This window comes from Helianthus annuus, chromosome 1 (genome assembly GCF_002127325.2).
Source record: "Helianthus annuus cultivar XRQ/B chromosome 1, HanXRQr2.0-SUNRISE, whole genome shotgun sequence".
NCBI classification, from domain to species: domain Eukaryota; kingdom Viridiplantae; phylum Streptophyta; class Magnoliopsida; order Asterales; family Asteraceae; genus Helianthus; species Helianthus annuus.
This window is the reverse complement of record NC_035433.2, coordinates 126,535,103-126,607,191: the sequence shown is the minus strand read 5'-3', so window position 1 is coordinate 126,607,191 and position 72,089 is coordinate 126,535,103. Positions and strand designations below refer to the sequence as shown.

Genomic DNA, 72,089 nt, shown 5'->3' with positions numbered 1-72,089 from the left:
ACCCCGATATTTTCGCGTATTACCGGTGGGTCCGGTGGGGAGTATCGTGACGTAGTTGATATCATCATAGTCAAACAACACAAATTATAAATGCACAGCAGAAGCAAAAGATAGATTTTATTTCAACTGAAGAAATTGTAATATTAAGTATCACAAAACAGTCGAAATAGATCCACAGGAGGATCAAATAAAAAGGAAAACTGTTCAACAGACTTTGACATCTAGAGCTTGCGAGACTTGATTATTGATGCCTGGAGTAGCCAGCCTATTACGTATAGTACCTGCACTTAGCCTTTTTTTGGAAAATACGTCAGTTTACACTGGTAAATACAACTTAACTGACTCATTTTGAAAAGAGTTTGAAAATTGATTTGAATGCACTTCGGCAAAAATATCTTTTATAACTTGGGACAATTATTTAAAAATATTCTTGTATACAGTTTTACTTATTTGTCATCCATCTGGGCCGGTTTGTAGGGCCGGTCTAGATTAACTGACACGCCACAGGTATAATACCCACAAGGCTGATTCCTTTAAGTGGGCTACCAGTTTTTACATATGCAGCTGTCAGGTGTATGCCTACACCCCGTGCTTAGGTCGTGGCCATTTCTTTGAATGATGCCAAGGATATCCGGGACATGGTCATTTAACCCCCAAAGGCCATACACCAAATAATACATATTAAACGGGTCATGTAAATACATCAATCACAATCCGATTTAAATGACTACACACCCGACCAAGCGGTACTTTTATAGTACCGTATCCCAAGCCCGTATAGGGAAAATAAGTTAAGAGTATTTACCTGAGCAAAGTATTAATCAAATACAGCAAGTGCACGTAGCTTTTACTAGGCTCCTAATCTGGAAAGAAGGTTTTTAATAACCTATTAGAATCCTAACGGGTCTTTAATTAAGCCTAGACTTAGACCGGTTAGTTTTCAAAAGGAAGATACGGTTCAAACGCATGATAAAGCGAAGACCGGTTTAGAATGTGGTTTTGACCCGACAAGCTTGTATGCTTGTTTAATATGGGTAACTTAAACACATTCTGAATTTTGAGACAAAAATGTTATGGTTTGACCCGTTTCGGCTAATATATGCAAACTAGTTACATAAGCCGATCCGAACGCGAAAAGTGCGTAACGAGTAACCATAAGAGTCATATACAAGTTTTCTAAGTTAATATGCCTGAAATATGTTGTGATATCAGTAAGATATCTTCTATTATGCCCAAAACGAATTTAAACTCAAACTATGCCTCGTATGGGCATTTTGGTCATTTTAAAGGTTATAAAAGAGTTTAAATAGTAATCTGAGTTACAGGTCTGATATAATCAGTAAAAATACTTAGTTTAATAAGTTATAACAGTAGAGTATTGCATACATGTGAAATTTATCAATTATAACCAAACTATGCACCGCGGGGGCATTTTGGTAATTTCACATAAGCTTAAAAGGTTAAAACCGGGAATCTGAGTTTAAAACTTTTGCTTACTGTATAAATATTTACTAAAAATATCAGTAGGCATCAAACCTTATATGTTTAAAATAGTTTTAATACGTACTATGCGTTAAAAACGCTTAAAAAGGCGATTTGGAGCCATTTCCGGGTTCTTAAAGGAAAGCTGATATTTTTATTACTCCAGAAGGCTCAAAATACTTTATTTATAATATTAGATCAGTAGAAAAAGGTTTGGTATCAAAAGGATTTGTAAAACTCATTTTATAGCCCAAAAGGGCAAAACCGGCAATTACCAAATCAAGCTTAGAATTCTAAGTTATGCTCAGCCTAAAAATAAATAAAAATCTTCAAAAATCCCAAAATATTATATTAAATCAGTGGGTAATAAGTTTGGTATCAAAAATTGGGTTTAGATAGGCTATATGCTAATTATGAGGTTTAATTACTAAAAAGCTTCTCATTTACGCTAATGAGCATAACTCCTAATCTAGACCTCAAACTGATGTCAAATTTTAGGGACAAGTTTATAAATTAGTAGTGAAGGTTTCTATTCTTTCACTTTTTCAAAAATCACATTTTAAGGTGAAAAGGGCATAATAGTCAACATTTAAGTATTTAACGGAATCATGCATAAGAATCGGATAACTAATGAACCAAGTTGTATAATCTCAGAGGGTTATACCTATAGGTAACTTGGTCGTAATAAAGCTCTAAGACATTTCTAAACTATGCTCTAATGGGTCAGAGCTGAAAGTCAAAACAAAAGTCTACTTTTGCGACTTTCGGTTCCGAACCGAGCTTAAACTGAAAATTGTCGAGTTGAACATGTTTAGACATGTTCTTACATCAATTACCAAGTTATATTAATGACAAAACAGGTTGCATAGCTTCTATATTGCTAATTATGCATTTATTTGAAACTAAGCTTTCTGTTGACTTTTTAATAATCAAATTTGACCCGACAATTGACCTACTAAAAGTGGGAATCAGAGAATACCCTTTTAAGGGTTTATTGCCCACATAATTACCAACTCATAGGTACTTTCAAATTGAAATTTGACTGGACAAATTAAGATTAATGACGAAGTCAAATCTTAATTACGACGGTTTGACTTTTTGATCTATAAGCTAATAAAATGGACTAAGCAGGGATTAAACTCTTACATAAGGTCCTTGCTATCTTTTCTACACTTCTTAGTCTTCTCCTAATGCTTTCCAACTCCAAAAATGATCAGGAACACAAGAACAAGTGAGATAAGAGTGAATGGTTTGAATGAGCACGTGAAATGGCTGCACTAAAGGGGCTATTTATAGTTGTGGGGGACTCATAGGATCATCCCAAGTGGTTGTGTAGCCCCCAAGCATCAAATCCTGGCCATACAAGTGTTTAAGGACAGCTATCATTTGCTTGGAGAGGTGATAACTTGATGCCCACACCAAGAATTTGCAAGAAAGGTCCTCCAAGAACAAGCTGCAGCTCAATGAGGCTGTCGCCACGCGCGACGGCAATAGGGGGAGTCCGTGGCGCTACGCTACCACCCAACATATCAGCAAAACAAGTTTCAATCTTGACACTTTTAGTCCCTGCACCTTTTAAACGTGGTTTTAACTTTGTTTCTTGCACTTTTGGCCCTCTAACTTGACTTTTAAGGGCTCCAAGGCATAACCAAACATCGTTAAGTCCTCGGTTAACTTTGTGATCACCCGTAAGGCCTTAAATTTCAACGTTGATGCTTTTAACCCCTCGTATACGAATGTTGTCATAACTTCCTCATATTTTATCGAAACCTTGTGAAATTTTTATCACTTATTCTCATGAGCATAATTTATCATTACAAAGCTTCGGGTTTGCTAAAAGGTCACTCAGAGGTATACTTTAAACATGTTGACACATTTAACCCCCTGCAGTTTGTAATTTCTCACTTTCTTCCATAATTAGCTTCGTATGATCCATGAATTATTCGTTTAAGGGTATAAACGTCGTGTAGGGCTATATAAGGGTACATTTATCCATTGTTGACACTTTGGATCCTTTTACACACGTAGATTCTTTGTTTGTCAACTTTAGTCCCTTTAAAGTAATCCTTTACACGTTTTAAGTCCATAACACGTGTCGATATATTATTGGACATGAATTTTCGAGGTGTTACAATCACAGTCGTAATCACTTAAAATTTCCATCCATCTTCTTTGTCTCATGTTTAATTCTTTTTACCCGAATATGTTCCTCAAACTCTTATGATCTGTATAGACAGTAAACTTACTTCCGTACAGACAATGTCTCCAAATCTTAAGGGCAAAAATTATGGCTCCTAATTCTAAGTCATGAGTCGTATAATTTTCCTCGTGCTTTTTCAACTGTCGTGATGCATACGCAATTACCTTTTTGCGTTGCATTAGCACACATCCAAACCCTAGCTTAGAAGCATCGCAGTAGACTTCAAAATCTTCTGACCCTTCAGGTAAAGCAAGAATTGGGGCATTTGTTAACCTTTGCTTTAAGATCCTAAAGGCTTCTTCTTGATTGGGTCCCCATTCAAACTTAACTGTTTTACAGGTTAGCTTAGTTCATGGAACAGCTATTTTAGAAAAGTCTCTAATGAAGCGCCTATAATATCCCGCTAATCCTAGAAAACTTCGAACTTCGGTTGCTGATTAAGGGACCTTCCAATTTGTGATTGCTTCTATCTTGGAGGGATCTACGTGAATACCTTCGTGATTCACCATGTGACCTAAAAATTGCACTTCCTATAGCCAAAATTCACACTTTGAGAATTTGGCGTAAAGCTTTTCCTTTCTTAACAGAGTTAAGAGTGCATGTAGGTGCTCACAATGCTCGTCCTGGTTTTTGGCGTAAATAAGTATATCGTCGATGAAGACAATTACAAATTTATCCAAATACGGCTTACAAATCCGATTCATCATGTCCATGAATGCTGCAGGGGCATTCGCTAATCCAAACGGCATGATTGTAAACTCGTAGTGTCCATACCTAGTCCTGAAAGCAGTTTTAGGTATGTCTTCTTCTGATGATATCCGGAGCGCAAGTCAAGCTTAGAGAAATATCTAGCTCCCTGTAGTTGATCGAAAAGATCATCAATCCTAGGTAATGGGTATCGATTCTTGATGGTAACTTTATTCAATTCTTTATAATATACACATTCGCATCGAAGCGTCCTTCTTTTTCACGAACAACACTGGTGCTCCCCAAGGGGATGAACTAGGTTGTATGAATCCTTTGTTTGGTAATTCATCTAACTGCATTTTCAGTTCTAACATTTCGGTGGGTGCTAGCCGATAAGGTGCCTTGGCTATTGGTGCAGTTCCAGGAATTAGATGAATTCTAAATTCTACTTCCCTATCTGGTGGTAATCCAGGTAGCTCTTCTGGAAATACATCAGAGTATTCTGATACTACCGGAATTTCCTTAAGTTCCTTGCTTTTAGTGTTAATGATTACCGAAATCATATACACTATTCCTTGTTTTCATTCATAACTAGCGACTTTCATTACTGAAATGAACTTCATTGGTTTACGTGGCTTATCTCCTGAAATCAAAATTACTTCTTCTGTGGGTGTATGAATTTCTATGGAATTCCTATCACAGAGGATTCGAGTATGGTTGGCTACTAACCAATCCATTCCTAACACAACATCAAATCCAGTTAAATTCATAGGCAGCAGGTTTGCAGAAAATTTATGGCCTGAGAGTTCTATCTTTCCTTCTTGCAAGACCTTATCTATTTCAACAGAATTACCATCTGCCGTTTCCACCGTAAAAACTTGCCTAAGTTTGGTTAAAGGTTGCTTAAGAGCGTGGCAGAATGAAGTATTTATAAAACTATTGTTTACACCAGAGTCAAATAATACTTTTGCGTAAACGTCATGTACAAGAAACGTACCAGCTATCACATCCGGAATCAGATCTGCTTCCTGTGTAGTCAGCTGGAAGGCTCTTGCATTCTTTTTATTTATACCTTCAGCAGGTTTGGCTTTGTTATCAGCTGGCTTGACCAATTTTGGGCAATCGGGCTTGAAGTGTCCTGTTTCGCCGCAGTTGTAGCAGATTACGGTTTTCTTCCTCCATTCCTCCTCTTGGTGGCCTGGTCTCTTGCAGAAATTGCAATTTTCTACACATTTTCCAAAATGTTTCTTTTTACAATTTCCGCAATATGGCGGCATGGAAGATTGCCCGGTTCCCTTTTTCTTGAAATTACTACTATTATTACCCCCACGAAATCCTTGGGTAATCTTTTGGGCCAATTCCTTTTTCCTGTTTTCTTATCTCGTGCGTACCAACCCGTTAGTCAAGGTGTTGGCCAGTTCGACCGCATCGTCAATAGTTTGGGGTCTCGCAGCCTTGACTATGTCGCGAATCTCGCTAATTAGTCCCCAAATATAGCGAGAAATAAGTACCGGTTTTGGCGAAGCCAGAGTTGGTACAATTCTAGCATACTCGAAGAATTTCGAAGTATACCCCCGACAGTCAACGCCCACCATCCGGTGGTTCAGGAACTTGTTTGTCATTTGTTACTTTTCATAGGCGGGAAAAAATTTTCTTTCCATCAATTCTTTAAATTCTTCCCAACTCATGGCATAAGCCACGTCACTTCCCTTTGCTTGCAGCACCGTGTTCCACCATTCTAACGCCTCTTCTTTGAAAAGGTGGGATGGATACATCACCTTGTCTTCTTCTGCACATTTACTTATTTTAATTACTACTTCGGTCTTTTCTAACCAACGCAGTGCGGCAGTCGCCCCTTCATTGCCTGCAAATTCAACTGGCTTACAGGCAAGAAATTCTTTATAAGTGCAACTAGGTGTTGCAACCTTCATTTTCTTAAGTATTGGGGCTTGAACCACATTATTGTTATTATTGCCGCCTCCATTTACACTGTTACTGAAATTATCGTCGCGAGTGCATTTACTATGGTTGGCTTGGGAAGGTTCAGTAGGGTTCTTAACAGCAGCGACGATTGCTGGGATAGCGTTGGCTATTCCCTGAGCAACAATATTTTCGATATCTTGTCTATTAAGAAAATGGACTTCATTATTTTGTTCAGATTGGTTAACTTCGTTTGTCGGTTTGTTTTCTGTGTTTTCCATCTGAATAATTAACAATATATGCAAATTATTGTCACACAATGGATAGCAACCAAACATAACAGGACAATTACACATAATCAAGTTAACACATATAGCCAAAATCGTCGACCTTGCGACATTTATATTTTATATAATATTATGCCTCCATACAAACCAGATATTTACAGCTATTTTATTTTGTTATTATTATACAATATTATATATTATTATTATTATATTATTTTTTTCGCATATTAATATTATACAAACATTCAACCACAGTTAGCTAGCTTTTTAGAAACGACGCTCCCTCTCGTCGTACTTCCACGTGATGTTTTCCCCTACTTCCCGAATCCGGTTTCCCGCATCCACCAGTTCCTCGCCGTAGCGGCGTAATTCGGCAACGTTCTCCGAGCTCAAAGGTGGGAATGGTGCAGGTTCATGATCAAACTGGGGAAAGTAAACATTTGGGTTATTCATGAAATTCTGAAATTGCCAGTCGCTCGTCCACCATTCTTCCAGCTGCCCTGTAAGAGGTCGGGGGTTGACAATGGGGTCTGGAATAGCAGGTTCCAAATTAATTGGAATTTCAGATTAGGTAGGGAAATTGAAAAGCGTTTCGTCAGCAGGTCCGATGAGGTCACAATTCGCCAGTTTCCTTTCAAGTTCTACCCAAGGTGGCATCTCCTAGGCTTGACCGGAACTCTCCGCTACTTCCTATCCCTTTCCCTTTGGATCCTCCGTTTTCTTTACCCGTTGGGCACCGGGTTTCTTCTTGCGTCTGTGTTTCCAATCCAGCAACCTTCTTCTCTTTTTGGGCTTTGGTTTCTCCTGTGGCTAGGCCTGAAACACTAGTGGCTCCTCGGTATCCGCCTGATACCCTGACTGGGTTCCTGTTGTATCCATATCAGTTGTATGGATAGTAAACTTTCGGAGTGCTTCCGACAGTTCATACATGCTGTTAGCACACATGAAGAAACACACAAAAATCCAAATTAAAATTTTATTTATTATAAATTAAATTTTCACAGAATCACAGAATGGCAAATTGGAAAATCAAGTATTTTTTCAAGTACTTAATTGGCTTAAATCAGTGGCTCTGATACCACATTTTTCTGTCACGGCCCCCGACCCAGTTTCCCAGTTCGAAAGCCGCGGGACAGAAACCCGTGGTATTGGTATTTAAATTGGCAGCGGAATTTGTTAACATGATCGTTTAAACTAAAAACACCCCTTTTATTTTATTTCAAGTTTTGGGACAAACCCCGTAATTTACAATAAAGGAATTTTACTGGGAAATCCCCTGATTACAAAAACATGTTTATTTATTTACTGAGCCACTTTATCCAAGCTGGTAGTGCTACACGATACTTTTCCTTGTTCACAGTAAATCACCTGAAACATGTTTAAAAAGATTCTATTAGGGGGGAAATACTGGCGAGTTATTCAATTTGCACAAAATGACACATTTTTACAATTTACAGCATTAAGAGTTTTCACATTTGCCCCTATCTTATAATTAGTTGGTTCAGTTGTCACTCGACCGGATCTATGACTGTGGATATATCACTAATTAGGCTCGTCCACCTAAAGTGATAAATCATTAGTAGTAATATGCACAAAACTCCCCACTTACTGCCACTAATTAAAGATTAGCAAAGACTTAATCACTACAAAGTATAACTGGAAAACATTTAGGGTTTTGTAAAGCAATTTGATAAAAAGAGAATGACTCACATTGCAAGTTTAACTGAACAGAGTTTGCCTACTGATTAAGCCTGGTAACCTAGTTTAAATATAATAATGCTAACGAAACTAGGTTAGTAACTTAATTCAACATTTACGATAATTTCACGAGATCGAAACCCTCACGACGAATGACAAAGTATAGCCCGTATTCAGGCAGCACTTTAACCTCGGATCGGTTTTAATCGATCGGACATTGTATCGTAGTAGTGATCGAGTTATTACCCTGTTGTCGCACCAGAGATTCGGGACTTTTGAGTGAAATTGGAAAGATCAGAGCACAACTTAACGCACGAAATGAATTTTTACGTCGAAACAGTCACCCCATGCAAGTGCCAAACCCCTAGGTTTTATACTGGATTTTGACCTCCCCCGCATGTCGCGCCAGGAACCCTTGCCTCTGGCGCGTGTCGCGACGGCGACCAGTTTAGGATAGGGTAGCCTCGTGTCCAGAATAGCCTGGGTGAGTCAAGTTTAACGAATTTTCATGATTTACATTCGTTTTATAAAGATAATGATCAATTAGGGGATATCCCCTTGAGTTTTAGGGGGCCCTGATCCTAGTTTTGGCCGTTTTAAAAATTATGGGCCGTGCCATATCATCTAGGGGTCTCAATTAGGGTTTCCTAATGTGCATTATTAGAATAAGAAATAACAATTTTGGCAAGAGTTGTTACACCCTAGGAAATGCATGTATATTTGAGACCAAAGAAATAGATAGGAGCAAATAAGATAGAATGCAAGTAGTTTTTAAACACAAGCAAGAAATGTTCCTAAACTATAGACTAGGTCAAAAGCATAGCAATTAATCCTAATTCCCTATAGTTATGGCTCTGATACCAATCTGTCACACCCCAACCGATGGCGGAAACATCGGAGTGAGACGAAAACAAGATTGCTCGTAGCATCATAACGCTAATTGTGAAAATATTTAACTAATCAAAATTTCATAAATACTAAAATGGCATACATTGTTCAAAAACCAAATACAATCAAATTGTAGCAAACATGAAACATGAATAATTTTTTATTATTAAGGTGTGTGTCTAAGTCCACCCTAAACTTGTTTCTTCATGTCGTCATCTATCAACCTGCAACATGTATTAAAATATGATCAACAAAAATGTTGGCGAGTATATAAGTTTGAATACGTAGCATAATAGTAAAAATGTTTAATGGTGCTCATAACCAACATGATAAATGTAAATCCTGTTACTAACATACTACACAAGTGTAAACTATATGTCAAACCAGAGTTTAAAGCAATCGTGATTACCCAACAACGACGAAATGAAGAGGGTGTAATGGTGTTTTACTTAACAATACCACAAGAATACAGGCGGGGCGTTAATCCTAGAGCGCTATAATTGTTAAGGTACGCTTGCAAATTTAATGAGCATATAGACGCGTGTAAACATAGCATGCGAGATTAACAAGTATCAACAAGTCTCATGTTTAATAGTGGATATAGTGTGATTTTGTAAACATGTTTAATAGCGTTGCATGTTTTTGTATAGTTGTACATATTGCACCCAAAGTGGATAAAATGGAAAAAAAGGGATCGAGTATACTCACAGTTTTGCGTAGATTTCAACTAAAACCGAGAGTGGATTAGACGGGAGCTGGTACACCAAAGATACCCTGAAATGGGTAAACGAAGGTGTGAGTATTATGATGTGAAGATCTTCGGATCAGACTTTAAAATACGAAAAAAATTACGAAACAAAACAAGTAACAGACCCTTCATGCGAATGGGGTCCTTTCGTGCGAAAGGCAGTAGCCTTCCGCGCGAATGTGAGTCCATTCGTGCGACTGGTCTGTTTAAACACGGATTCGGGTGTAAAATTTAATTGTAAACTGTTTAACATAATACATTATTAGTAATCATTATATGAAATGAAAACAATAGGTAAAATAGCCAAACAGCCAAGTAAGGACAACCTGGGTGTGCCAACTCAACATGGAAGGTGTGAACCAAGTGTTGGAGGCTAGACGGGATTAACTTACTTTGTGACTAGCAAACTGTTTAGTGTTCATCCATGAAACTGATGAACTGACATTGAATAGAAATGAAATAAAAAACGAAACATGTGAAACAGTCCCCTTTTGTGCGAAAGGGATGCCCTTTCACAGGAAGGGTATAGCCTTTCATGTGGAAGGTGCAAATGCTTGTAAAAAACGTGTGTTTAATCTATCCGAAATAGATCATTTCTTGGTGGAAATTAACCCTAATGCAAACCCTTAACTTCGAACTGAATTGAGAGTCTGATGGGTACCCGATTCCACCAAGCTTGTACATAAATTAAAATGAAATGTATGAACAAGTTGTAAAAACATCAAAGTTTGTAATGTTTGAATCTCATATGTGGTGAGGTTTCAACATCAATTTGCCCAAGCAAACTCGTGAAAACCATCCATGAGATATTTTCAAACAAGGGTTTTGCAAAAGTTAAAGAAATCGACTAGAATGCAAGAAAAATGTTAAAGAAATGAAAGAGATGAAAGAAAATCATTACTGAAAACCTCTGATCGCAAGAGAGAACTTCAGAGCATTTGAGAGTGAGTTGGGTGACTGGAAGGGGGAAATTAGTGAAGTAGCGTGCTTATTTATAGGTGAGGAGTGTATTGGGACGAAAGGGAGCTTTCGGGCGAAAGGGGAGTTTGGAGCGATAGGCCCTTTCACACGAAAGGGGGTCCTTTCGTGCGAAGGATCATTCCCCTTCCTCTCGAAGGTCCAATTTTGATTAATTTGCGTGTTTTAGACGGTTTTACATGTAACGAGCATAAATGTGTTTTGTACAAATATGAAACATGTATAATGGTGTTTGAAACATTGATTTCGAGTACAAACATGCCAACAAGTTTAATATGTATAACATAGATGTGAATAAAATGATTGAATTTCATTATGATCAATAGTCTCGGATTACAAAGTTGAAACGAAATAGAATACAACATAAGTACAAGTTTCCAAAATAGAATTACAACAATACTTCCTAAATAAGGCAAGTACAACTATGCGAAGCGTTACATAAACCTTTGGTAGAGGTTCTTATTTATTGTCAAAGGGTTTGGAGAAGACGATGGGTTCATGGCCTCATTAACCGGACGTTGCCATCAAGGAATATCCATTTGGTCCCCTTTGACACGAAAAGTAGTGTCTGCAGAGGTGGAGTTATATTAGTGCATTGTGATTGGTTACACGTTGCCTACCAAATGTACTTGTTGTCACGTCTGTCATCAGCAGTTAGTGGAGATCATGGAGCAGTGAACAACGCAGCCTGATTGGTTACACATCACTGTCCTTTTGTACTATTTGTATTTTATGAGTTGTTGCAGTTGCACGTCCACGAGAGGATCCTGCGTAGGAACCTCGGGACAAGCTAAGGTAGTGTTTTGTATGCAGGAATGAGAGGTGGAATGGAATGGACCATTATGAGGGAATGAAAAAGAATGTGTTTGGTTGATCAAGCTAATGAAATCACCCATTACATAAGGCATTCAATTCTTTCAAATTCATTTCATCCACCCTCTTTTTTTCCATTCAACTCCCCCTCTCACATTCATTACCAATAATGCTCACCACTGCCACCGCCACCCACTGCCGTCACCACCCGCCGCTACCACTAGGGTTGTTCAGAATTCGATTCGGATTGGAATAATTTGAAATTCGACTGGGTTCAAATTCGAATTATTCGAGTCCAGTAATCAAATTCAAATTGAATACAACTTTATGATTTTCAATTCGATTCGAAATTCGAATTCAATTTATATATGATTTTTTAATATATGTATATACACACAAACATATATACACACACATATAACTTCTAAACTTGGCCAAAGTATGAACTGAATCCATAGAGGGAATGAAATACCTTTTGGAATGGGTGATTCCATTCCATTAACCAACCAAGCACTCTTTTCTTCATTCCCTCGTAATCATCCATTCCATTCCACCTTTCATTCCTTCATACCAAACACTACCTAAGTGATAAGTTTATTATTCATAAGATTACCAAACCTACTGACAAATAGCTCATACTACCCTACTGACAAATAGCTCATACTACTTATTTCTAAATTTTTATCTAACTTAAATCGCTAAATTTTGATGTTTCGAAATATTGACAGTTAATTAATTTCGCAGATTATTATATTTTATGTTAAAAATAATTAATTTGTACTTTGTAGTACTTTTAAAAAATGAAATTAAAAGAATTTACTGTTTAGCGTAAATTTAAATTAAATCGAATTTATTCAAATTCGGTTTGGAATTCGGTTCGAATTCAATTCAAATTCGAGTTTCAAATACTAATGGAACTGAATAGAATACGAATTCAGGTAAAAAAAATAAAAATTCAAAAAAAATCATCGAAAATTCGTTATTCGATTCAGTGAACACTCCTAACTACCACCACCCTCCACCCTCACCGTCAACAACTGCCACTACCATCGTTGCCACCGCCGATCACTACCACCCTCTGCCACCGACCACCGCTGACCACCGCCACCACCCGCCACCACTACCCATTGCAGTTGCCGCCACCCACCACCGCCACCCTCCACCGCCGCCACCCACTGCTACCGCCGCCACACACTGCCACCGCCATCACACACTACCACCCGTCGCCGATTTTATTCCTTTGTCTTTTCCTGCCTACCAAACAACACAGTGTAATGATTCATTCAATTTCCACATGGTAACCAAACAAGACTATGGAATATGGTAATGATCCATTTAATTCCTTTCTTTACTCTATTACCTCGTCCATCCATACCCTATAAGTGTTTTGGGGATTAAAGTGTGGGTTTGGCCCTGCGCGCACAAGACTTACGCGACATTTGGGACCATACCCCCTTAATAACAAAGTAATAACAATAGGTAATTGAGTTGTGGTTGTTTTTTTTCAATGTGGGGCCGAAGCTTGAGATTTCCGACCCGGGGAGGAGTCACCGAACCTAAAAATTTATATAAAACCGGGGGTCGAAAACGTATATACCAAAAATTTTCTATACGAAAACTATATACTCTCCACTATTATGCGAAAAGTTCGAAGGGTCGGCTACCCCTCCCACCCCTTAAAAGCTTCGCCCCTGATTTTTACAACTCTTAATAATTTAATATTTTTCTTTTTTATTTTGGGTTATGGTCTTTGAGAAATCAGATTACATGGACCAAAATTTTACGAGGACATGCGCAGCGCTTGTTTGTACTTGCACAAAACTCGACAGCCCAATTTTTGTAAATTATTATTTTATGTTCTTTTATAAATATGAACCTTGTTTTAATAGCTTTTACATAACTCATAAGTCATGTTTAAGCTCCTCGCAAACATAAGTGTAGAGATGTAGATAAGACTGGTAATGGTTATCGTAATCTAATGCATGATCAGAAAATTGTCCCGTCATGTATGTGTAAGGAGATTCCCCGTCAGGCTCAGGCTCAGGTATACCCGTTGGTTTGTTAAAAATTACATACCGGAACTTTCAATTAAATATAAAAAAAATTGTATACAGTTTTATTACCCAATGAAGTTTTAAATATAGAAATTAAAAATCAACGAATATTATATATCATTATAATTAGGTTAGAAGGGCTTCATCATAAAGATAAAGACAATATAAATCTATATCTATACTATATAATAAAAGAAACCATTTATAGGACACTTGTCATTCATTAAAGCTATCTATTTTTTAGCCTATTAAAATTAAATTATTATTTATGAGATAATGATGAGATATCCATTTAATATATATAATTATTAAAAATATTAATTATTTATGAGATAACGATGAGATATCCATTTAATATATATAATTATTAAAAATATTGATAATAAAAAGAGTCATGTTACATTATATTATTATTTAAGATATATATATATATATATATATGTTTTAAATATATTTATTTTAAATAAAATATTATATATTTTTTACATATGTTTTATAAGAAAAGAATATGACTTAAGATGTAATTTTAAGGAGAGAAAAAATATTATTATTTAATAGGAGAGAAAATGCAGGAAATCAAAATCTAAAGTTAATCAGAACTCAACTCATGTACTACACGAGTTTTTTTAAGGATATAACTTTTTATTATTTACTATATAAAATTACATTTATTCAACCCATGTAATACACGAGATTTTTAAAAATATAACTTTTTTTATTATTTACTATACAAAATTACATTTATCCAACCCGTGTAAAATTATATTTATCTAACCCGTGTAATACATGAGGTATTTAAAAATATAACTTTTTTATTATTTGATATATAAATTCAACCCGTGTAATACAGCGGGTTTTTTAAAGATATAATTTTTTTATAAATTACTATACAAAATTACATTTATCCAACCCGTGTAATACATGAGGTTTTTAAAAATATAACTTTTTTTATTGTTTGATATATAAAATTAGATTTATTCAACCTGTACAATACACGGGGTTTTGTAAATATATAAATAATTTATTATTTGGATTTTTTTCATTATTTGATGTATAAAATTATATTTATTCAACCTGTACAACAATACACGAGGTTTTTAAAGATATAATTTTTTATTTTTTAGTATATAAAATTATATGTCGTGTAATAAACAAAGTTTTTAAAGATATATTATTTTTTTATTTAGTATATAAATTTACATTTATTTAGCCCGTGTAATACACGGGGTTCTAATCTAGTAATTCTTATAACTGAAATTACATATATTACATATATTAGTGAAAAACAAAAAGTTACAATTATAATTTATAAATATCTGTCTACTTCTTTGTATACAACATTTGATTCACGTCTATTACACGGGTTGAATAAAAGAAAAAACATGCTCGAAACTTTTGGAAGTAGTCCGTATGGCATTGTTCAGTAACAAGAAACGAAATGGTGAATATTCTGTAGATTGTGTAACATAAAAACTTAGATTTAAAGCGTTATATAATATTACCTGCATAAATATTTAGATTAGAATTCCTGTCTTTTTAAACACTATTTCACATACAAAGTGCATTTGCATACAAAAACAAACTGGGGAATTCTGTGATGTGAACAAATAGAGAATGAATAAACTAATTATCTGTTTATTGGAATAAAAAAACTTCATGTACAAAACAACTTAGTAAACTAAAAAATAATGATCAAATAAGCACTTTGGATAGCAATCTCAGACACTCTTAAACAACTTAATATATGGTGTAATACAATACAATAAGCAGAGAAATAACTTTTAATAATCAACCGGCTACACATCCCAATTGTTTGAGTGGCTTATTAAAGCTACATATTTGCATTTTTATGACAGTTATTATAAGGTGTTTTTATATTATTTTGGAATGCTTATCTAAACTGTTTATCTCATTACTTGTAAATGAAATAAGCAGTTTGAAGTTTTTATCTCATTACTTGCTTACTTTGTAGTTTCTACCTATGAGTGAATTCACTAAGAACCTGCATCACAAGTTTAGTTTTCTTAATGTTAAAATGCAGAAAACATACAACAAAGCAATTATATATCTTTTCATTATGTGTGTACTATGTTAACATTTCTATTGCATATATACACAAGTCTTTTTGTCAATGAAACAATCTTTCATGCCCTAAAATAAAGTTCAAGAAGGATAAAGTACCCACCAATTAAAATCATCCACCACCTTCCTTTTGCCCCCACACCGAAGGAAAATCCTAAGCCCATCCCCCCACGCCTTCTCCACGCTAACTACGGGGTGGTATTGGTGGCATGAAAAAGCTTCAACCCCCTCCCCCCTCTCTCCACGCCATCAGACCGTATGGTCTAAGAATTAATATATATTTTGCTTGATGAAGACACAAAATTACTATTTGACTTTGGTTGTGGCAGTAAATGCCAATACAAGTATGTTTGGAAACTTTTGCTTCAAGATACCAATACTCTACACAAACTACCTTGTTTAATAACCAAGATAATCTCAAATGACATATTAAAGTTCAAATCCCAATATTTAAATACCTGGTAATTTGGTCTGAGACTAGAATTATAAACTAGGATATGTGCAAGAATTTTAATATCTGAGTCAGCACCAGGTTTGACCAGGTAACCTCCTAGAAACAATGCCAAAACCTTCACAGACTCCCTGAGCCACAATCCCAAATAAGGTTAAAGTTAAACCAAACCTACAGGTATAATACATAAAGCCAACATGAAAGTAAAAATAAAACATATATTATTGATAGGAAAAAAAATATATCAACTGCACACATGAAATGTTAGAAAAGGAAAAAATAATTTAGAGAAAATTATGGATTCCTTAACATCATCTCCATATTTAAGTCTTTCCTTTTTTATTCGTTCTTGTAAAGCCTATAAATAAAGGCTTGTTTTTGCTGTTTTGTATGCAAGATATATGCAATGTAGTCTTCAATTTTCAACATGGTATCAGAGCGGTGCATACGATCTTGAGATCAATCCGCTCAAACCACAAAACAAAGCCATTCAGTGAAAACCCATCTCCTTCAAACCACAAAACAAAACCGATTCAGAAATCCTCTCTTCCAAAACTCAAGATCAAAATCAAACCCCAAAAAATAAAAAAATAAAAAATTCAACAACCTACCCCTTCAAAAGCTTCAGAAAACTCAGTCTTCAGCTTCTTCCTGCCGTAACAACTCAGGTTAGTGGCTATTATTGTTTTCGAGACAACTCAGTGGGGGCGGCAATTTAAGGTATTGGCTATTATATTATATTGTTTTCGAAAATAAGTGGAGGAGGTGGCCATTATTTTTCGAAGACATCAATATTTTGACGGCTGAAACAAAAGTTTAGTGGACGACAGAAGGTACAAGGAGAACAGCTGTTTCTTTGGGCGCAAGAAAAAAAACGCTCTACACTTAGCTTGCGGGGGAGAACCAAAACCAAGGCACCATGTTTATCGACGGTGTCTCCAAACCAAAACCAAGCCACCATGTCTGCCGACGGTGGCTCAAACCAAACCAAAAGCAAAAACCCAAAAGACCATCAAAACCAAAAATCCAAACCTCAAAACCAAAACTCAATGCCAAGACCCAAATGGCCAAGTTGAATTTTTTCAACTTGAGGGGAAACCAAAACACAAAATAGGCTGCCATGTCAAGAAGACGGTAGCCTCAATCAAACCAAAAGTTACCATGTCAAGAAGACGGTAGCCAAACCAAAAACCAAACATATTCAAAACCCAAAATCAAAACCAATTCAAGTTGAATCGTGGATGTTAAGAAGGCGGTAGCCTCAATCAAACCAAAAGTTACCATGTCGAAAGGCGGTAACTCAAGTCAAATCAAAGGTTACCATGTCTAAAGGCGTTAACTCAATATCTCAAACTACCATGTCAAGAAGACGGTAGCCAAACCAAAAAAAACCAAACATAATCAAAACCCAAAATCAAAACCAATTCAAGTTGAATCGTGGATATCCCACAATTCAACTTGAGGGGGAGTGTTAGAAAAGGAAAAAATAATTTAGAGAAAATTATGGATTCCTCAACATCATCTCCATATTTAAGTCTTTCCTTTTTTATTCGTTCTTGTAAAGCCTATAAATAAAGGCTTGTTTTTCCTGTTTTGTATGCAAGATATATGCAATGTTCTATAAAATTATGAATTTTTGTAACGTCATTTTGAAAGCGACTAGTTATTTTAGACGTGTTTTAGATTGTCACACACTCATCTCAAAATACAATATTGCGACATGCTTTTTATCTATGTTTAAACAAACATGTCGTAACGCGCGACCGGCATACGTATTTTTATACGTGTTTCGGTGTAAATGTTGTTCGAATAACTTATAATAATTGTAAAAGTGACGATTTATATAAAAACATAAAAGATACAATAATTGTAAAATAAGAAAAGTAAATAATTTAACCAAATAAATGAAAATAAATTATACAAACACGTATATTTTTATAAAAAAAATATTTTGACTAATTAATTTCCTCTATATTAATTTATAAATTTGCTTTGTGAGTTAGTTTTACTGTTCATTTTTTTTTACAACTTAATAATGCACTAGTAGTGTTAGTTTACAAGTTGGTGAAGCATATTTGGGCCATCAAACACAAACCCCTAAAAGACTGAGTATAAAAATATATAGAATATATTTGTTGGTTTCAGAGGGGCTATATACTAAATATTTCATGTATGTTATTTGTTTATTTGTATTTTGTTATTTACTTAATGTTATAAAAGTATTAATAATTTTAAAGTTTTAGAAACTTTTCTTTGTTTTCGTTTTTAATAATTTAAAAAAAAATACTTACGCAACTTTATCTACAAGTACACATAGTTCTAAGTGTTTCTTCTTTGTTTGATATACCCTCACATTTTATACATACTAATTTTATAACTGTAGGCAATTAACTTTTTACGTGTTATATTTGGATGGTCCATGTGATTTACATAAAATACGTATGCTATTATGGATCCGCAGCAACGTGCGGGTCCTAAAAAACTAGTTAAGAAAAATTTTAGATGATCGATAAAAATAGTGATAAAAATAATAAATTAAAAAGAAAGAAAAGATAAAAGTAAAATAAAGAAAAGAACTTTGAGTAAATTGTAGATTATATCTTTCTATCTTTTATAAATAAACTAGGTTAGAACCTCGTGTATTACACGAGTTTAATAAATGTAATTTTATATACTAAATAAAAAAATAATATATTTTTATAAACCTCATTTATTATATGTGTTGAGTAAATATAATTTTATACATTAAACAATAAAAAAAATTATATATTTAAGAACCTCGTGTATTGTGTCGGTTGAATAAATGTAATTTTATATACCAAACAATAAAAAAAATATATTTTAAAAAAAAATCATGTGTATTCATGGGTGAAAGAAATGTAATTTTATATGCTAAATAATAAAAAAAGTTATATTTAAAAGAAACTCCGTATATTATACGGGTTGAATAAATTTAAATTTATATAGCAAATAATAAAAAATGTTATTTCTTAAGAAACCCTATGTATTACACGGGTTTATCTATTGCTAAAAAAATCTTTCTAAATCAAAAAGGATTTTTTTATTGTTTTTTAAATTAAGTTAATACTATCTTAAATTTTTTGTTTGATTAATAAGTTGTTTAATATAATTTCTCATAGTTAACAATAATAACATTTACAATAAATAATATGCATATTTATCTACTGTTATGTGAAACAATGTTTTTTAGTTTAAATAAGACTTTACGATTTGAAGTTTTAGTTTAGATAAGACTTTACTATTTGAAGTTAAGTTTATGCCAATGATTTAGAGTTGATAAGATTTGTATTAATATAATTAATATTTAATAATTTAAATTAAATAATAATTATCTACAATTAAGGATGGTCTAGAATAATGACAAGTGTCCCTTCGTTGGTTTCTTTTATTATATAGTGTAGATTTAGATTATGTTATTTGGATAAAATGGTAATTTTACCTTAAAGTTGATTGAAAAGTTAACATAGGTTAGTGTAGAGGATAAAAAGCATGCAAAATTAGTCCTAAAGGACAGCCTTTGAACTTTTTAAAGACAAAGGACAAATAGGTCAATTTTCTGTACAAATAAAGGACGTTTTTTTGTGTGATTTACTCTATTCTTAAACTGTATTTTACAGGGTCAGAATGAACTTTGGATTTGTAGTCGGAACGCAGGAACGTCCATAGTGTTGGAACGTTGGATTTAAATGTGGATAGTTGGTTGATGACTGGTACAGATTTGAACGATGGAACTTCGATTGAATGTACACGTTGGAACGGAACGATGGAACTTCAATTGAATGATGAAAATTGGAAAGCCGTTTTGGAGTTTGGTACATTAGGTTATAATGGGGAGTTTAAAACTAAAAATTAAACATAGGTATAAACCGTTTCATTGGTATGCACCACTAGTAATATTAGATTTTTCAACGGTTCGAAAACTAAATCGGTACCCTAAGTAGACTTGGGCTCTATCGTACTAGTAATATCACTGGCAGTTGGTTGGTAATATCGGGCGACTTTAACTGGTTTTTAAAAGATTGGTCTATCGTCATTTTTTGCTATAAAAAATTACTTTCATTCATGTTAATGCTTTTGAATAATAGTTTTTACCTACACTAGATAGCGCTGGCAATCTATTATTGGAATTTTGGATCGATTCCTCAATTGGACTAACCTAATACTTGCTGCGACTTATACGGCTATACTACTATTTGATTAGACCATGCGTAGTGCATATTATAGGGGCGTAAAGGTGCTTGATAACGCCATCAACATATCCCCTAGGCGTTATAGCGGTAACATCGGACGACTTTAACTGGTTTTTAAAAGATTGGTCTATCGCCATTTTTGCTATCACAAATTACTTTCCTTCATGTTAATGCTTTTGAATAATAGTTTTTACCTACACTAGATAGCGCTGACAATCTATTATTGGAATTTTTGATCGATTCCTCAATTGGATTAACCTAATACTTGATGCGACTTATACGATTATACTACTATTTGATTAGACCATGCGTAGTGCCCATTATAGGGGTGTAAAGGGGCTTGATAACGCCATCAATACCTCCCCTAGGCGTTATAGAGGCATAAAGAGGCAGGGGTGTTTTTAGTTTAACGCCAAATGAGGAGAAAAAATTGAAAAGTAATAATTGAAGGGCATTATGGGCGTTAATCCATTACATATTTTTAAGGGGCGTATACTGATGTGGCAGAAAATGCCACTTAGAGGCATTAACCATTACAAATGGTCTTAATTCAAGCTTGTTTATTTATAGTAACTTGACGCTTATTAATTTAAAACTTGAGTACCCTAACCAATAAGCTAATTGACAAAGTTAGAGATGTACAAATTTTGTAACATATTATATGATTTAAATATTTTTATAGGAAAAAGTTTAAATACATATTCTTCTAAATATAGAAAGTCGTATGAAAGTTATCAAATGGACCCCGATTGAACTTATTCTAGTGGCGTTGGAAACCTCTTGTCGAACTCTACGATCTTCGATTATAGGTTTTCGCTTTTGAATTTTTAGCTTGTAGATTTTAGAACTTTTATTTAAATCATTGTGTCTTTTTATTTGACGCTTTGTTTTTTTGTAATTGTGTCTTTTTATTTGACGCTTTGTTTTTTTCGTAGTTGTGTCTTTTTTTCGATTCATTATGTCTTTTTTCTTGGCATTGTGTTATATTTTGCGATCCATTTAATAATATTTTACAATCCATTGTGTCTTTGTGCCCATCCAAGATTTAAGAAACTTTATAAGACAACTTTACCCATTTATTATAACGTGTGCTTAATATTATAGAGTAGATTACTTCTGATAATATTCAGGCATTGTTGATGCAACAAATAACAGACCAAGGGTAGTAGCAGGGTCGGTTAGGCAAAAGGGTTGAAAGGTTCAACTTCGCCTAACGCAGGTCGTGGGGTCCCCCCACGTTTGCAAGACGTGGAAGAAGGTTCACTAGTTTTGTTTTGTTGTTTACTATGGATTCTCCTCTGAAATGTGTTCAGATTCGGATGAAGGAGCAAACAGAATGTGTGTATTGGATGTGAGAGGAAGTATCTTGCGAGAAGCAAGTACTTGCAGCGAATGACCAGAGATGTTTAAGAATCAGAGTTGGTCAGGGATGTCCTAGGAAGTAAGTGAGGTGTCGAATATATAGGAGAAGGAATCTCCCAAAGAGGAATGCATTTGACTAGTGACCCTGCTTGCAGTGAGGGGCTTACCCTTTCGGGGGTTAAAGCCTTTTGACCCCTGGATAATAGAGTGTGTTCTGTAGACCTGCATTGCTTTTGCGGCTGGCGAGTTGGTGAGTTGGTGGAGATGTGACCATTTACTGTTCCCACATTGCTTTACTTCATCTCCTCAGCTTTTCAACCTTTGAACCGTTTAACCCTTTGGGCACTTATGTATTTTGGTCATTTTATTTTATCTTGGGCTACCCCCGTCATCAGCCGCCCGAGTCAGAGGTTTTTAGGAGATCAGCTCAAAGACGTCTGACTTTTATACACGTGTTTTATTGACTAAAGGCTTTAAGGGTTCAAAGCTTAAAGGCTTAAAGGGTCGGAGGCAGTTAATTTTTGAAATTTAAATGTCTGACATTTGATTTGATTGATGTGTGGCAGTTCATAGGGCGGCGGTTTTGCAGAAAGTAACCGTTTGCAATTATCACTACTATTTGAGTTTTATATTTGGGGGTATCATTTAATTTCTACATTATCTTTTCAAGTTTCCTCTGCAATTTCCTTTCTTCTCTTCAAGGTTAGTTCCGACTTCATCTTTATTTCCTTACTTTCTTCATATTTTCTTGTAAAAAATGGGTGCTCGTAAGGATTTGGCAAAGTCCTTTTCTCGATTAACCCAAGAAGAAGTAGAATTATTTTGTAAGGAATATGGTATTGGGAAAATGTTTAAACCGACTGCTCCTGCTTGTGATGTTCCGATTGACAAATGTCCGGCTGGTTTTATTGCTCTTTACTGCCGTCATTTTGAGTTTTCGAATCTCCGTCATTCGTTTTCCCTTTTTGTTCTGAATTTGTTGGAGTATTACCGAGTCTCCTTTGGCAAAATCCATCCAAAGGGTATGGCTAGGGTTTTGCATTTCGAAGTTCTATGCCATGCCCTTGGGTATGATCCTTCGCTTTTGCTTTTTCGCCTTTTTTCCGATCGGCTAAAAACGGCGATTAGTTCACCTTTGAAACTTCCAAGGTTGATGCTTGTCTTATTTCTTCTATGGTTACAACACTCGGGACTTGGAAGGATCGCTTTTTCTGGGTTTCTGACTGTATTCTCCCATTTAAAATGGTGTGGAGGCATCCGGATGCCGTTCTTAATGAACCAGAGCCCTCTGAGTCTGAGTTGAATGATGCTTTTCTCAAAGCCATCAGGGTATGCCCTTCGAGGGTTCGTCCTTTCCCTGAACATTTGCTAGTTATGTTAGGGGTTAGTGATTTGTTGGAAAAGGCCGATCGGGATCCGGTTCTAATGAGAAGTGGCACCGGTATGCATTTTTCTTGTTTGCCATCTTTGCATTCTACGTTATTTATGTCTTATGAATTTTATTTTTGTTATTTTTAGTTATGTCTGCCCTGGATTTTATTAAGAGTGACGACACTTCTGATGTTGTGTACGAGGATGTCCCATCTGTTCCTGATGAAAACGTTGTGGTTAGGACTGCTGAACAAAGGTTCGGTGGTTCGGGTTATGTTAGTGTTTCTAATGTGAAGGGTTTTTCCAAACCTATTGCTCCCAAGGCTTCAACCCGGCAATCTACTCATCGTTTAAAGGGTGTTCCTCAATCCACCTCTACTGAACCGGTGGAGTTGAGTGATGATATCGAAGTTTCTGGGGATCAAGGTGTTGAAGTGGGTTCTGAAAAAGAGAAGAAGCTAGTTGTTCATGGCAAATAGGCTTCAGCCAAAAAGGTTATTGCTACCCCTGTTCAGGGTTCTTCGAGCAGGGATGTTGAACGGTTGGATCAGGATGCGGTTTATGTGCCAGGTTGGTCGGAGAAGATTGATGACAGTTTCAAGGATGCTGTTGTTTGTGAAGATGCTTTAAGTCATATTGCTCCTCCTTCAGTTCATAACACTATTTCTGAGATGGATGATGACATGATGTTGTCTTGTATGATTCTAAGTACCTGCAACCTTGCTGCCATGCTTCCTCAGGGCATTGCCCGTTTTCGTCAGAGGATGCAAGAATATGAAGAGTTTTCTAAGAAGAAGGATAAAATGAAATCCTCGATGGCCGCAATGAAGACGGAGATAAGTGGTTTTGCTGAGAAGGAGGAGGCTTGGTCAAAAAAGGTTGATGATTTTGTCTAAGCAGCATGAGATTGAGATGAGTGATTTTAAGAAGAGTTTTGAGGCCGATCGGTTGAAGCTAAAGGCGGGTAAGGAGGCTTTGTCTGCTGCTCAAAAAGCCTTTGATGAGGAGAAGGAAAGCTTGAAGGCTTTGGTTTCCCGGGCTACCAGCAATAACCAGTGGTTGATTGAGCAAGGTTTTCAACAGGTTGTTACTTATCTGCTTCATTCTGCTGAGTTTAACTCTGCTCTTGGTGAAGTTTATACTAAGTTGCTTAGCCTGGGAAAACATCAAGGTCTCATTGCTGGTTATAAGTTACATGAAGCTGGGCCCTAAAAATTGCACTTCCTGTAGCCAGAATTCACACTTCGAGAATTTGGCGTAAAGTTTTTCATTTCTTAACAAAGTTAAGAGTACATGCAGGTGCTCACAATGTTCTTCCTGACTTTTGGAATAAATAAGTATATCGCCAATAAAGACAATTACGAATTTATCCAGGTATGGTTTACAAATCCGATTCATCATGTCCATGAATGCTGCAGGAGCATTTGTTAGTCCGAAGGGCATGACTGTAAACTCATAATGACCATACCTAGTTCTAGTTCTGAAAGCAGTTTTAGGTATGTCTTCTTCTTGTACTTTCAACTGATGATATCCGGAGCGTAAGTCTATCTTAGAAAAATACCTAGCTCCCTGGAGTTGATCAAAAAGATCGACAATCCTAGGTAATGGGTATCGATTCTTAATTGTAACCTTATTTAATTCCCTATAATCAATACACATTCTCATCGATCCATCTTTCTTTTTCATAAACAACACTGGTGCTCCCCAAGGGGATGAACTAGGTTGTATAAATCCTTTGCTTAGTAATTCATCTAATTGCTTTTTCAATTCTAGCATTTCAGTGGGTGCTAGCCGGTAAGGTGCTTTAGCTATTAGGGTAGTTCCAGGAATTAGATGAATCCTAAACTCTACTTCCCTATCGAGTGGTAATCCAGGTAATTCTTCTGGGAATACGTCAGAGTATTCTGAGACTACTGGGATTTCCTTAAGTTCCTTACTTTTTGTGTTAATGTGTAACACCTCGGAAATTTACGTCCAATAATGCATTGACACGTGTCATGGGCATTGGATATGTGAAAATATACTTTAGAGGGACTAAAGTTGACAAACAGTGAAAACTATGGAACATAAGGGTCCAAAGTGTCAACAATGGATAAATAGACTCTACAATAACCCTACATGGTGTTTATAACCCTAAACGGATAGATCATGGATCATACGAAGCGGAAAATGCACGAAAGTGAGGAATTACAAACTACAGGGACTAAAAGTGTCAACATGTTGAATTTATACCTCTGAGTGATCTTTTGGCAGCCCCGAAGCTTTGTAATGCTAGAATATACTCACTAGAATATGTGGTAAAAATTTCATGAAGTTTCGTTATCGTATGAGAAAGTTATGGCCAAAACCGTACTTGAGGGGTTAAAAGCGTCAACGTCGAATTTCATGACTTTTCGGGTGAGCGCAAAGTTAACCGAGGACTTTACCATGTTGGTAAAAGTCCCAAGGTTCCTAAAAATCAAGTTTGAGGGTCTAAGGGTCAAAATGAATGGCCAAAACCTCGTAACCAAAGTGCAGGGACCAAACTGCAACTTTTAAACAATGTTTGGGGATCTGCAGACTCCAGGCGGCCCGCCTGGAGCCTCTTATGCGGGCCGCGAACCAGGTACAGCGACAGGAACTTCAGGACAGCTGCCAGTTGATCGAAATTTGAGTTGGTTACAGCTTTTATTCACCTCCCAAACCCTCCAATCGAATTACATGCAGCATGGGACACCTGTGGCTTTCTTACAACACTTGAATCACCATAAAATCAGATCAAAAGCTTCACAATTGAGTTCTTGAGTTAGAAAACAAGAACACTTGAAACTTCAAAAATTCACAAGGCAACTTCTGGAGCTTTCTGGACGACAAGGCACCTTCATAGTGATAACTAAGCTTCATTAGGACTCTTGTAAGCATTCATAACCTTCTCTAATTCGTTCTAGCTTTGATTATTAGCCGAAAGTCAATCCGTCATAGTTATAGTTTGACTTTTCGATTAAACGAAAATGGCTCAGTCATTTCTCAAATTGAAAGTACCTACAAGTTGGTATTTATGTAGGAAACAAACCCTCAAAAGGGTATTCTCTGATTCCCACTCTAAGCATGATTATTGTCGAGTCAAAGTTGTTCTTAAAAAGTCAACAGAACTTGTTTTTGAGAAATCTAGCATAAATGGTAATGTAGATGACATGCAATCAGTTTGATCATCAAAAATAACTTTATAATGAATGTAAGAATATGTTTTATCATAATCAACTCAACAATCTTTAGTATAAACTCGGATCGGAACCGAAAGTCTTATAAAACGACTTTTTCTTTGACTCTCGATTCGGATCCGTGCATGCATGTTTGAGATCTGCATTAGAGCTTATTTTGAACCATTTATATTTATGTTTAACTCTCTGGAATTTTACAACTTGATTCCATGATTAACCGATTCATATGCATGTTTCCGATTTATGCTTAAAGTTGACTATTTTGCCCTTTTTGCTATAAAACATGATTTTTGGAAAAGTGAAAGAGTAGAAACCTATATTACTGATTTATAAACATGCACCGAAATTTTCATATCAGTTGGAGGTCCAGATTTTTAGTTATGTCCGATATCGTAAATATAGAGCTTTATGTTGAATAAACGGCGTAAATAGCATATAACCTGTTTAAGCCCACTTTTTGATATAAAACTTTTTACCCACTGATGTTATATAATATTTTGGGATTTTTGAAGATTTTTATTTAATTTTTGGCTGATCGTATCATAGGTCTCTAAGTTGATTCGGTTAATACCGGTTTTGACCTTTTAAGCCAAAAAATGAGTTTTATGCATCCTTTTGACCCCAAACCTTTTTCTACTGATCTTATTTGTTAAATAAATTATTTTGGGCATTCTGTAATTATAAAAATCTCAGCTTTCTTTTGAAAACCCGGAAACGGCTCTAAATCGCCTTTCTAAGCGTTTTTAACGCATAGTACGCGTTATACCCATATTAAACATATAAGGATTATACCTACTGATGTATTTAGCATATTTTTATAAAATAACAGTAAGTATAAGTTTTTGAACTCAGATTTCCAGTTTTGACATTTTTAGCCCTTGTGAAATTACCAAAATACCCCTAAGGTGCATAGTTTGATTTTAAATGATAAGTTTTGTATATGGGTCATACCCTACTGTTATAATATGTCAAATTAAGTATGTTTACTCTATAATCAGACCTGTAACTCAGATTTCTAATTTAACTCTTTTATAATCTTTTAAATGACCAAAATGCCCTTATAAGGCATAAATTGAGTTTAAATTTATTCGGGGCATAATAGAACATAACTTGCTGATATTATATCATATTTAAAGCATATTATCTCAGGGAACTTGCATATGACTCTTTTGGCTACCCGTAACGCTCTTTTAGCGCTCGGTTCGGTTTATGTAACTAGTTTGCATAAATTGACCGAAACGGGTCAAACGTTATCATTTTCGTCTCAAAATCCAGAATGTATTTAGCATACCCATATTATACAAGTATTCAAACTTGTCAGGTCTAAATCACATTCTATCCGGTCTTCGCTTAATCGTGCGCTTGAACCGTATCGTCCTTAAAACTAACCGGTCTAAGCTTAGGCTTAAATAAAGACCCGTTAGGAATCTAATAGGTTATTATAAACCTTTGTACCAGAATAGGAGGCCCATTAAAAGCTACCCTCACTTGCCAATTGTGATTCATACTTACTAAGGTAAATACTTTTAACTTATTTTCCCTATACGGGCTTGGGTTACGGTATATAGAATACCGCTTGATCGAGCGTACAAATCTTGCACCCTTGGGTGTTCAATTGAATAATTTGATCGGCTCGTTTAAACAGTCTTGTTTTACTTTAAGCCTTTGGGGGGTTAATGACCATGTCCCCGATATCCTTGGCATCATCTTACGGGATGGCCACGACCAGAGCACGAGGTGTAGGCGTACACCTGTCAGTGTATAACTCTTTAATGTGGTGTGTCTATTGATCTTTAACCCGGACAAGATCCGGGCTACTGAACGCACAAGTAACATGTAATTCGTTCACAAGATTATATTGCATAATTATCCCAAGTTATAAAAATATTTTATGCCATGTGCATTTAAATCAATTTTCAATCATTTTCAAAATGAGTCAGTTAATTTTTATTTACCAGTGTAAACTGACGTATTTTCCCAAAAGGTTAAGTGTAGGTACTACACGTACTAGGCTGGCTGTCTTCTAGAGCGTCCACAATAAGTCTCGCAAGCTTGGACGACAATAAAACTGTTGAACAATATCTTATTTTGTTTTGATCCGCCTGTGGATCCGTTTCAACTATCAGTGATATTTAATATTACATTTTATTAAAGTTGAAATGAATCTATCTTTGCTTCCGCTGTGCATTATTATATTGTGTTGTTTGTCTATGATGATGCCAACTACGTCACTATACTCCCCACCGGGCCCACCGGTGACACGTGGAAATTAGGGGTGTGACAGGTTGGTATCAGAGCCAACTCTGAGTGAATTAAACACTAGCCTTTGTGTTTAATCTCAGTTACACAATTGCACATTCCTCGATTCTCGAGTCTAGACAAAGAACTTAGGAAATATTCAAAATTTATTTTATTTTCTAACTTTGTCTTATATATTTTGTTGTGCTACTTGTTTGATTTTGACAGGTTCAAAATGCCGCCACGTGTAAGAGGAAGGGGACGAGGAGCATTCGCAACCTCTCATGACCATGAAGCTGGGCCTTCGCATAGGCGAACCCTTTCAGGACCCCAAAACACTGATGCCCGAAACCTTTGGAGATCGTTCGCTGAACCCGCCAGGCACTCAGCATCACTGAGTACCTCACCTTCCATTCCCCACTCTTTTGGGCCTCATTCAAAAAATGAGCCCCACAACTCCCATCAATCCTACATTCCTCTCCACCAATCACCTTTTGATTACCCAGCACCTGTCTATCAGGGCCTGTACAACCCTGATGATTACTTGGGAGAACCAGTGGGTCATAACCCACTTGGACCTGAAGGCCACTTCCCGGGTGGCAACGAGATGGAGGTCGATGAGGATACTGATCCTTCCATGCCACCGTCCGGTACACCGAACCACCCCATCGAGATCTCTGATGGGTCACCGTTTGTGGGATCACCTTACCATGGTCTCGACAGTTATGAGGAGAGATTCAAGCAGCACGACTGGGTATTTACCCCTAGTTACCACAACTCCCCCTTACACCAGTCGCATCACAGCTCTCCCCTGCACTCCCAGCAGCAGCTTCAGCAGCAGCCTCAGCAGCAACAGGACCCTTCTGAGGGTTTCTGGCGTGACGTGGTCACTCCGCCGCCGCCACCACCTCCGGTTTTGCCTCCTCCGCCTCAGAGGCGAAGGGGAAGGAACGCCCGGATGTCCACACGAGGAGGGATACGCATCGGCACCCCTCCACATTCAGGTAGCAGCTGATACTCGCCCTTTCATGAGGAGCCAGAGATGGGAGAATCTTCGCATCCCGTCTCAGAAGTAACATCTGCGCCAATCGCGCCACCACCACCACAGGATTTTGGGAACCCAATCCCCGCTTATGCTAGCGCGGCCGCATATAATCCCTTCGAGCCGACTTTTCCCCCAGGTTATGACTATACAGGGGATCCCTACTGGATAGCTTCGGGCTACAACCCTCTCAATCAGGAGGGTGCTTTTGGAGGTCCCTGGGCTACGGGACAATCAACTTTTGGATACTTATCGCATGGATACCAGCAGCCGCAGCCTCCTCAACCACCGCAGTATCCGCCACCGCAGCCGGCGCCGATGATGTCGCCACCGCAAGTCCAAGAAATCCTTCAAGGGATAAATGACGTGCGACGTGAATTGCGGCATGAATTGCGGGAAGATCGCCGACATAACCGCGGAATGCTTAAGAAGATGGTTGATTTGATCAAGGGTAAAGGCAAGAAGGATTATTAAATCCTTTGTGTGTTAGCTTATTCACTCATGTCCCTGCGAGGACATTTATCTTCTGTACTCTGCTCCTGCGAGGGCATATTTCTCTTGTTCTACCCCTACGTGGGTATGTTGTTTCTGTTTAACCCCTGCGTGGGTTTGTCTGTTTGTTATTTGGTTTAGCCCCTGCGTGGGCATGTTATTTGAGTAAAAGTCCCGTTTAGGGCAAAGTTGTACTAGTCTATTTTATTTAAAAATGGTTAATTTAAGTTTTTCATTTTATCTATATGCATGAACATAATATACAAATAAATGAAAAATATCAATCATTATTTTAATTTACCATTTTAATAAGAATCTTAAGAAGGTAAAACCTAGCTTGAATGTCTTATTAAAAGGCCTGGCCAATATGGTAAAACCTGGTTAAAAAGATTCAAATCTCTGTTAACATCTGTAAACATGTTAACATTCTTGGCTAGCGTGATCTGTAAAATCACACAAGTCACCCTTTTAATAAATTATCCAAAGATTATATTTGTATATATATCTGATTGTGACTTGATGCCTACGGGTTATAACTAATGTCATATAAAACAAAAAGGCAGCCGTGGTTTATAGACTCCCTGCCAAGCAAAGGATTTATTTGTTATAATTATACAAATTCAATCCTATAAAATCTAAATTCAAAATTTAGAAATTGTCCAAGTGACTAGGCCTATTGTGCCAATATATATATTTCATTCTATGATAAAGTTGCTAATAAAAGTGCTGAATGAAATTAAATAAATTAACTAATATGGCTATTATTACCATGGTTAATAAATCGTCAAGAACGATACTACTGTTAGGTTTCTAAATAGACCTTGTCCTTACTTTTATGTAGCTCCTAAAGCTACATGGCTAAGTCGGAAGAAACAAACAGTCATTCTGAGGAAAACCCAGATAATACTAAGATTCATGTAACTGGTGCGGAGCTACAAGCACTGGTAGAAAATGCTGTTGCCAAGGCCATTGATAGGCAATTTAGGGAATCAAGCGGGACCCGAAGTAGGACCCGAACCGTACCACATGCCAAATCCAAGACTCAGTCGGAGGCTCATAGCAAACCGCCTTCTAAGAAAGATATATCAAAGAAAGATGAGCTAAAGAAGGATGATGAGGATAATCACTCCTCTAACCACAGCAGCGTTCCGAAAAAGGAGATCAAGCAGAAGCATGAAACGCACAGCAAGTCCTGTACGTATAAATATTTCGTCTCATGCAAACCCAGCGATTTTACTGGGGAGAAAGGAGCGGTCGACTGTATGACCTGGTTAGATGAGATGGATACGGTTGTAGATATCAGCGGGTGTGCTGATCGGGATGTAGTGAAGTACGTATCCCAATCGTTCAAAGGGGATGCACTAGCGTGGTGGAAATCTCTCCTACAAGCTGCCGGTAAGGCCACACTTTACAGTACGTCATGGGATCAGTTTGTAGCCCTGATCAAAGAAAATTTCTGCCCACAACACGAAGTTGAAAGGATTGAGTCAGACTTCGTATCCCTGGTGATGAAGAACCTCGACTGCCAGGCATATCTCACCACCTTCAATACTCTATCTCGATTGGTTCCATATTTGGTAACCCCAGAGCCGAGAAGGATTGCCCGTTTTATTGGGGGTTTGGCGCCTGAGATTAAGGCAAGCGTTAAGGCATCGAGGCCTACAACGTTCAGATCAGTAGCTGATCTATCTCTCTCTCTCACCCAGGATGTAGTCAGGTTGAGAGCTCTTAAGAACTCGGAGGAGAATAAGAGGAAACGTGAGGACGACACCTCACGAAGATCGGAGAAAAGACACCGAGGGAATAACGACCACAGGAAAGGGTCGGGATTTAAGAGAGATGGGCAACAATCAGGAGAGAAGCCCAGATGCAAAACTTGCAGGAAGAACCACTTTGGGAAGTGTCGATTTGAGTCGAAATCCCAGTCTCACGCAAAACAATGTGGAATCTGCAAATCCACAGACCATAAAACCTTGGAATGCAGGAAGCTAAAGGATGCAACTTGTTATGGTTGCAATGAGAAAGGGCACATCCGACCTAATTGCCCAAAGAACGCTAAGAAAGCCGATGATGGAAAGAAGACAAATGCAAGAGTCTTCAAGATGGACGCTAAGGAAGCAGTTCAAGACGACAACGTCATTACATGTACTTTTCTTGTAAATGATGTTTTTGCTAGAGTACTATTTGATTCAGGAGCAGATAAGTCATTTGTTGATGATAAGTTCTGTAAGTTGTTAAACCTACCTGTTAAAACCTTAAGTGTGAAGTATGAGGTGGAATTAGCCGATGGAACCATAGAAACCGCCTCAACCGTTTTAGAGGGATGTGTTATATCCATTAGGAATCATTCTTTCCCATTATCCTTGCTTCTCTTTAAGCTAGCTGGATTCGATATAGTGATAGGTATGGATTGGTTATCGCGTAACCAAGCCCAGATTATGTGCAACAGAAAGCAGGTAGTGGTTAAAACTCCGTCTGGTGAGTCACTCACTATCCAAGGAGATACCCAGCATGGATTGCCTGAGCAAGTGTCCATGCTCAAGGCATCCAGATGTCTGCAGAAGGGTTGTGTCATTTATATGGCACAAGTTACTATTGATGAGCCAAAGCCTAGGATTGAAGATATCCCTGTCATCTCAGAATACCCTGAAGTATTCCCTGAAGAACTCCCCGGTTTACCACCGGATAGGCAAGTGGAGTTTCGAATAGACATCATTCCAGGTGCGGCGCCTGTAGCGAGAGCACCATATAGGTTGGTACCAACGGAAATGAAGGAGTTAAGGACGCAGTTAGATGATCTGTTAGCTAAAGGTTTTATTAGACCTAGCTCGTCTCCTTGGGGAGCGCCAATCTTGTTCGTTAAAAATAAGGATGGATCGATGCGTCTGTGCATCGATTACCGTGAGCTTAATAAAGTTACTATCAAGAATAGATATCCATTACCCAGGATCGACGATCTGTTCGATCAGTTGCAAGGAGCAAGCTACTTTTCAAAGATCGACTTGAGGTCAGGCTATCATCAGTTGAAGGTCAAGGATGAAGATGTGCACAAGACAGCGTTTAGGACTCGTTATGGACATTACGAGTTCCTAGTGATGCCTTTTGGGCTCACTAACGCACCAGCCGCATTCATGGATCTCATGAATCGCGTCTGCAAGCCTTATCTAGATAAATTCGTCATTGTCTTTATTGACGATATCCTTATCTACTCAAAGAACCAAGCTGACCACGAGAAACACCTTCGTTGTATTCTCAAACTTCTACATCATGAGAAACTCTATGCCAAATTTTCAAAGTGTGAATTTTGGCTTCGGGAAGTCCGATTCCTTGGACATGTGGTAAGTGAGCGTGGTATCCAAGTAGATCCTGCTAAGGTAGAAGCAGTTATGAATTGGCAAGAGCCAAAGACTCCTACCGAGATTCGCAGTTTCCTAGGATTAGGAGGATACTATAGGCGATTCATCGAAAATTTCTCAAGGATTGCTGCGCCTCTAACTTCGTTGACTCGTAAGAAGATTAAGTTTGATTGGGGCCCTAAGCAGCAGGAATCCTTTGACATTCTGAAGAAGAAGTTGAGTAATGCGCCAGTGTTAACATTGCCCGATGGTATAGAAGAATTCGTGGTGTATTGCGATGCGTCACACACTGGTATGGGCTGTGTACTCATGCAGAGAGGCATTAAAACTGGGTGCAGTTGTATTTGCATTAAAACTATGGAGACAATAATTGTATGGAACCAAGTGTGTAATCTATTCGGATCACAAGAGCCTTCAACATTTGTTCAATCAGAAGGAATTGAACATGCGGCAAAGACGATGGATGGAAACTTTAAATGATTACGACTGTGAGATAAGATACCATCCAGGCAAGGCGAATGTAGTTGCCGACGCCTTGAGCAGAAAAGAAAGAGTGAAACCGATCAGGATCAATGCCAAGCGCATTGAAATAAGGAATAATTTGAACGAAAGGGTGTTAGCTGCACAGAAGGAAGCTGTGTTGGAAGCTAACTATCCTGAAGAGAAGTTAGGAGTAACTGAGGAGCAGTTATCCTACGATAAAGATGGAATGCTAAGACTAAATGGACGAATATGGGTTCCAGTTTATGGAGGACTTCGGGATGTTATCCTCCAGGAAGCCCACAGCTCCAAATATTCCGTTCATCCTGGAGCTGATAAGATGTACCAGGATCTAAAGGCAAACTACTGGTGGATTGGTTTGAAAAAGTCCGTAGCAGAGCATGTAGCTAAATGTTTGATTTGTGCTCAAGTCAAAGCTGAGCATCAGAAGCCGTCAGGTTTGCTTCAACAACCTGAAATTCCCACGTGGAAATGGGAAATGGTGACAATGGATTTCATCACCAAGTTACCAAAGACGAGAAAAGGAAACGATACTATATGGGTCATAGTAGATAGACTGACGAAGTCAACTCATTTTCTACCCATTAAGGAAACTTACAGCTCCGATATGTTAGCTCAATTATACGTTGATAAGATTGTAGCGCTGCATGGTATACCCGTATCTGTTATCTCTGATAGAGATACTAGATATACGTCACATTTTTGGAAGAGTTTCCAACAATCTTTGGGCACTCGTTTAAATTTTAGTACGGCTTATCATCCACAGACTGATGGTCAAAGCGAGCGTACTATTCAAACTTTGGAAGACATGCTACGTGCATGTGCGATCGACTTGGGTGGTAGTTGGGATAAGAACCTACCACTGATCGAATTCTCCTACAACAATAGCTACCACACCAGCATAAAAGCTGCGCCTTTTGAGGCCTTATACGGTAGAAAGTGTAGATCGCCTATTTGTTGGGCGGAAGTTGGAGATGTCCAACTATCAGGACCAGAAATCGTTTTTGAGACGACGGACAAGATCGTTCAGATTCGCGATCGTTTGAAAGCTGCCAGGGATAGGCAGAAGAGTTATGCGGATCCAAAGCGCAAAGATTTTCACTTCGATGTAGGTGATAAAGTGTTGCTTAAAGTATCGCCCTGGAAGGGGGTGATGCGATTTGGTAAGAAAGGCAAGCTAAGCCCGAGATACATAGGACCTTTCGAGATTGTCGAACGTGTCGGGTCAGTTGCTTATAAGTTAAACTTGCCTGAAGAACTTAGCGCTATACATAATGTGTTCCACATCTGTAATCTGAAGAAGTGTTTCACTGACGAATCACTGGTCATACCGCATACAGATGTACACATAGATGAAAGTTTGAAGTTCGTGGAAAAACCATTGTCGATTGAGGATCGACAGGTAAAGAAGCTTCGAAGGAAGCATGTACCTATTGTTAAGGTCAAGTGGGATGCCCGTAGAGGTCCCGAATATACGTGGGAAGTGGAATCCACGATGAAAGAAAAATATCCTCATTTGTTCCAGTAAATCTCGAGGTCGAGATTTCTTTTAAGGGGGTGAGGATGTAACACCTCGGAAATTTACGTCCAATAATGCATTGACACGTGTCATGGGCATTGGATATGTGAAAATATACTTTAGAGGGACTAAAGTTGACAAACAGTGAAAACTATGGAACATAAGGGTCCAAAGTGTCAACAATGGATAAATAGACTCTACAATAACCCTACATGGTGTTTATAACCCTAAACGGATAGATCATGGATCATACGAAGCGGAAAATGCACGAAAGTGAGGAATTACAAACTACAGGGACTAAAAGTGTCAACATGTTGAATTTATACCTCTGAGTGATCTTTTGGCAGCCCCGAAGCTTTGTAATGCTAGAATATACTCACTAGAATATGTGGTAAAAATTTCATGAAGTTTCGTTATCGTATGAGAAAGTTATGGCCAAAACCGTACTTGAGGGGTTAAAAGCGTCAACGTCGAATTTCATGACTTTTCGGGTGAGCGCAAAGTTAACCGAGGACTTTACCATGTTGGTAAAAGTCCCAAGGTTCCTAAAAATCAAGTTTGAGGGTCTAAGGGTCAAAATGAATGGCCAAAACCTCGTAACCAAAGTGCAGGGACCAAACTGCAACTTTTAAACAATGTTTGGGGATCTGCAGACTCCAGGCGGCCCGCCTGGAGCCTCTTATGCGGGCCGCGAACCAGGTACAGCGACAGGAACTTCAGGACAACTGCCAGTTGATCGAAATTTGAGTTGGTTACAGCTTTTATTCACCTCCCAAACCCTCCAATCGAATTACATGCAGCATGGGACACCTGTGGCTTTCTTACAACACTTGAATCACCATAAAATCAGATCAAAAGCTTCACAATTGAGTTCTTGAGTTAGAAAACAAGAACACTTGAAACTTCAAAAATTCACAAGGCAACTTCTGGAGCTTTCTGGACGACAAGGCACCTTCATAGTGATAACTAAGCTTCATTAGGACTCTTGTAAGCATTCATAACCTTCTCTAATTCGTTCTAGCTTTGATTATTAGCCGAAAGTCAATCCGTCATAGTTATAGTTTGACTTTTCGATTAAACGAAAATGGCTCAGTCATTTCTCAAATTGAAAGTACCTACAAGTTGGTATTTATGTAGGAAACAAACCCTCAAAAGGGTATTCTCTGATTCCCACTCTAAGCATGATTATTGTCGAGTCAAAGTTGTTCTTAAAAAGTCAACAGAACTTGTTTTTGAGAAATCTAGCATAAATGGTAATGTAGATGACATGCAATCAGTTTGATCATCAAAAATAACTTTATAATGAATGTAAGAATATGTTTTATCATAATCAACTCAACAATCTTTAGTATAAACTCGGATCGGAACCGAAAGTCTTATAAAACGACTTTTTCTTTGACTCTCGATTCGGATCCGTGCATGCATGTTTGAGATCTGCATTAGAGCTTATTTTGAACCATTTATATTTATGTTTAACTCTCTGGAATTTTACAACTTGATTCCATGATTAACCGATTCATATGCATGTTTCCGATTTATGCTTAAAGTTGACTATTTTGCCCTTTTTGCTATAAAACGTGATTTTTGGAAAAGTGAAAGAGTAGAAACCTTTATTACTGATTTATAAACCTGCACCGAAAATTTCATATCAGTTGGAGGTCCAGATTTTTAGTTATGTCCGATATCGTAAATATAGAGCTTTATGTTGAATAAACGGCGTAAATAGCATATAACCTGTTTAAGCCCACTTTTTGATATAAAACTTTTTACCCACTGATGTTATATAATATTTTGGGATTTTTGAAGATTTTTATTTAATTTTTGGCTGATCGTATCATAGGTCTCTAAGTTGATTCGGTTAATACCGGTTTTGACCTTTTAAGCCATAAAATGAGTTTTATGCATCCTTTTGACCCCAAACCTTTTTCTACTGATCTTATTTGTTAAATAAATTATTTTGGGCATTCTGGAATTATAAAAATCTCAGCTTTCTTTTGAAAACCCGGAAACGGCTCTAAATCGCCTTTCTAAGCGTTTTTAACGCATAGTACGCGTTATACCCATATTAAACATATAAGGATTATACCTACTGATGTATTTAGCATATTTTTATAAAATAACAGTAAGTATAAGTTTTTGAACTCAGATTTCCAGTTTTGACATTTTTAGCCCTTGTGAAATTACCAAAATACCCCTAAGGTGCATAGTTTGATTTTAAATGATAAGTTTTGTATATGGGTCATACCCTACTGTTATAATATGTCAAATTAAGTATGTTTACTGTATAATCAGACCTGTAACTCAGATTTCTAATTTAACTCTTTTATAATCTTTTAAATGACCAAAATGCCCTTATAAGGCATAAATTGAGTTTAAATTTATTCGGGGCATAATAGAACATAACTTGCTGATATTATATCATATTTAAAGCATATTATCTCAGGGAACTTGAATATGACTCTTTTGGCTACCCGTAACGCTCTTTTAGCGCTCGGTTCGGTTTATGTAACTAGTTTGCATAAATTGACCGAAACGGGTCAAACGTTATCATTTTCGTCTCAAAAGGTTAAGTGTAGGTACTACACGTACTAGGCTGGCTGTCTTCTAGAGCGTCCACAATAAGTCTCGCAAGCTTGGACGACAATAAAACTGTTGAACAATATCTTATTTTGTTTTGATCCGCCTGTGGATCCGTTTCAACTATCAGTGATATTTAATATTACATTTTATTAAAGTTGAAATGAATCTATCTTTGCTTCCGCTGTGCATTATTATATTGTGTTGTTTGTCTATGATGATGCCAACTACGTCATTATACTCCCCACCGGGCCCACCGGTGACACGTGGAAATTAGGGGTGTGACATAATGATTACTGAAATCATGTACACTACTTCTTGTTTTCTTGAATAACTAGCCAACTTCATTACTGAAATGAATTTCAGTGGCTTTCGAGGTTTATCTCATGTGATTGAAATTACTTCTCCTGTAGGTGTATGGATTTCTACGGAATTTTTATCACAGAGAATTCTAGCATGGTTGGTTACTAACCAGTCCATTCCTAATACCACATCGAATCCGGCTAACTTCATAGGTAACATGTTTGCGGAAAACTTATAGCCTAAGAGTTCTATCTTTCCTTCTCGCAAAACCTTATCTATGCTAACAGAATTTCCATCTGCCGTTTCGACTGTAAAAATCTGCCTAAGATTGGTCAATGGTAAATTAAAAGCTTGGCAAAATGAAGTATTAATAAAACTTTGGTTTGCACCAGAGTCAAATAATACTTTTGCATACACGTTGGGAACTAAGAACGTACCAGCTATCACATCGGGAATGAGTTTTGCTTCTTGAATGGTCAGCTGAAATGCTCTAGCATTCTTTTTAGTAGTTCCGTCGGTTGTCTTAGCTTTGTTGTCTGTTGGTTTGACCAGTTTGGGACATTCAGTTCTGAAATGCCCAGTTTCTCCACAGTTATAGCAGATCCTGGTCTTTTTCCTACAATCTTCCTCACGATGTCCTATAGCTTTGCAAAAGTTACAGGTTTCATTGCATTTTCCAAAATGTTTCTTTCTGCAATTCCTACAGAAAGGCGGAGTGGAAGATTGTCTGATTCCCCTCTTCTTGAACCTGTTATTATTACCCATACGAAATCCTTGGGTAATTTTCTGAGCCAATTCCTTCTTCCGATTTTCTTCTTTTGTACGTACCAGTTCGTCAGTTAGGGTGTTAGATAGTTCCACCGCATCGTCTATAGTGTGAGGTCTTGCAGCTTTAACGATATTACGGATTTCGCCAATCAATCCCCAAATATAACGGGAAATAAGCACCGGTTCTGGAGAAGCCAGGGTTGGTACCACTCTCGCATACTCGAAGAATGTTGAAGTATATCCTCGACAGTCTACACCTACCATACGATGGCTCAGGAATTTATTTGCCATTTGTTCCTTTTCATACTCGGGACAGAATTTTCTTTCCATTGGCTGCTTAAATTCTTCCCAATTCATGGCATAGGCCATATTTCTTCCTTTGGCTTGAAGTACCGTATTCCACCATTCTAGCGCCCATTCTTTAAAAAGATGCGAAGCATACATGACCTTGTCTTCTTCAACACATTTACTTATCATAATTACTACTTCGGTTTTTTTCTAACCAACGCAGTGTCACAGTCGCCCCTTCATTGCCTGCAAATTCAGCTGGTTTACAAGCAAGAAATTCTTTGTAAGTGCAACCGGGCGTTGCAGCTTTTATTTTCTTAGGGAATGGGGCCTGTCGTGGATCATTCTCGTGATTAGTATGGTTGCCGCCTCCGTTTATGCTATTACTGCAGTTATCTTCCTGAGTACGTTTACTAGGAATAATTTGTTGAGGTTCAGCAGGTTTCTGGGCAGCAGCCAGAATTGCTGGAATAGCATTGGTTATCCCTTGAGCAACGATATTCTCGATATCTTGCCTAGTCATAAATTGATTTTCCTGATTTTGCTCAGATTGATTCACTTCATTAACTGGCTCATTACCAGTATTTTCCATCTGGTAATTATTATAGGTGTAAATTATTAGTGTCAAATAAAAATATAACAAACAATTGCATATAAGCACACAAATTTTTACAATACACATATAACCAAAATTGTCGATTTCTCAACTTCCATTTTTATAGATTATATTAGGCATCCGTACACACTGTTTATTTTACAACGTTTTATTTCTAAACTATTTTACAGAGTTTATATTTCTTTATTACTATTGTTATTATACAAACACAGCCTCCCAACCCCACTATTCCTTTGTCAGCTGGCATTTTTAGTAGCGACGTTCCCTCTCGTCGTACTTCCAGGAGATTTGCTCTCCCACCTCCCGGATCCTATTCCCTGCACCTATCAGCACCTCGCCAAAATGGCGGAGTTCGGCTAAGTTTTCATTACTCATCGGTGGGTTTGGTATAGGTTCTGGGTTGAACTGAGGGAAAAAGGTATAAGGGTTATTAAGAAGGTTTTGAAACTGCCAGTCGTCAGTCCACCACTCGTCTATTTCTCCTAAAGGCTGGGTGTGGATTAGAGGGTCTAGAATAGCTGGTTCCAAATTTACTGGAAGTTGGGTTTCAGCAGGATAAGGGTAGAGATTGTTGGTGATAGGTCTAATGATATCACAGCTTGCCAGTAGATGATCTAATTCCTTCTGAAATGGAAATTCTTCAGTTTGCTTAGAACTTTCCCCGATTTCTATTCCCGGTTGCCTAGAATTTTCCCCGATTTCTATTTCTGCTGGCCTAGACCTTTCTCCGATTTTGATCCCTTTTCCTTTATCCATAGGATTTTCTATTTTGGGAATTTTCCTAGTTGCTGGTTTCCTCCTGCGTACTTTCCTCCATCCTACATATCTTCTTCTTTTCTTAGGCTTTGATTTCTCCGGAGGTGGAGCTTGAAATTCCATAGGTTCCTCTGCATCAGCAATGTAACCAGTAAAATCATTGGAAACCTCTATTGGTACAGGATAAAGATTGAGATTCTGAAGGGCTTCAGATAACTCATTCATGCTGTTTAGCATATATGCAAAAGGCACAGAAAATGCTAAGTTAAAATTTTATAACAAAATTTTACAAATAAACATTTAAGTTTTATTGCATACCGTGTGATTAATTTAATACAAAGGACAACTGAAATCAAAGCATACTAGGGTTTATTGTAACTTATTTATTTACTGGGTAAACTTTTCTTTGGAGCTTCTGTCTTGTAGGTAATATAGGTACTAATACTGGTTCAGGGTACTGATAGTTTTTAAAGATTGGTATTTACTGCTACCGTGGCTAACATATAAAGATCTACCCATTTTTCATCTAATTTGTCTTCCCATGATGGATTTTGCCTATTTTCTGGGTTTCCTGACTAAATCTCACTTCCTTTGGTTGTGATTTCTTTCCTTTCCCCTGACTTTTCCTAATAATCAAACTTCTTTTACTGGGAGACAGTGGCATCTCAAACTGTGCTTTACGGACAAATATTCCTTCTCCATTATCTATAGAGTGTTTTGAGGATGATGATCCTTTATCTTTTGGTGTATTATCTAATTGATGATAGATATCTGAAAGTCTTTGCTTACCCATACTGTAATCAAAATATTCAAATAATAAAACATATAATCACAAAATGGCAATCAGTAAAATTAAGTATTTTGCTGAATACTTAATTGGCTTAAATCAGTGGCTCTGATACCACCTTTTCCTGTCACAGCCCTAACCCTGGTTTGACCCGGTCAAGAGCCGTGGGACAGGAACCCTGTGGTATTTAATTTAGGCGACAGCGGAAGTCTTTAATACAGGATCTTTTAATACTAAAAATGCCCGTTTTCTTTATTACATAATTTAGGGATAAAACCTTGTAATTTACAATAAAGTGATTTCACCGGGAAATCTTTATTTTACAAAACATGTTTCTTTATTTATTTATATTGAGCCACTTCCTTCAGCTTGTAGTGCTTCACGGCACTTTTCCTGGATTACATCAGATCACCTGAAACATGTTTGAAAAAGGTTTTGTCAGCGGGGAAATACTGAGTGAATCATTCTTTTTGTCTAAAACGATACTTTTGTTATAATTTACAGTATTAAGAGCGATTACAATGTTTCTACATGTCAACCATGTACCCACGGTATTTGTCACTCGACCACCCATTGGCTATCTCGTTGTCCAATGGTGTCTGTGACTATGGTCATATCACCCCTTGGCTACCTCGTTGTCCAATGGTGATGGATAACAAGTAATGTATACAAAACCTCACATACCGGCTGTAATGAAGACTACAAAGACTTAATCCCTGTAATTATAACTTTGAAAACAAACATGATTTTGAAAGCAAGTTTGGTAAAAAGAGAATGACTCACATTGCAGATTTATGCGGGCGGAGTTTAGTCTACTGATTAGCCTGTTTAACCTAATTGAAATAACAATGCACACGAACTGGGTTAGTAACTAATACAGCATTTACGATAATTCACGAGATTAAACCCTCACAACAAATGACAAAGTGCGATACTTAAACATCCATCGAATTAACGACGAATGACAAAGTATAAACCCAATTTGAGCAGCACTTAAACATTCGAGTTATTACCCTGTTTATCGCGGCAGTGTTTAGTGATTCATGTGTGTTTGTAGTATTTGGACTATATCTCAGCGTATAATTAGAATTTGAACGTCGAACTAACGCAGAATTTCAAGGGCCAAACCCCTCTATATATACTAAAATTTTGATTCCCTCGCGTGGCGCGACAGGGAGACCTGTCTCCTTCGTGTGGCGCGACGGGTCTAGTTCTAGCATAGGGTGGCCACGTTCATGGGTAGCTCAGCTGAGTTGGTCGTTCGACTAAATTTAATTCCTACAACAAACTGTTTAGATAATCGTCGGCTAGGGTTTACCCCCCCCCCCTGAGTTTTAGGGGCCCTGATCCTGATTCTGATTATTCTGAAAATTTTAGGGTTTATGCAGGATTACTTGGGTTTCTCAATTAGGGTTTCCTTATTGGACAATAATCATAATAAGTAATAATTATAGTGAGAGTTGTTACAACAGCCATGTAAAATGCACACTGTCCTGGCCTCCCAATGATCACATCATAGTTTGAGGGAATATTGATAACCACAAAGGTAAGTGGTTGAGTTCTTTCTTTTTGACCTTCGCTGAAACGAACATTAAGCGTCAGTTTCCCTAAAGGCTTAAGGGGTATATCGGCAATACCTTTTATGGAGGTTCCAGAGGGTTGAAGCCTTGAACGTTCTTCATTGCTCAAGCGGTTGAAGAACTTCTCGAACATGATTTAGGTAGCTGCCCCAGTGTCTATGTATGCCCTATTTGTTTGTAATGTTCCCACCGTTGCTTCTACTACGAGAGGATTTGAAAGAGGGTCTTTCTCCGTCGGGGGAAAACAAACACACTGAAGCTCCCAAGCTTCCAACCGTTGTCTCTTCTGTGGAACCCTTCCATCAAAATCCACCATATTGACTTCCTTGCCTTTCCCTTCAGCCATTTTGTCCCTCACTCCTTTCACCAAGTGAGCAAGTTCTCCGGACTTGACAGCTTCTTCAATTCTTTTCTTAAGTTTGGAAGCAACCATTGGTATGGTGGCCCTTTTCTTCATGGAATTCACAATATTGTGTGGAGTTCTCGTTTTTTCTGCTTTTGGGGAGAGGCCTAGGAGGCCGAAAGTTTTGCTTGACTTCTTTTGTTGCTAGGATCTCTTGAGGAGTTTTGGTGAGAGGTGTGAAACTCATGCCTTTTTCTCTGCTAGAAGGGTTGCGACCTTCAGACCTTCGATGGTCTGAAACCTTTTGGCGTCTGTCATAGGAGTTAAAGTTTCCTCTCTTTCTGGCTGGGCTGCTACCTCGCCAGCTGTTTCCTCTTTTTCTTTGCTCTTTGATATCTACTGCCTCCTCCCCTCGAATGTGGGCTTCAGCCCTTTCGAGAGCTTCTTCCAAAGTCTTGGGGAGAGATTTGTTGAAATCCCTTGTGAGGTATTTAGATGTAATGGCGTTCATGAAACCGGCCACCCTCATTTTCTCATCTGCTCCCACATAGGTTAGACCTTCCTTCTTGTACCTCTCTATGAATTCTCGAAGGCTTTCATCATCTCTTTGCTTGATCTGAAAGATCACTGTAGCATCTTTGACATACCGCCTTTGCTGGGAGAAATTGGCTAAGAACCCCTTGCTAAGATCGTCGAAGCTTCGAATGCTTCGAGCAGGTAAGTCATTGAACCAGATTCTTGCTGATCCCACAAGGGTTTGCATGAACATCAAGCAACATTCAGCGTTTGACCATTTCTCGATTCTTGCGGCACCGGTAAAGATCTGAAGATGGTCTTCAGGATCTTTCGTCCCATCATATGTTCTGATGTGGGCCGGCATCTTGATTTTTGTCTGGAAGTCATAATCGGCTATCTGCTGTGAAAAGCATGAAAGGTTACTTGGTTTATAAGGCTTGGCCAAATCTTCTTCAACCCTTGTACCCACATTGTTGTTACCATTGTTGTTCCCTTGAGTGGCTAGCACTTGATTAATGAAGTGTTGCCACGGGAAGCTGGCCATCATCTGGGTCATCATCTGAGGCATGAGGTTGAAGCCTTGAAGGCTTTCGGGTGCAATAGAACAGTTAACTCCCAAGGGGGTGCTTATAACGGCGCTTCGTGCTAAAGGGAGTACCGACAAGGCTTGTTCCCATGAAGTTGTCGTTGAAGGTGGAAGACTTGTTACTGGGGACTGCATGAGCTGGTCAAGGGTCAGCTCATGGCCTAGTGGAGCACCGCTTTGAGCAGGTTGAGACGAGAAGAGCGGGTATGCTGTAGGGTTTGGCCTTGCCGACAGGTATGGGTTAGGATTTGGGGGATTGCTGGGACCTGCCTCATCCCTAGATATAAAAGGAGGAATAGGAGGTCCAGGAGACAATGTTGGCTCAGGTTCATCATAGTCCAGACGGATCCTCACTCCCCTGTCTCTTTCTCTACTCACATACTGGTTGAGGAGAGACCTTAACTCAAGAAAATTGTTGGCGACCCCTTCCGGGGTAAGTTCGACATGCGACGGGGCACTAGTGACACCAACATTAGGGGAAGGGACCCCTGATCTGGACGGAGTAGGTGTACTGAAAGTTAGGAACTCAGGAGTACCTCCCGGTGTCGAGAAAGAAGCAGGTGTAGTTGCATGGGCTTGACTAGCACCTGGAGTAGAAGTGTTAGGAACTTGATTCACTTCTCCGGGAGATCCACTTTCTGACATGGCAATTTTAGGAGAATGGAGCTACACTACTAGGTCTTTTGGAGAAAAATAGTGGCGTAGCCCCACTGTGGCGCCAACTTGTTGATGCAACAAATAACAGACCAAGGGTAGTAGCAGGGTCGGTTAGGCAAAAGGGTTGAAAGGTTCAACTTCGCCTAACGCAGGTCGTGGGGTCCCCCCACGTTTGCAAGACGTGGAAGTAGGTTCACTAGTTTTGTTTTGTTGTTTGCTATGGATTCTCCTCTGAAATGTGTTCAGATTCGGATGAAGGAGCAAACAGAATGTGTGTGTTGGATGTGAGAGGAAGTATCTTGCGAGAAGCAAGTACTTGCAGCGAATAACCAGAGATGTTTAAGAATCAGAGTTGTTCAGGGATGTCCTAGGAAGTAAGTGAGGTGTCGAATATATAGGAGAAAGAATCTACCAAAGAGGAATGCATTTGACTAGTGACCCTGCTTGCAGTGAGGGGCTTACCCTTTCGGGGGTTAAAGTCTTTTGACCTCTGGATAATAGAGTGTGTTCTGTAGACCTGCATTGCTTTTGCGGCTGGCGAGTTGGTGAGTTGGTGGAGATGTGACCATTTACTGTTCCCACATTGCTTTACTTCATCTCCTCAGCTTTTCAACTTTTGAAATGTTTAACCCTTTGGGCACTTATGTATTTTGGTCATTTTATTTTGTCTTGGGCTACCCCGTCATCAGGCATCATTTGTTACAATTAAGTTATAACTTGAACCCACTAATATCCAAATGAATCTATCAATCATTGTTAATACGACACTTGTAAGACATAATATAACTTGTAATCATGTCTCATTCTATCTTTATTAATCTTCAACCCTTTGCTTGATTCGTATTCTCTCATATCATATATCTTGATTCCTCTTTTGTTCGTTATATTTAAAACGAACACAAAGGCAAAACATGTGGTGATAAAATGACTTGGTATGAACATCATTCATTTACATGTATGAGCGAGTTGAGTCTTCAATATTCTTTTTGCCTTATTTTCAAAAAAGTATAATCAATTAACGTATTTATTTTATTACAAACTTTTAACATAACTTTTTTTAACGTGAAATTTGGATTACTAAAGGACCATTGGAGTATCATCATGCTACTAGGGTAATCATCCGATCATATCTATCTTCACTAGATTATAATGCCTATATATCAATTCATGAGGAAACCTGATAAATATGGAAAACCCCCTCCCCTCCCTTGTGAGAATCGAACCCAGAACTTAATGGTCCATAAGCTTTATCCACCCAAAAAATTAGGTGTTTTTATCAAAAAAAAAAAAAAAAAAAATCATTTAATCAAATTTTGGCATGTGTAATTCGTTTCCTTTAAAGTTAATCTTTCGTCCATCAGGGCTGGCCCGAAGGGTCTGCGGGATGGGCGATGGCTCAGGGCCCAAACCCATCAAGGGCCCAATTTTTTTTTTGTTTTTGTATTAATTTTACATTGTAAAGTTAGAATATATACGTAATGAATTGGAAAAATGCCGTTGTAAAGCACTTGGTTTGATGGTTTGAAAGTCACTTTAATAATAAGAAGACACGGGTTCTAATCCCGACGTCCTCAGTTTTGTTTTTCTTTTTGTTTCTTATTTATTTATTTATTAAATGCCATTAAATTAATTGTCTAATTTTGTCAAGTTACATTAAATGATTGGTGTTGATTCAAATGACACTAATTTATTTTCATATATTAAATTTTTTTTTATGTATATTTTTTAAAAATTTATATTTATGGGCCCGTATTTTTTTCGCATAGGGCCTAAAGATTTTCGAACATTTTCGGAGACGGACTACTGATCCATCATCAATAAATTACAACTCAAAGTCTCAAACTGACTCGTTATCTTATCAGTCCATTAATTGTCAACCCTAAGGGTGAGCGGAGTGGGGCGGTAAACCCACTCGGTACCGAACCCCCATCCACCGCCAACCTTTTTACCGTCAAGATGTTACCGAAATGGGGGGGCGAAATCGGTGAGTGGTCACTGAGTCGGTGAGAGGGAGGGAAGGGGGAGAGAGATGAGTGTGTGGTGGGGTCCATTCCTTCTCAACCAATCACACATTTTTTTAAATAGTTTACCTAAACCTCATTAGGTAAATTACCGCCAACGTTTTTGAGCATTAGATAAACAAATTAGGTGACTTGACATGACGCTATGTGATTTGGTGAATTGGGAGTTTACCTGTTTGGAATAGGTAACCACTCCCCTCACCCTAATGCTAAGAGAAGCATGTTGATGCTTTCATACGTATAGTAAACACGATTATTGTGTTATATATCACCCTAACGCTAAGAGAAGCATGTTGATGCTTTCATACGTATAGTAAACACGATTATTGTGTTAAATAAACATTACAATATAACTTTCAATACAAGTTACTATCAAGTCTAGGAGTGAATTCCAATAAGTGGTGATATATGATTTAAAAAAGTAGTGGTTGGTGGTTCACCAAAATGGTGATTGGATTGATGTTGCATAAAGAATCGACCAATATGGTGATTAGGCCATGTGATTCGTTGGCCTGTGGACCACAACCTCAATGTCTTATCTTCACCTTGTGGTATGCAAGTGTTGATAGTTGTCAATTCTCTTGATTCTTGTATTTGATTCGACCAATATGTTATTTGTTTTTTTTGAAGATTATATATTATTGATTAAAGAATATAGTATCTATCTCCAAAGATTATATGGTATAGTGTCTTCCAACAACAAACCATTGACTTTATGCCTCATTAAGCATCAAATTATGTTAGGTATTATCAACTTTAAAAGATTTTCAATAACTTGTAGATCTAAGTTCTTGGAATTAGAGCCGAAAAACATTTAGCATTGTGTTAAAAGAGTAGTATTTGACATGGCACATTCAATACGATTGTAGGTCCAAACATAAGCATGGTTAACTAACATGCCATTTACTTAAATACCAACACAAGCGTATTTAGTAAATAGATTACATGACAAGACATGTTTATTGTTTAAGACAATTAAAGATAAGAAGCTCAATGACATGAATGACACCCATATATTTAACTTGATTATTGACAGAATCCACTTAATACGGTTAATACCTAATAAGATATGACTATTGCAATAAAGTAAAAGCTACAATCCATAGTATTCTTAACGAACCATGTTAGCCGGTTAGGGGAAGGCAAATAATTAATATGTTCAAATATTTATAAAACTATAAATCTCCATTGTTTTGATAAACGAGTCATAACATTATGTGTCAACCTGTTAACCTTTTAACACGATTAGTTAAACGTGTAAATCGTGTCATAAACAGGTTAGGTGGGTTGAGCCTGTTTAGACACGTTTTTAATCGTGGCATTAAGGTGTTGACCTGTTATGATCTAAAACCCAATTAATTCAAACCCTAACCCGCATAACTTTGTTTTGAATAATGTTATGTTAACATGTTGTGTCATAGGTTGTTAGCTTTATATGAAATGATGCTTTGAAAGGGCACTATCATTTGTTGGAATACTTAACATACATATACATCGACATGTTTGAAGAGACTTGAACGCATGACATAGGTTGTAAAATGCTCACTAATTATATTATAACTATAATTATAGTTATAAATCTATTTATATTTGATGCTTCGGAACAGTAAGTTAATATGTCAGATGATTCACCAATATCATTAATCAAACACTGTGGTAGGAATTTATATATTAGTTGGGTTTAATATGTCAGATGACATTGTTATGATTTATGAATAAACATAGTTATGCATAATACAATAACAATTCTATAATTAGGGATGATAATGGGACGGGTTTAGGTAATCCCTACCTTAAACCCGATTAGTTAAGGTTGTTTAAAACTCGTTCCAAAACCCGTCAGGTTTCTATCAGGTAATTACTAGTTGGGGTATACAGTGGGTTTAGGGTAAAATTATATTAGGTATACAATTGGGTAAACAAGTATAGTTTAAAGGGTCAATGGGTATATCACCAAATCCTAAACTCCTCCCCCCGAAAAAAACATAATCTCAAAACCGGTCCATACCTGATTACCTGACCCCAAACTTGTCTCAAATGTTTCAGGTTTTAAGTTTACCCGTCAGGTTCGGATTTCATTGCCACCCCTAACTACGTTAAGGCCCACACATATTTGTATTGTATAAAAACATCATAAATTGGTCCCTGTGGACCACCAATAAAACCATGTTGTATTTATATATATTGTATGTATACGATCATGACCACGATTCGAAAATTGACCATTTCTATATTATATTTTGGTCATGAATTATTTCATTAAAAATCAATTATTTGACTCACTTTTTAAAAGAAGGGTTATGGTTTATTGAATTTGACATAAGTTATTACTTAAAAAAAATACAACCATATCTATTGTAATATAACTCATAGCAAAGTTATTGATACGGTATAAGAAAGGTCAGATGTAGATAAATCATAACTTAATCCCAAAGGATAAAAAGACGGTTTCTAAAGATTCTCCAGCTCCAATATTATTATATAAAATATATTTCAAATGTCTAATGTATTATATCTTAAAGCTTGCATGTTGGTAATAGAGCTATAAGTTCGTGGGTTGGTTCATCTTGTTTGTCTAAGCAGGTGAATTTAAAACGACAATTCGCATAACTTTGTTACTTAAAGAAAGAAAGAAAAATGTGTTAGCAAGCGAACTTGCATATAAGAGTTACGTTTTCAACTTTAACAACGAGTAAACTTAAGGGGAACAAGAAAAAAAATTGCTTAGCTCACAAATATTTTTAGATTATCTAAAATGGGGAACTAATGGGACACATAGCATACCCATGAACAAACGACCCATAGCGTTACTCCGTCATCTACAAATAGAAAGTAGGGGTGAGCATATAACCAAAAAAACCGTACCACACAAAAAACCGAAAAAGATGAACCAAAATTTATGGTTCAGTATCGGTATTGCATTTTATGAAAACTGAAAAAACAAACCAAATCGAATAACCCAAAAAATCATTTTTTAGTGTTTGTTATATGTTGATTCATGAAATATTAATTTTATTCCTGAATGCTAAGTATTTATAACTAGAACATGAACATATTTAGTTATCTTTAAAATATTTATCTATTGCCTACAAGAATTAACAAAAGGTTGACATAAAAATTACAGGATTTTCAAAAGTTTTATAAAAGAAAATCTCTTAACAAAAACTTAAAAAAACATAAAAAATAGATTAGAATGATAGGTTTTTGTAAACTATATTAATAAAAAGATTAAATATATCAACTTAAATGTAAACATCTAAGAAAAATTGTTAAATCTTGGATTATCCTTTTTTATTTTTAAACTTTACGCAATTTTGTTCCAAAAACCGAAAAACTAAACCAAACCGTTGCTAAAACCAAAAAACCGAACCTGGACAGTTTTCAAAAAGCGAAAACCGAACCGAACTGCACTGTGCACACCAAAGCGTGTGCGGAACAACTATGGAGACACTTACATGGGCCACATATTTTCTACTAGAAATTGGTTGATTGTGCCGCCACCATAATGCCACCTACGTTGTTGCTATCGTCGCGACACCATCTTCGCCACTGCCTTTGTTGGCACTAGCCGCCTTATAAAATATGATGGATGAACTCATTTTGATACCTATTATCTTTTTCTAAAACGGCTCATTTCAGCTCAAGTCCATTGTGATCCGGACCAAATCGATACTTTTGTAAAACAACTACTTTTGATACAAACTCATTTTGATCAGAACAGTTTTAACAGTCACGCGACCCTACAATTTTGCAGGCTTACACACATATAATCTCTTCCTACGTTTAATAACGTTCTTATAAAAATGAGTTTGAATCAAAAGTATTTCTAATCAAAGTAAGTGGGGAAGATGCCACGTCACTCGTATTTAAGACCCCTAATTATGGGTCTATTGGTGATGCTATTTTGGATTAATTTCCAAAAAAAACTATAAAATTTTTACATGATTTTTAATTCGAGAGATTAAAATACTCCTCCGCCGAACATCTCTATATAAATTTAAGTTTCACTTGCTTCAAACAGTTTCTTTAGATATTTATCACCAGCCGTTAAAATAAGTTATTTATCACCAAAATTAAGTTAATTGTACCTTCTAATATTATTTCAACCTTAAAAATATCAGATACAGTTATATTGTAACATGTTCAAACCGTTTGATTCTATAAGTATTTGTCATACCGTTATTAGTTCTCTAGAAGAATCTAAAACCCCAAATCTACACTTCAATTATTTAACTGAAAAAACATATACACTTACTTGCACATCATACCAACATCTTCTTTAAATAGCCCCCACCCCTTTCCAAGCAACTACTTCTAGTTCTCCACAATAATGGAAACCTCATTTCAAGATTCTCAATACCCGGGTCTCCAATCCTCAAACGGGTCATTTGATCGCCAAAACGGATCCGGGTTCTTCAAGAATGAAGATTTATGGCCAAAAAACCAGACCCATCGAAAGAAAAATCAAGTTTTTCTTGAAGGGTATGTTGAGACATCTGATGAAGATGAGCTTGTTAGAGCCAAAAGTTTAACAGATGAAGATCTAGAAGAACTTAAAGGGTGTTTGGATTTAGGATTTGGGTTCAGTTATGATGAGATTCCGGAGCTCTGTAACACGTTGCCCGCGCTTGAATTGTGTTATTCAATGAGCCAGAAGTTTCTCGACGAGCAGCAGAAGTCGCCGGAGTGTTCGTCGATGGTAAACGAGTCATCGTCACCGCTGCCGCCAGCCAATTGGAAGTTTTCTGCTCCTGGTGAGTCTTTTGAATTAGAAATTTGAATTTTGGTACAAGTTGGTGGTTGTTTAAATTTGAACTGAATATTTGCTGCAGGTGATGATCCTGAAGATGTGAAAGCAAGATTGAAATTCTGGGCACAAGCAGTTGCTTGCACAGTTAAATTATGCAGCTGAAATGAATATGAAGAACACATATAAAGCTTATCTGCATATGGAGTTTTGATATTAAAAAGACAAACTTTAGGGTTTTAAGTTTATATTATAATCAGAACAAGTAACAAAGTCTGCAGGAGTTTATGGATGTTGTACATAATTTCATCTTGTATCTTGTAAAGTTAATAAATTAATAAGTTCACACATGTACGTGTTATTATCTATGTCGTTTGTGAGATCGTTGTTCCCTGTCACCAGAACGCCTTGAATCAGATCGAAGATGATCATCATGACTCGACGATGTTCTGTCATGTCTACGCGAATCTCTACTCTTCCTTGAGTTGTCTTCCCTTTCATCGTACCGACGGTCACGGCTATTAGACCGTCTTTCGTGTTCATCATAATGATAACTTCTATCATGCCTGTGGCTCTTCCGGGACCCGCCGTCAGCATCTGCAGATTGCCTTTCGTCATACGAGGGATCCCTCTTCCGGGACCGACCTTCAGCGTCTACAGACCGCCTTTCGTTGTACGAGTGATCCCGGCTGCTTGATCTTCTACGGCTTCTGCTATGCTTGTCTTCTCTGTCTGAATGACTTCTTTTTCTTCTAGGTGGGGATGGAATCTTCAACCATTATAGAAAGTAATGTCAAGAAAATAAAGTATTTGATCATAAATGTAAAAGCGATGCTGGAAAGAAGTCTTTGGCATTGTCAAAGTTACACGCACCATCGGCTACCACCTTGGTTTAAAAAAACGTGTGGCATTGTTGTATGTACAACCAAATAAGCTTTATTTACAACTAAAAGTTGTGCCTAGGGCTACAAACGAACACAAACAAACGTACACTGACACTTATTAAATATTTTATTTGTTGGAATTTTGAAGTATTTAAATAAAATATAAATACTAAAAACACTAACGAACTATCAAACACAGACAAACATGTTACCGAACGTTCACGAACATAAATGAACGAATGCGGCCTCTGTTCATGTTTGTTCATTTAGCTAAACAAACGGAATTTCTTGTTTGTGTTTGTTTGTTTAATAAACGAACGAATACAAACGAACTCCCGCCGAACGGTTCACGAATTGTTCGCTGAACGTTTGGTTTGTTTGCAGCTTGTGCCTCTTCAGAAGTACATAGGCACCGCCTCAGCGCACCTTTTTAAACCAAGGCCGCCACACCATCATTTTAAGCACCGAAAAGGCAAAGTAGCAATCATGTGTGTTATATATATCCGAAATTGATAACTACTTATTATAATTCTAAATATAATAACCAATTAAACCATAAACGTTTGTTCCAAATTAACCTTTATTTAATGTTTAAATTAATGTTTTGCTAAAAAGGAAGACAACGTATTTTGTTGTCACATAGTTTGGGTCAAAACTACAAGAGAGGCAATAGAATGTCATGTTTACGCTTGTTGGTGCAGAAAATATCATTCATTTTCATGCTAATGAATTCTCATGATTGCGAGAATGAACAAAAGCATACCTCAAATCGAGACATGTAGTTTCCTTCAGGGGGAGGCGGGATCCCGAGCCGTTTCAAATCATCCAATGGAATTGGACGCCTTTTCAGGTAAATCAACAAAAAAAAAAAGAACGAAAGAAAAACAAAAGTTAGGTCCATCTCTAACGGGTCAAACAGGTTAAAAGTCACAAAAAAGTATATATTTAATGTATTTTTAACTTTGCCCTGAAATTTCAAGTATAAGAGTTGAGAATTCATACAATGGGGCACGGAACGGTCTTTCTCGTCCTCCAAAACGAAGCTGCCCTGATTCTTTTTTACCGCCGAGACCTCCTCCTAAATACATAAAATAATGTTAACAACTAATCGTAGCATACCTAAAAACATAAATTCAGTGAGCAAAATTTATATGACCTAATCTTCTTGGAATCCATCCTGGCATCAGTTGCTGCCGGTTGTAATCAACTATAATTTCAGAATCATCAATAACTGAATGGTGCGCTTTCTGCACATGCGAAAAGAGGGTGAAAATGATTATGCATAAGCATGCATACTCAAAAGCAGCAAAAAGAAACTGTTTCAGTTTGCTTACCTCATACGCTCGTTGCATCTCTCTTTCACTTTCATACTCAACAAAAGCATAACCTTGAGAGGCACCAGTAACTGTAAAATGTAAACAACTAAAAATATAGTCAGAAATACCATGCAAAAACTTGTAACAAATTTAGAAGAACTAGAACAGGAGCACTGGAATTTTAAGGTCAAAGAAAGCGAAAGTCAAACACTCAGCATTAGAGTAAACAAATTTTACAATTGTGAGATTAAAAATATAAAAATAAATAAATCCTAATTTAGTAGATTATGAGAGCATGCAATTCATAGTTGTCAACAGCAAATAGGGGGCGATAGTGACAAGCTACTTACACGCTACGTAGCGATAGCGATTAAATAGTTGGCGCTATTTCATGTTTAGTGATACACCAGAAGAAAATTTAAGAAATTCTTTATATGTATATTTTATCAAAATATGCTGTTTTTCCATATAAATACACTATTTATATTAAATATTAAATATTAAATAGTTATATTAAAACAGAAAAAACCATAATTAGCATCGCTGATTATATTAAAACGAAAAAAAGCCCTAAAATCCTGCTATTTTCCCGCTATGGAGTTGCTAACCGTCAGATTGTGACATATTGCTGCTTCGCTACGCTATTTGCTATAGCGGGTGCTATGCTCGCTATTGACAACTATGACGCGGTTGCAGACAAACTCCTATGTTAGCCCTCTAAGAACAGCATAATATATATGCATTACCGATATGGCGGACCAATCGCATGTTCTTCACTGCTCCATACTTGCTCATAGCCTATAAAACAAACGAAAAAAAACAAACATTCAGTGTCCGGTGTCCCATATATGATTTCGCACAAACAAGAATGGAACACACCATGGAAGCGTGCAGATGAAATTGCTAAGGAACTTATAACAAACTTAAAATCATTTTGCCTATATCCTAGAATCTAGTTGTTGTTCCCATGTTGAAATGAAAATCAAGAGAGACAAGTAGATCATTGCATTGACTATGGATGAAGACTTGAAGTCAAACCAAAGAACCACACATAATGACATAAATCCTCTATTTCATTATTCTTATAATGCATTCTAATTAAGGCTGCAAATGAACCAAACGTTTGGCGAACAGTTCGTGAACCGTTCGGCGGGAAGTTCGTTGTGTTCGTTCGTTTATTAAACAAACGCACACGAACAAGAAATTTCGTTCGTTTAGCTAACTAAACGAACATGAACATAGGCCGCCTTCGTTGATTTGTGTTCGTGAACGTTCGGTAACGTGTTCGTTTGTGTTCAATAGTTGATTAGTGTTTTAGTTTCTATATTTTATTTAAATACTTCAAAATTCCGACAAATAAGTGTCAGTGTATTATATATTCTGTTCATGAACACTTGTTTGTGTTCGTTTGTTTCCATTTGTGTTCATCAACATTAGTTTGTGCTCATTTGTGTTAATCAACGTTCGTTTTTGTCCGTTTCCTAAAATTAACAAACAAACACGAACAAGTTCATTTCCTTAACAAACGAACACAAACATAAAAACTCGTTCGATAAGTGTTCGTGAACACAAATATTTCTTAACAAACGAACACGAACAAGAACAAGGCCTTGTTCCTTTGCAACCCTAGCATTTTTCATGTGATTATTATTCTTAATAGTATATTTGTTCAAAATTTTCATTAACCTCAATACTGATTTGTTCAACAAGGCAGTGACAACTCAATAAAACAAACACATTACATGATTTAATTTTGCAACACCATAACTTACTACACAAATTTCACTACAAAATATCAAAACACAATTTCATAATAATAATTAGGGCAAAATCAGACCTTTCGAAGAGTATCTTCAGTGGTCAAACGAGAGAGACGACCGACGAAAAGAGTGCAATAAGGATCTTCTCCGATGACATTCGGATCGCCAAACGGATCGTCTGTAACAAACTAGGGTTTCAGCGAAGAAGAAGAAGAAATTGGAGATTAAATATGAATAAAAAGAGGAAAAAACGTACAGAGGCCAGCGGAAGAACATAAGAGAGCTCTGTAAACGGCGTTATCGTGAGGAAGAATGTCGGTGCCGTCGATACTACCGGCTTGGATAGGGTGGTAGGAGTGTGCGTAGAAGACAGAGTTCAGTTTGCTGCTGTTGTTCATGGTGTTCGTCTGTATGAAGTGATCAGGGTGTGTTTGGAAGATTGGAGTTTGTTTGTTCGGGAAATGTATAGGGGTAAACTCGAAACAAATTATTAGTAAAACGTTCATGAAACCGTGCCAAGTAGCATCAATGTCACATCTGACCATCAACATTGGAGAAACTTGTAAAAATAAAATAAATAAAAAAAAGGTAAATTACACTTTTCGTCCTTTATGTTTGTATCGGATTGCAATGGATATTCTTTAACTTCAATAATTACAGTCACAGTCCTTTATTTGGAAAACTCAGTACATCTTTCATCCTTTAGCACTAACAAAGTTAAAATTTTCAGTTAAGTCTACTTACTTAAGGGCAGTTTAGTCTTTTTATTTCATTATATAATATAAATAAAAGAAAATCTATACATATAATAAAGTAAATCGTTTTTGTCCACGTGTCATCACCAAATTATTCCTCACTAAAATTCTCCCGCCCAACACTTTTTTATCATATTGTAATTCTCGCGGATCCTTCTACTGGATCCGAATCAATTTATGGATCATACATGTTATAACCCGGTTTTGATATCCCATAACCCTAATTGCCGTTCAAACTCAACCCCTCATAACCCTAACTTCAATCGCATCAATCTGCCATTTAATCCAAGCCTTTAAAATCCTAAGTTCTATCTGTTCAAGCTATCCAAGATTCAAACGCTACCATTAATTCGATTTTAACAGTTATTTAATCAGGTATGTAAATCTGTTAGAACCCTAATTTTCGAATATTAAATCGCTTTGTTCTGTAATCAGAGGAGTAAGATTACCTTTACCCATTGTTTTATTTTTCCATTGGCCTTTTTTTGTTCTGATTTGTTTTTAGGATTTATTGTATTGTGATTAAACATTGGTAAAAGGCCGATGGATTTTTTTGTTAGATGTTGTATATGCTTAATCTATTTTATGAATTCTCTCTTTTCCAAACTTGAAATATCTATTTTTAGCTACTGGATTAATGCTCACTAAAATCAGTGTGTGAGGGTCAATTTCAATTCAATTAATATGTTAAATCATTATCGGTATAAAGGTAAAGAGTGAAGGAGCTTGTGCATTGTTTGGAAAATGGATGAATGCCGGTGGGTTAAAAAAATGATGCCAACAGAAGAAGTCATTATATTCTTATTTGTTTTTGCAGTTATTGAATCATTTGAAAGTGCCTGCATCCAGAACATCTCCACTTTCCAAACGTTAGGCATCGACGAGACTCACTTGGTCATGGGACATAAGCAAATATGGTGGGCTTCACATCTGTAATCAGTTATCTTTTATAAACTTCATAAAAAATCAATCCTTTTATTTGATTTAATCATTTGGAAGTTTCAAAATACCGATTAACAAAGTCAACAACTTTAATTGAAACATTTTAAATATTACTTAAATATTAAGGACCTGATTAAGTTATATTTTATTCAACTTATATAAGGCACAGTTTTATTGAACTCAATACACTTATTGAACTCAATACACGGGGTTTTTTAAGATATAAAATTTTTCATTACTTAATGAGTAAAATGTCATTTTCGTCACTGAAGTTTGACCACTTTTGCAACCGCATTTCCGATCCGAAAAAACAATTCAATCGTAATATAGACGAAATGGGTTTAGGTTATTCATTATTTAGTTTAAACGAGTCGGTGAACATGGTATTCGAGTAAGGAAAAGATTCATATCAGTTATGTAGGGGGGGGGGGGCAGGAGGATGCTACTGCTTTTGAAAACCAAGATCATTGTACGACTATCTTTAAATCTGCTATATTTCTTGCTTTTTTAGATTATGGTATGTTCTGCAAATGAGAACTGATGGTTATTTTTTAAGCGAGTGCAGATTCATCTCTGGAATCATTATTTAAAATGCCAGCCGTTACTCAAAACAAGTCATGTAAAAGGTGGTTAGGAGGATGCAATCAGTTATGCCAACCAAGTTCCTTGTAAGCACATCTTTTTTGCTATTAAATCCATTTTTATGTTTTTATCAATAGTTGCACTAAAACAACATTCTATGTTTAAAAGGTTTCCTTTGGGCAACCTGTAACTTACTTTATCTTTAATTCTTACCTTTCAAGATCATGGTCTGTTGAGAGCTGATCTTTTCTTTTTTGGGCGAGCGCAAATTCATCTCTTCAACCATTATATAAAACTCTAGCCGTCGTGCTTGGTTTAAGTGGTTTATAGTTTGTTCAAATTAATATTCTCTTGGTTTATAGCCGTTACTCATCTTTATTTTAGTCTCATCGTTTCATATAGCATCTCAATACCCAAAGTTATTGTGTATTTATGTTTGTAATTTTTAAATAAATGTCCCCGTCTTTGATTTGCACTTACAAGAAATATTTATTATATATTTAAATTGTTCAACCCGTGTAACACACGGGGAACTAACCTAGTAATATCATATATAAATATACCCCTTTCTCTTTCACTCTCTCTCCCACACACTTTGAACTCCTCTCTCTCTCTCTCTAAACAAACCAGCACCCACCACCACCATCAGCCCTACCAACAACCACCGTTAAGCATCAGATCTGAAGCCTCGTGTTTCAACCACCGCCGCCGCCATCACCTTCTGCCACCACCAGCAGCCACCGCCGGCACCCCACTGAAGCTTGTTCATGTTTCAACCACCGCCGCCGCAATCACCTCCTGCCACCACCACCAGCCACCGTCGGCACCCCACACCTCCTCTCTCTACATCCGACGCCCATGCTACCAACGTTGCAGTTCCTTCTCTTTTAGATTCGCTGGTGGTCACCCGTTAAGTTCTGAAGAACTAAGTCCGTCGTTGCAATTTAGTGGATTTAGGACTGATTTTAATTTTGAAATCTGGTTTTGGATTAGATTTTAGTTGTTAAGGAATTGCTTGTTTGGGTTGAATGAGCTTATGAAGTATTTATCCTTACACTGTTCTTAGAAATTGGGTTTTTTTCTTCTGATTGAGTCTATGAAATTTGGTGGTGGTGGTTGTTACAAGATCTTGTGGGTTTTTTTGTTGCAGACAATTAAGAGAGAGAGAGAGAGGAAAGGAGATAGAAGAAGAGAGAGTGAAACATATTTATTTTAGATTGAATCACAAGTTTTGTCCTTTATCTTTAGGCCTCTTTGCAGGCGGTGTCCTTTATGTTTGAAGTTGACGAGTTTTGTCCTTTATATTTAAAAATCAAGCATGTTTTACCCTTTGGGCCTAACCCAATCTGTTTTCTTAGTTAAATTTGATCACGTGCATGTCACGTGAGGGTAGTTGTGTCATTTAATGTGCCCATTCACAAATGCAGAAGATTCCCCCAAAATAGTCAACAATAAAAGTCAGAAAACAAACCAGCAGCACAAGACCAAAAACTGAAAACTCACTCTCACTCTCACTTTCACATTCTCACCACCATCATCTTCTTCTTCACTGTCACCACATTCTGCCATTGTTGTCTTTCTCTAAACCTGAACCATACAACAATGGCGGATACCTTAATATTCAACTTGAAAAACAACACTAATCTTCAACTAATCAAATACACAATCCTCCATGATATATCTCTCATTTGCTCCATAATAATATCTCACCCTCTCTACTCCTCTTACTTCATCTTCTTCTCTCGCTACTTCATCAAAATCATCTCCTTCATCTCTCCTCTGTTCATCGCCACCGTCTTCCTCTCTCTCCTCCTCACCACAACCACCGCATTCTACCCTAACTTGCCGCAGCTGGAACTCGGAATTCTTCAGATTGTTATTCAGGAACTCAAGTCGAATTCAGATGAGGTTAACGCTTACGAAAAGGATCGGAACTTTGAGGATTTTGAGATTTGTAAAATTGTGTTTGACAGTACGTTATCGATCGGCGATGGAGAAATGTGTTCAACGAAGAAGGTTCTAGAATGTTCGGTTAGTGGAGGCTGGAGAAATGATGTTAAACCTAGCTGTTATTCAGATGATGAACAATTGATGATGAACGATTTGGAGGAATGGGAAGAATTAGGGTTTGGGGTTATTTAAATTGGGGGTAAATGCTCAGGGTGCACATTAAATGACACAATTACCCTCACGTGACATGCACGTGATCAAATTTAACTGGGAAAACAGACTGGGTTAGGCCCAAAGGGTAAAACGTGCTTGATTTTTAAACATAAAGGACAAAACTCGTCAACTTTAAACATAAAGGACACCGCCTGCAAAGAGGCCTAAAGATAAAGGACAAAACTTGCTATTCACTCTTTATTTTAAATAGGGTTTTAACATATGAATTAAGTGTTTTATTTACTATTTTTTAATAAATTGGTAAAAAAGACAACTATACCCTCATTTGCAATGCATATAATTAGATTTAACAATGAAAAGTAATCGGGTTAGTGATAAAGAACGAAAGATGTACTGAGTTTTTCAAATAAAGGACTGTGACCGTAATTATTGAAGTTAAAGGCTATCTATTGCAATCCGATACAAACATAAAGGACGAAAAGTGTAATTTACCCATAAAAAAAAAGAAAACATAATACCGAGCGAAAAGCAGACATAAAATCATTGAACCATGCACGCTCGTTGCGGCGTGTTAATGCAAAAAAATTAGACTGAAATATAAAAACGTAGAAAAAATAACTAAATCGATATAGGACCCGCACGTTACGACGAATCTATCAAACGTGGAAAATAGCCGCGTTGCGACAGGCCTGTCAAACGAGAAAAATAGACGAAAATGACATTGAACCTCACACGTACGTTGTGGCTTATTAACTCGCTAAATTTAAAACGAATCGTAGAATGAAAAAAACTTGCGAAAGATGAAAAGTACGGGGAACAGAGTTGAAAATAAAAAAATGTTAGGGTTAAATTGCAAAAAAAAGAAAAGCTTTGGGTCAAAAGTAAAATGATCAAAGGGTTTAAAATACAAAAGATAAAAACCTTTGGATTTGAAGTGAAAAATCAATTTAAAAAAAAAAAAAACTCCCTTATAAAGCATTACAATGTTTCTAATTTATAGCATTAAAATATCATTTTACACATTTATAATAAAGGTTAATAACAAATGAAATATATTTAATTAAAATTGATTATCTTGTTTTTATCACTCTTGATTATCACCACCCCAGGTCATTAGTCTTGTCTACGATGAACTAAATAACAAGTGCGGCTCATTTATGGCTCAAATTTCTATAAAAGAAAATGTCAAAATGTATCTGATTAAAGTGGTTCGTCAGCTTATCTTATTTTTAAGACGATTGATTTATTATTTCATAGTTGGTTGTTATGTTTTGTTCTTGTGAAATGTAATAGTTGATATTTTTTTCATGTTTTAATCCCGTTTTAAAAGTTAGACTTGGCCATTGTCATTATTTTGTCAAGTTATCTCAAGACTAGATTCTTTCAAATATAAGAAAGACAGGATAGTGAGGATGATAAATTTTAACATTACATGACACCAAAATATGACAAACTTTAATACCACTCGATGTTAGAAGGGTTATACAAGTCAAAGTTGTGATGTATCACATAGGACGAAAGCGATAAAGATGTATACCCTATAGTAAACTTTATAATAACTCAAATACGAGCAACTTAGAGGTTGGTTACACATCTAAATGAACTTAAATAATATTTCTTTAGAATCTAGAGATGATAATGGGATGTTTCATACTCGACCCAATACATGTCAAGTATATGTTGAATGATTATTCGTCAAGTATCATGTATACTCGCTAGTTTGTTAAAATATTATCGATTGCGATTTCAAATTTTCTTTTCTATTACCATTATAGCTTATTGGGATTTCAAATTTTCTTTTCCATTACCATTGTAACTTTATAAAATTTTATGCTTTTAACAACTACAATAAATTAGAACATAATAAATTACATACGTATCATCATCACTATTAAAAGTATGAAATATCTTAAATACCTAAAATTCATAAACATATAAATTCTAAAAAATAAATTAATACTTCATATCACAAAATATATAAATAATATTATCAAACACAATAAAAGTAATAAAATTAGAGATTAAATGTATATGATTCGATAAACGGGCGTATGTTTCAAGGATCGGTATCATTTAATACTATACATGTGCGTTTTTCTTTTTGCCAATGAGATATGGTGGTAGAGTGGTAAGAGAGAAACCTGGTGTCCTAAGTGACACATGTTCGATTCCTGTTCTCCCCATTAGTTTTTGTGGCACATAGTGATAATGGGAGACTAGCCGAATATTGCTAGTTCAATCATTGAACTGAGCGGGTTTTACCTTACCGTACTATCGAGCCTTTGGGCGAATGTTCGCGGGCTTTGGCCCTAGATGAGGGTTTTCTCTACTTCTGAGACGAGTGTATCTCGATGTGGTGAATTTCGCCAGTAACACATTTAAAAAATTTATTGACTATGCTTGTCACACACGTACAATATTTAAAACTAATCTCAACTAATCTCATATTCTAATACTCCCCGAATTAGGGCTGAGAAGTATACGGTTCAGAACCGCTAGAACCGGGGAACCGAACCGAAACCGTTAGATCCAAACCGTATTTTTGTATATAGGGTCCGGTTCCGGTTCTTAAATTTGGGTAAAAATGGTTCCCGGTTCGGTTCCGGTTAAAACCACGGTTCCGGTTAAAGAACCGTTAGAACCAATTGGGATTATAAATATTTAAAACCCGATTTTGTTAATGGGCTTTCAACATTATACGACCATCCTAATTCTTATTCCCTCCTCTTATATTCATTCCACGATCTTAGCTTTCATCTTCTAATTCTTCTCCATCTCTCAACCCTAACCCTAATTGTTATCATACAAGTTCATCTCCATCAACACCCTGTAAATACAGGTGCGTTATTCTACATGACATTTTTTATAAGTGCATATATTTTCTTTCTAGATATTTGCTTTCTGATACGTATAGTTTTTTGTATGTGAAAATAAAAATTGAACAAAAATAATCAAATCAATGTTGATCAAATTGTAAATGTGTATATAAATAGTGTATCACTTAGTAAATACAGTAGATGCATTACTGATCAATCTATTCACGTGAACCAAATACAGTAGATGCATTATTCGTTTATTTTTTTAATTGCTAACACTTGGTTTCATTTAGATGTTTATGAGAAGATTGAGAGGATGAAGATCAAATGAAGTTTGAAGATGTTTGTTTTAATTGTTAAGACGGTGGTTGTAATAGTTTTATTTAGAGTTTGTTTTATGGCTTGAAATTTTTTATCGTTGCTTTGTTACTTTTATTTTTGGTTGGTTTTAACTTTGAATGTTGCAACTCTTAGTTAATGTTTTAAATGGTTTGATTCGTTTTTATTGAATTGTTAATTTTACGATTTAATTGTCAACCGGTTCCCGCGAGAACCGTTTACACGAGAACCGTTTAACCGGTTTGAAACCGAACCGGAACCGTTATAATACGGTTTGGTTCCGGTTCTTAAATTTAGCAATTAACGGTTCTGGTTCAGTTCGGTTCGATCCGATTCTGAACCGTTGCACAGCCCTACCCCGAATATTTGGATTTCTTTTTCATTTTTTTTGTTGTTAAAACAAGTTTAAAAGAATTGGTTAGAAAATGGGGAAAATTCTCCGGTATTCACATATAGCCATCACTTATAAACCCTAATTCCCAAAATCCAAAATTTTATTATATTTTCAGACAGAATGAAAAGAAACCTGATAAAGATTTATCTCCACTTACCAAACCATCTTTCTTCCTCAATCGCCACTTCAATTTCTCTAACACCAAACCCTAATTTACCCAAAATTTCCCGCCAACCCCCATTACACACCTTCTTCAAGCAATCAATAAACACTTCATCCACTGATCAATTGGAGGGACTGATCGATCCCCATTTCAATTCCCCAGATAACAGATCAAACCCACAAATTGATTCTGAAAAAACCCCCAATTTGGAAGAACAATTTGCAATCTTGCAGGGTTCGTTGTCAGTGGAAAAGATCGAATCTTGTAAGTATTCAGATGCTTATATTATTTGTAATGCAGTTAGAGATAATAAGTTGGATTTTGGTGATAAAACCCATAAGTTTCTTGCTAAGTTTAGGGAGAAACTGAGTGAGTCACTAGTGGTTGATGTGTTGAAACAACTTCCAAATGCTGAGTTAGGTGTAAAGTTTTTTATATGGGCAGGTAGACAGATAGGGTATAGTCACACATTAGCAGTGTATGATGCTTTGTTAGACATAATGCGATGTGATAACGATAATATACCCGAGGATTTCCTCCGGGAAATTAAGGATGATGACGATGAAGTGTTAGGAAAACTGCTTAATGTATTGATTCGAAAGTATTGTCGAAACGGGTCGTGGAATGTAGCGATCGAGGAGCTCGGTAGGCTTAAAGCTTTCGGATACAAAGCTTCTCGGGTGACTTATAATGCTTTAGTTCAAGCGTTTCTTGAAGCAGGTAGACTAGATTCGGCTGATCTTGTTTATCGGGAAATGGTTGATGTAGGTTACGAAATGGATGCACATACGTTAGGTTCTTTTGCGTATTCGTTGTGTAAAATCGGGAAATGGGGGGATGCGCTTGATATGGTGAAAAGAGGGAAAACTGTTGCGGATACTGTGTTGTATACGAGAATGATAGGTGGGTTGTGCGAGGGTTCGTATTTTGAAGAAGCTATGGAGTTTTTGAACCGAATGAGGTGTGATTCTTGCTGTCCGAATGTTATTACTTACCGAACGTTGCTTTGTGGGTGTTTGAATAAAGGAAAGTTGGGTAGATGTAAGATGATTCTTAGTATGATGATTGCGGAAGGGTGTTATCCGAGTCCTAAAATATATAATTCGTTAGTTCATGCTTATTGTAAGTCGGGAGACTTTAGTTACGCTTATAAGTTGGTTAAAGAAACGGGAAAATACGGCGTCCGACCCGGTCATGTAATTTACAACATTTTTATTGGTGGGATTTGTGGAAAGAACGAGATGCCGAGCGATGATAATTTAAATTTGGCCGAAATGGCTTATGGCCAAATGATAGAAGGTGGATTTGTGTTGAATAAAGTCAACGTTGCTAATTATGCTCAATGTCTTTGTGTGGCCGGCAAATTTGAGAAAGCTTATAGCGTTATTCAAGAGATGATGAAAAATGGTTTTGTACCGGACAACAGTACGTATAATAAAGTAATTAGCTTTTTGTGTGGTGCTTCGAAATTCGAGAAAGCTTTTTGGTTATTCAAAGAAATGAAAAAGAATGGTGTTGTTCCAAATGTTCATACTTATACAATGTTGATTGATACTTTTTGTAAAGCCGGATTGATACCACACGCTCGTACTTGGTTTGATGAAATGGTTGCAAATGGTTGTGCTCCAAATGTGGTCACTTATACCGCGCTTATACATGCGTATCTTAAAGCGAATAAGATAATCGATGCCAACGAGTTGTTTGAGATGATGTTATCATGTGGTTGCTCTCCAAATGTTGTCACGCTCACGGCTCTAATCGATGGTCACTGTAAAATCGGTCAAACCGAAAAGGCATTGCAGATCTACACAAGGATGAAGGGTAAAGAAATTCCCGATGTAAATATGTACTTTAAAGGTACAGAAAGCAACACGTTGGACCCAAATGTTGTAACATACGGAGCTCTGGTTGACGGTTTGTGTAAAGCGCACAAAGTTGACCAGGCGGTCAAACTTTTGGATGTGATGTCTAGTGAAGGGTGTGAACCTAACAATGTTGTGTATGATGCTCTTATCGACGGGTTGCTAAAAGACGGGAAGTTAGAGGAAGCAGAACACGTGTATTTGAAAATGTGTGAAAATGGATACAATCCAAATGTTTTTACTTACGGGGCTATGATTGATAAAATGTTCAAGGATAATCGTTTGGATCTTGCTTCGCGGGTATTATCCCAAATGCTTGAAGATTCTTGCGCGCCTAATGTCGTAATCTACACCGAAATGATCGATGGGCTTTGTAAAGTCGGGAAGACCGACGAAGCTTATCGGCTCATGGAGATGATGGAGACAAAAGGGTGTAAACCGAATGTCGTTACTTATACAGCTATGATTAATGGATTTGGAATAGCGGGAAAAGTGGAAAAAAGTCTTGAAATTTTTAAACAAATGGGTAGTAAAAGTTGTGCACCGAATTACGTTACCTACAGGGTGTTGATTCATCATTGTTGTGCTTCGGGCCGTTTGGATGAAGCCCATGGGCTTTTAGAAGAGATGAAAATGACATATTGGCCCAAACATATGGCGAGTTATCGAAAGGTTATTGAAGGGTTTAATCGGGAGTTTTTGATTAATATTGGTTTGTTAGATGATATAAGTGAGTATGATTTCGTGCCGGTCATTCCGGTCTATAAACTTTTGTTCGATAGTTATAGAAAGGCGGGAAAGTTGGAAGTGGCTTTGGAGTTACTTAAAGAAGTTAGCTCGTTATCTTCATCAATTGATAAAGATTTATACGTTTCAATGATCGAGAGTCTTTTGGTTTCACATAGGGTCGAGAAAGCTTTTGAGTTATACGCGGATATGATAAGTAAAGGCGGTGTTCCTGAATTCAGTGTCTTGGTCAACTTAGTCAAAGGTCTTGTAAAAGTCAACCGATGGGAGGAAGCAATTCAATTATCGCACAGCCTTTGTTACATGGTACACTTTATTTTAATCGCGTGTTTAATCTTTTTTTTATATATTAAAAAAATAAAAAAATATATGGTATGTGAACAGGATATTCAGTGGCTTTCTTACAACACAAATGAGAAGTAGGAATAACCGAGCTTAACTCCGTGGGGCCAAATTTGGGCTCGAATAGCTGTCCATGTCAGCATGGCAGGAAGATGAAGACACACACTTATGAGGTTATTTGCCTACGTTGTTTTCTCTTCATTCTCGTTTGTGGGACCCACTTTCAATCATGGTAAACATACATCTCATTAACGGTTAACACATATTTGTTTCTTCTCGTATCTTATAACGACCCACCTGAACATTTTATGGTCAATGCTGATGTGGCATTGTTAACTATATGTGCAGAGGTGGCAACTATGGCAACAGATCTACCCAGTCCGAGCGCCGCTTTATATTGAAAAAGCACTGGAGTCTCACAGAAATGAGTTTCATTGTTAGATGTTACATGTTTAATGAAGGGGTATATATGTATTTTCACATCATTAGCATGACTGTCTGTGGTGGGACTCTGCAGCTAGTGTAAATCATTTACAACATACAAGGACTTAGATATGGATGAGTTGACTATTTTACCCAGGACAAAGTGGCTGGGAGATGTGTGCTCTGGTGGATTCTATATGTCAATAGGTGATGTAACATAATTTAATTTTTTGACATATATACCCATTCAGTTTAATGCTTATTTCTATTTTAAATTTTGCTATAAACAAGTTAGGACATTTTAAAATAAATGGGTCATTAGTAGAGTAGCTGCTAGTATTTCGCCACTTTTTTTAACTTATAATTTTCATATATAAAGAGAGATTACTGAAGAAAATAACCAAATAACCGCCGATAGTATGTTGGTAAGCCTCCATCAGCGATTCGTTGTTGATCACTCGTTGTCACTAATGTCGTTAATTCTTTAGTGGTATCGGCCTTATGAACTCTAGTAAAATCCGTCGGTAACCTATCAATATTTTTTTATCCACGGCATGTTTTTCGACGGATCATCGACATCACCCCTTTTCACCGAGTGATGCAATTGAAGAAGAAAACAGAAGAGGAATTCGATCAAACCAAGCGTATCATTATCATTCACCTAACTTGTTTAAGTACAATTGTCAACTAACCCTAACTAACTAGCTAACTTGGTTACATCCTAACCTCTTACTATCACAGAATTACAATTAACCCCCGAGACCTTATTACTTTCTATATTATTACAAAATGGTCCTTGTAACTATACTTATGGTAACAATACTCCCCTGTTTAACAACAATCTTGTCCTCAAGATTGAAAATGAGGAAATCGCAATCGTAAATGTTCCAAATCTTCTCACGTAGCTTCTGTAACCGACATATTCTCCCAATGAACCAAGACCTACACTCCGACCCGATTATTCTTCTTGACCCACTTGCGGTCCAAAATAGCCTTGGGTTGCACCACCATTTTAGGATGGCCTGGTAAAGGAGAAATAACAGTAACAGGTCCGAGAGCAGCTTTCAATAATGACACATGAAATGTTGAATGAATCTGAGATTCAGGAGGAAGACCCAACTTAAAAGCAACCATACCCACCTTTTCTATAATCAAATAGGGTCCATAATAATGCTTCTTAATGGATGTTTGCACATATGGTTGTAACTTTACAAAGACCCAATCCCCCACGTTAAACTGCCTCTCAGTTCGTTTATGATCAGCCAATTGCTTTATTCGATTCTTGGCCTTTGCCAAGTTTGCTTTCAACATAACTAACTTCTCTTTTCTTGTTTGGAACCACTCCTCCACAGAACCAACCTTAGTGTCATTAGGAATATAAGGGATACGTACGTATATGAGGCGGTAAACCATATAAGGCTTCAAAAGGGGACATGCCAGTAGCAGAATGTGTAGTAGTGTTATACCATGCTCAGATAAAGTTAACCACTTTGGCCATAATAAAGGCTCATCCATAACCATACATCTTAGGTAAGTTTCAAGGCATCTGTTAAGCACTTCTGTTTGGCCATCTGTTTGTGGATGGTAGGAAGTAGATAAATTTAATTGAACACCCTAAAGTTTCATGAAATCTCTCCAAAACCGGCTTAAAAACAAGGAGTCTCTGTCAGATACAATAGTACTAGGACACCCATGCAACTTGAATACATGATCAAAAACCAATTGAGCAATGGTTGCAGTAGTATATGGATGTGATAAGGAAATAAAATATGCATACTTATTACTTAGTGAGTCTGTCAACAACTACTAACATAGCATTCTTACCAGCAGCCTTAGGAAGACCCACAATAAAATCCATGGCAATATTAGAGAACACAGAACTAGGGGTGGGTAGAGGCTGTAACAGGCCAGGAGATGCTACTCTTTCATACTTAGCTTTATGACAGATAATACAATATTTAACCCATTGCTTGACATTCCTGTCAGTGTCACACCTCTTCCAATAGAACATCTGTTTAAGCCTTTTCAGTGTTGGAAAATACCCAGAATGCCCCCCCCCCCCCACACACACACACAGAAGATGAGTGCCCCTTGATGAGTTCTAAAGGCTGTTTTGTGGATGTCTGGTTCATGCATCCTTACTTGATGATAGCCAGATCTTAAATCCAATTTAGAAAAGACAGTGGAGCCCCCTAGCTCATCTAATAATTCATCTATCAATGGAATAGGAAAACTATTCTTTTCACTGTAGCTTCATTCAGTTTCCTATAGTCTATGCACATCTTCCAAGTGCCATCTTTTTTCTTGACTAATACCACAAGAGAAGCAAAAGCACTGATACTTTCCTTAATAATTCCCATATCTAATAACTCTTGAGTCATTTTGATAGAACCCAAAATCAAACAAAACTAACCGATAAATTTTATTGTTGTAAATTGAAATACTACAAGATAGAAGGCCCGATTCGAGATGGGTTAATCTCCAAGAACAAAGGTATAGATACCCAATTAGATAATAATCATCGACATCATCCCCAAAAACTAGAACAAAGAAATAAATAACTAAATAAGCAATAATAACAGTAAATTAACTAGCCCTTCAACTTTCATTTACCCATCAGTTTCCCTTTTCAATAATTGCTTTGAACCATTAATAAATCTGACGCTAATACCCACCCATATAGGAATCAGGTTTGTATCAATACATCCTGCCCCGATAATCGACTTGTCCTCAAGTCGAAAAGAAGGTAATTGACACACCAAGCAATAAGCCATTCAATTGTAGGCTGACCACCTTCATGGACGCATCTATAAGCTAAAACTTGTGTTTTCTTGGGCCCGAATTTAGGTGCAGCCCAGAAAGAATCCTGTGCATTAGAATTTGGAATTCGAAAGTCGGTATTGATATATGTTAGCTTTGCTGGCCAATCTTCTTTGACATCCATCCAACCCTTGATTGTCTTTTGAAACGACCAGTCAAGCTGTTTCTTATCCGTCTGAGTCTTCATGTGATCCTTGTGTGAGTAACCACAGAGTGACTTCAGGATGGCATCCCTGTTGAATAATTTTTACTCTAATTCTGCATTCTTCGTCTCTCCATGATTCTTGTGTTCCTCCTCTTCTGGACTGGCCTGAGCATCTGTTTCATCTGCATCTTCTAGCATTTTGTTCTCCAAATCTGAAATAAGAGGGGACTGGCTTTTGGTTTGTGTGGTAGTTATAGGTGTTGCTCTAGGCATGGAAACGTCGCTAGGAATTTCCTCCATTCCCAAATCTTTCACTGGATCCTGGTTTTCATCCTCAGCTTCCTTTATTGCATATGTTCGTCTTTCTAGCCAAGCTTCCTTGATTGTTGCTATGTCCTTCTTCAAGGCTATCAAAGAATCAAGCTTAGCAATAATGGCTGCCAACTGGTCAGTGATTGGGTCTGGATGAACACCGCCTTCCTTCTGATTATTCCGGGTCTGCTCCATCTTTGATTGAAAGTCTGTAATAGTTGATGATCTTTCATTAAACAAAACACCCTTTAAATATGAGAGAATACATAACAACCCTATCGCCTAAACAAGGAAACATAATCAATATTTACACAGAATAATTACAATCTGTTAATTATATATCTATACTATAAATATGTACGAATATATCGGTTAATACTCCCCCTTAGTTTGAGCGACCATGCGGAAGGACGCTCAAGCTGGACCTGAAAGTCTGAAATAGGTTTCGTGGAAGGCCCTTTGTGAAAATGTTCGCGTACTGAAGAGAAGATGGAACATGTAGAACCCGGATGTGACCTACGCGAACCTTTTCGCATACAAAATGAATATCAATCTCTATATGCTTGGTACGTTGGTGTTGAACTGGGTTATCAGATAGATAGACGACCAAAACATTATCACAATACACAACTGTTGCTTGCCGAAGAGGGAGATGTAACTCCAAAAGCAAATTCCGAATCCAAGTGGCCTCTGTGACAGCGTTTGCCACTCCCCGATATTCTGCCTCTGCACTAGAACGAGAAATGGTCGGTTGGCATTTAGAAGACCAAGAAATCAAATTGTCGCCCAGAAAAACACAATAACCACTTGTCGAGCGACGAGAGTCCGGACAACCCCCCAGTCTGCATCCGAGTAGGCGATTAAGGAATGAATGTTGGAGCGAATAATACGTATGCCATAATCAATCGTTCCCTGAAGGTACCGTACTATGCGCTTCAGGAAGGCAAAGTGTGGGTCATGAGGCTCATGCATGAATAAACAAACCTGCTGAACAACATAAGAGATATCCGGACGTGTAAAGGTCAGATATTACAAAGCGCCTGCCAGACTGCGATATAAAGTAGGGTCATGGAACAATGGTCCATCAGTGGCGCTCAATTTAGCATTAAGATCAACAGGGGTAGCGCATGGTTTACAGGATGTCATAGACGCCCTGGAAATAATATCTCTGGCATACTGGGACTGGTCCAAGAATAAACCTGCTGTCGAGCGAGTAACTTTAATACCCAAAAAATGAT

At 37.1% G+C, this 72,089-nt stretch overlaps 3 protein-coding genes and 1 long non-coding RNA gene across 6 annotated transcripts; 3 read left to right on the top strand and 1 right to left on the bottom strand.

Annotated features, from left to right (window-relative positions):
- The first annotated feature begins 51,606 nt into the window (after positions 1-51,606).
- LOC110915403 lies at positions 51,607-52,486 on the top strand. The gene is made up of 2 exons (XM_022160100.2): positions 51,607-52,132; positions 52,211-52,486. Exons 1-2 carry the CDS (start codon positions 51,709-51,711, stop codon positions 52,288-52,290), a joined length of 504 nt encoding a protein of 167 aa, XP_022015792.1. The 5' UTR covers positions 51,607-51,708; the 3' UTR covers positions 52,291-52,486.
- Positions 52,334-56,543, bottom strand: LOC110915402 (U11/U12 small nuclear ribonucleoprotein 35 kDa protein). Its single transcript, XM_022160099.2, has 8 exons — positions 56,342-56,543; positions 56,163-56,263; positions 55,072-55,123; positions 54,344-54,414; positions 54,166-54,256; positions 54,012-54,087; positions 53,773-53,851; positions 52,334-52,894 (listed from the first exon to the last, which is right to left on the bottom strand). Exons 1-8 carry the CDS (start codon positions 56,481-56,483, stop codon positions 52,487-52,489), a joined length of 1,020 nt encoding a protein of 339 aa, XP_022015791.1. The 5' UTR covers positions 56,484-56,543; the 3' UTR covers positions 52,334-52,486.
- A 532-nt stretch (positions 56,544-57,075) lies between these two features.
- Positions 57,076-59,418, top strand: LOC110916002. 3 transcript variants are annotated; one of them, XR_002579416.2, is made up of 4 exons: positions 57,076-57,215; positions 57,658-57,757; positions 58,348-58,450; positions 58,586-59,418. It is a non-coding gene; the product is annotated as an uncharacterized LOC110916002 (long non-coding RNA). The 3 variants fall into 3 exon arrangements; XR_004860794.1 differs by lacking the exon at positions 58,586-59,418 and having other exon boundaries at positions 58,348-58,577; XR_004860796.1 differs by lacking the exon at positions 58,586-59,418 and having other exon boundaries at positions 58,339-58,577.
- A 4,652-nt stretch (positions 59,419-64,070) lies between these two features.
- Positions 64,071-67,853, top strand: LOC110915606 (pentatricopeptide repeat-containing protein At1g06710, mitochondrial). Its single transcript, XM_022160331.2, has 3 exons — positions 64,071-67,115; positions 67,194-67,383; positions 67,500-67,853. Exons 1-2 carry the CDS (start codon positions 64,158-64,160, stop codon positions 67,230-67,232), a joined length of 2,997 nt encoding a protein of 998 aa, XP_022016023.1. The 5' UTR covers positions 64,071-64,157; the 3' UTR covers positions 67,233-67,383; positions 67,500-67,853.
- The last annotated feature ends 4,236 nt before the right edge of the window (positions 67,854-72,089 follow it).

Bases quoted from the DNA above. Each gene is read 5' to 3' on its own strand.
- LOC110915403 (XM_022160100.2), top strand. From the start codon at position 51,709: ATGGAAACCTCATTTCAAGATTCTCAATACCCGGGTCTCCAATCCTCA. The intron at 52,133-52,210 runs GTGAGTCTTTTG...TATTTGCTGCAG, and splicing joins TTGGAAGTTTTCTGCTCCTG to GTGATGATCCTGAAGATGTG.
- LOC110915402 (XM_022160099.2), bottom strand. From the start codon at position 56,483: ATGAACAACAGCAGCAAACTGAACTCTGTCTTCTACGCACACTCCTAC. The intron at 54,415-55,071 runs GTAATGCATATA...TACATTTTACAG, and splicing joins GCGATTGGTCCGCCATATCG to TTACTGGTGCCTCTCAAGGT. The intron at 54,257-54,343 runs GTAAGCAAACTG...TCGCATGTGCAG, and splicing joins AGATGCAACGAGCGTATGAG to AAAGCGCACCATTCAGTTAT.
- LOC110915606 (XM_022160331.2), top strand. From the start codon at position 64,158: ATGAAAAGAAACCTGATAAAGATTTATCTCCACTTACCAAACCATCTT. The intron at 67,116-67,193 runs GTACACTTTATT...GTATGTGAACAG, and splicing joins CGCACAGCCTTTGTTACATG to GATATTCAGTGGCTTTCTTA.